Here is a 60,948-nt window from a genome sequence, read left to right as displayed (position 1 = left end):
TAGAGTGCATACATACATACATACATACATATATATATATATATATATATATATATATATATATATATATGCGCTAACTAGCCGCTCCTTTATCGGGAACTCGGAATGCGTACAATACAAGAATGGCCGAGCTCCCATTCGTCGGAAAAAAGAGGATCCTCGTATCTATCTGTATTCGGGATTTCCAACGTCTGTAGAAGCTTCCTAACAGAAATATGGAAGTTGCGCGTGGGCGGCTTATCTGGCCTGTATCTCAGCATGCTACAAAAGCTAGTACTCTACTAGACAGCGTTTCAGATGCTTTGAAAATGAGATAAGCAACACACATATACTCAAACACATTCACGTATGGATCGCGGTGGTAAAGCTCAGGATGGAGCCGAATCGCCGTCTTGCACCCCTTATTAAGACCTCTAATAAATATCGGGTTAAAGGGTTGTTTCTAAATAAATAAATAAATAAATAAAACAACACACATGCACGCAACGAGATAATTCAACCAACCTGTGTACGAAGGTCTTTGGAACTTCGGTATTCATCATATGCATGTAGACGAGATAATTCAAGCAACCTAATTTTGGGCCTAATTGGAAGTAGGCTTCTAGTATGCGTGGCCCATGGGTTGTTTTCATTGTCCACTCCAATCTCTCTTTAGTTCGCAAAATGCAATTCCACATAACGCATGGATTATCTTATTGGTACATCTTTCTATATATATATCTATACATTTAATTTCTTATTTTTTTTTCAACTGCCGACGCGAATCTCAACCCAAAGTAATTGTACGACAGAAGAAAAAGTATATCATATACCTATAAAAATAATAGAGTCCGTACATAATAAAAAAAGACAGAGAGAGAGACGTTTAAAAACCCATCGCTGATTCGTTGCCCTAGCTTTCAACACCTGGCGCCTCCAAAGCGAACACATCCCCCCTGCCGCTACAACCATCGCTACCGTCGCAGCTGCAGGAGGAGAGGCCATTATGTCGTCCAGCGGAAACTACGACAAGTACATCACGATGGCTGCTTCGGTGGCGGCGACGGCGATTGTGGTGCGCAGCGTGGTGAACGAGCTGCTCCCCTGCGAGCTGCGGGACCTGCTCTACGTGGGGGTACGTTTCCTGCGCTCCCGCGTCTCCTCGCGCCACACCCTCGTCATCGACGAGGCCGAGGGCCTCTCCACCAACCAGATCTACGACGCCGTGCGCGCCTACCTCGCCTCCCGGATCAGCACCGACATGCCGCGCCTCCGAGTCAGCCGCGTCGACGAGGCCCAGGGCATCATGGTCAGCATGGAGCAGGGCGAGGAGATGGTCGACGTCCACGACGGCGTCGAATACACATGGAGCCTCATCTCCCGTGACAGCACCCCCCGGGCCGCCGCCGGCACCACCAGCGCCTACGGCGGCCATGGCGCCAAGGGCAGAGGCCGCCGCCCCCAGATCAAGTCCTTCGAGGTCAGCTTCCACAAGAAGCACAAGGAGAAGGCACTCAACTCGTACCTCCCGTTCGTCGTCGCCATCGCCAAGGCCATCGAGGACCAGCACAGGAACCTCAAGATGCACATGGTTGAGTACGACGCCTGGACTGCAGTCGACCTCCGCCACCCATCCACCTTCGACACGCTCGCCATGGACCACAAGCTGAAGCAGTCCGTGGTGGATGACCTCGAGAGGTTTGTCAGGAGGAAGGACTACTACAAGAGGATCGGCAGGGCATGGAAACGCGGGTACCTTCTCTACGGTCCACCTGGGACCGGCAAGTCCAGTCTCATCGCTGCAATGGCGAATTACCTCAAGTTTGACATATACGATCTTGAACTCACCGAGGTCAAATGCAACTCGGACCTCCGGAGGCTTCTTATTGGGATGAGCAACCGATCCATCCTTGTGGTTGAAGACATTGACTGTGGCATCGAGCTCCAGCAGCGGGAGGAAGGCGAGAAGCGTGCCAAGCCCAGTCATGCAGGAGAAGAAAGTGATAACAAGGTTACAAGTTATCATCTGGAATGTCGTTATCCATGCATATTTGTGATTCGTTGATTTGACAGCTTCGATTCCTTACCAATGCAACGCTGATGGGAATTTTACTCGACAGGTGACACTGTCTGGGCTGCTCAACCTCGTCGATGGTCTGTGGTCGACAAGTGGGGAGGAGAGGATCATCGTGTTCACCACAAATTACAGGGAGCGACTGGACCCAGCACTACTGCGGCCTGGCAGGATGGATATGCACATCCACATGGGATACTGCACCCCAGAGTCGTTCCGAATTCTGGCTAGGAACTACCACTCAGTTGAGAATCATGCCATGTATCCAGAAATTGAACAGCTGATGAAGGAGGTAATGGTCTCACCGGCGGAGGTCGCTGAGGTTCTAATGAGGAACGACAACAGTGATGTTGTACTCCGGGATCTCCTTGAGTTCCTCAAGGCAAAGATGAAAGAGGCTGGTGAGAGCAAGGCTGCAAATGAGCAGATGAAGAAATGTGACGGAGAGACCATCATCTAATGAAATGGTCAGAGCAGTAGAGGATTACAGAAACCAGTGGTGGTCTGGAACTTTGTGTGCCATGTAAATGCGGTATTAGAAGAAAATAAAACCAAGAGTGTTATTGTTTAGGCTTTTGGCTATGAACTATCCTTGACAGTCATTTTATAATCCTTGAAGGTACTTCAGTGCTCTCATATCAATCTAATTAAACTTTTATACAAAACGCATAGTTTCATATGAAGTCTGTGTTGCAGTGAAGAGTTAATATCATGTCTCACAAAACAGCATTCTAAAGATATTCTTCGTGTATTCCAGTATTCTAAAGATATTCTTCGTGAATTATTGTCATGCCAACTAACTTATCTATTCTAAAGAAATGCAGTACTATGCATAAAACAACAGCTCTGTATTGCACCGATTGACCTATAAAGTGGCACTGTATTGGAAACTGCGAACATAGAGAAACTGCATCACAATAATTCACCCCGTACCAGCGACAGTAATCTTGCACCTCGGTGGTCACAGAAGCATAACAACAGTCACAACTTTAAAGGTTCTAATCTCCACTACTCAAAGGTTAATTCTACGCTAACAGATGGTCCCTCCTCTCTCAGCATCCAGCATCTTCATTAAATAGTCACAAGTTTAAAGGTCTTAATCTCCCTCTCTCTCATTAGTTCTGCGCTAACAGATGGTCCCTCCTCTCTCAACGTCCCGTCCTCTCCAATCCCGCTCCTCCAACATGGAGCTAATCCCTCCCGGCCTGTGAGGCTGTGACACAGTAGACCAAGTCTTAATCCCCAAATCCCTCACTCTAACCGTCATCAACAGCTCAAGCAGTAGTAGTCACCAGACCACAGCACAGACATTAATCGACGGAGACCATGGTACAGGAGGCTTCGTCTAATCTCCCGGGATCAGACGAAGCAGAGTCGGCGAGGTAAGGATACACTCGCCGGCGACGCAGCAGCGAGGGGAAGAGAGACACCGGCACGACAAGCTCCGTTCGTAGCGCGACGGCGAGAGCAACGGGTGGACTCCCGGAAGGTCGTGGATAGCCGTGGTGCCAGAGCGCGTGCTTCACCGGACGCCATTGACACGCCGGGAGGAGGCCCAGTGGACGCTGGGAGTTGGGGTACGGTCTTCGGTGCGCAAGTTGGACCAAAATGGGATTTGACGTTTCCTTTCCTTCCTCGAAATGATAAACAATCTGTTACACTCGAATTGCACTGCATTATTTAAGTGCTTATTGCTAGGTCACCGGGTTATTCAAATGAATCGTGTTTTCTGTCCTTTTGCCATGTTACATCTTCCGTATCATTTCGATCGATCCGGAATGGATCGGTTAAACAATCTATATTCTATCAGGAGCCCGGTCTTGACTCTTCTTCGATCTCGTTCGGCTTTTGGAGTTGCATCCAGAGTGGTTCGAACAGCCCGCAAAATCCAACCACTTCACTTACTTTATCCCCGGACCGTACCTCTATAGAAACAGAAGGGTTCACGTACAAAATTCATGTTCTTGCATCGATGGGTATTCCTCTCCTTTGTATCTCTTTATCCAACTTCGGTCTCAATTACTCTCTCAATTCATAAATAGTATATACTTTTTTTTAAAGTCAAATTTGATATGTTTTAACTAATATTTAGTCAAATTATAAGTACGTCTAGTATATAAAAAATATATAACTAAATTTACAATTTAAAATAATTTTACGCTATATAGGTTTCGTAATTATAAATGATATATTTTGTGAGAAAATTTTAGTTAAAATCTAACTTTGAAGGCTATGCTTAAAAAATATGTCTATCTATTTCTGAACAAAGAGAGTAGTTAACATGCTTGAATGACTAAGTCATGTAAAAGCCGTTATTCGATTGTTTTAAGTATATAGCCCAAAGAGCTGTTACAACAGAGCTTCGCCCGCTAGAACAATGTAAAATTCACTAGAGCATGTGAACACATAGCTTATCAAAACCACTTATTTATATTAAAATTCATATGTGAAGAATATGTACAAAATCATATAGCAAATAAAAAATAAATATTAAATAAGAGAAATGAACTACCTCTTAAAAGAAGACGAAGAATAAGACAAGACACCTTTGTAAATATAAATATAATTGGGTCCAGTCCACGCGTCGACCCGCACCGAACCCAACACCAACTCGCTTAAAAAAATACGCTCTTGCCTCGCCCGCGTCGCCTCTCCGGCGGGCTAGGTCCCAGAAGCTAGGGCTCCGCCGCTCGCCCTCTCCATCCGCTTCACCAACCCCAAGCGCCGACGCCGTTCACCCGTACTCCGGCAGGTTGGACTTCTCCGATCTCTATATCCCTCCCCCGCGAGCACCAAGGCAGACCGATTTCGCGAACGCGAACGCCTCGTGGAATCGGCTGCGCATCTCGTGTTTAATCCGTCCACGCCGTGGTGTTGTTCGTCCTAGGGCGGAATTGATTGGCGAGTGTGGCTATCAGGGGAATCTGTAGGGTTTTGTACTCCCCAGTCCTAGATCATAATTCATACCATCAATCCATATAGTTGTGCACTGCAGGTGTTTGCATATTTGCTGCACCGGTAGATTCCTCGCGGATGATCCAGAAAATGGCGCCTCCCGACGAGCCCCGTGGTGACAACGATCGGCTCAAAAGGGCGCTGGAGACGCACAGCATGGAGTCCGTGCGGTTCCTCATCCTTGCTAAGGAGGAACTCGGCGACTACGCATACAGTTACCTCATCAAGACCGTACAAGAGATTGTGGAACAATGGTCGATCCTCATCTCCATCAATCACGTCCTATTTAGCACTCTCTGAACCATCCTTTTGAATTGTGATTATGCTCTAACCTTGTTATCTTCTGTAGCAGTTCAAATCCTGATGGCGGAATCACGGTCGAAAAATGCGAAGAGATTCTGTCAGAAGTGTTTGTTGACCGGACTCGGCTCCTAAACAGTTTCCATCACTTCCTCGAAGCGCGTGATCCCTTCCACGACGACCTGCAGCTTGTACCGAATCCAGTATCTTTCCTTGCGAAAGTGAAGGTGATGTGTGGAGAAATTAAACTACATAGTTGCTCCATGTTTGGGTGCTTGCTTGGTGCCCATGGTTGTTCACTTGTTGCTTACTTTGTGTCTGCAGGCATCCCCTTATATATCAAATGAAGATTATAATGATTTACTGACCACCCTGTGCCAGTTTGGGACCACAAGGACCATGACCGTTGAAGATGTTTACAACAAGGTGCTTATTATTCAACAATTTCTTAATAATGATTTCATGCAAAAGTCGATTCACAATCATTTTGTTGTAGGTGAAGAGAGTCATGCATCAGTGTCCCGAGTTTATAGAAATCTTCAAAACTTATCTGCCTCCTCACCTAAGGTTGCCTCTACCAAATGAGCAATCCTGCAGAAGTCCAAAGACTAGTCCTGCAGTCAAGGTAATGCATTGCATCTGTCATTATTTGCCATACAGCCGAGACTACATGCAGTTCATATCTAACACCCTAGGGCTAATAACGTTATTTGTTTTTCACTTCATATATCTTTGTTGTTTACTGACCAACATGAATAGAAACATTTTCTTTTCAGTAAACTGGCAGTCATTTTCCTTTTCTGTTATTACTTATGAGCTTAGATGGCATCATCATTTCATCAATTTTCCCGTTCAGGCGGTTTTAAGCTTTACTCCAGATGCCACTCATAGCTTGGATGGTATCCGAGTGAAAGCAACCAATATCATGAATAAAGTGTCTCAACCTGAGTATCACCACGACCAAAACCCTAAAAGCGTAGAGTTCAGTTTCAGGCAGGAACCAACTCAGAGGATCCCTTACTCTGTTCGAATGCCTAGAAAGGGAGGTATGCCAAAGTTCTCTTCATTCTGCTCTGAAGACAAGCAGGTCCTTTGATATGCTCCATTATTGATTTGTATCCTGATACCTAAAGCATCTTAAGGAGGCCATACAGTTCAAATAGCACAACATGGTGCTCTGAGCACAATCATTTCCCAACAGTTAGGGGTCTTAGTTTTCATATAAGTACACTTTTCTTTGTCTTCTTTGTTGATATATAACATGATAGATATTCGGATCATGCTGGGAACTTAATAGCTTCTGAAGTTTTACTTATTGAGTAGACCCACTGTGTTGAAGTCCTGTTTACTCATCTCTGATAGGTAATGGAGAATCACTTCATGCAGAAGAGGATGAGGGGGACAAGATGGATCCTTTGCCAGATTGGAGTCCCTCAAGAGCAAACGATTTACCCCCCAAAGTGGATCTCAATATTTGCACACCTTGCACTCCTAGATATCACCTTCTACCGGAGAATGTAAATTCCTACAAACTAATGGTCTTCTCATATAAAATCATTGACAACCAATTCTTACATAACCGTTCTCAATCTCAGTGCATAACACTTCAATCAAGTTACCGGACTGAACTGGGAAGGTCGATTTTTAACGACACATTGGTTTCTGTTACCTCTGGGCGTGAGGATTGCTTTAAATTCAGAACTAAAAATCTATATGAAGAAAACATTTTCAAGTGTGAAGATGACATGTAAGTACCCGATGACTATTTGTTCAGCCTTTTTAGGTACCAGTGACATTTGCTTGCTCACTGGATAGTGAATGGTTAATGGTTTTTTGTAGTGTACTTTTTTAAAGATAATTCATAATGTTATTTTTTTAGGTTTGAGAGTGACATGCTGTTGCAGCGCTTCATAGCAACTGCTGACTTTATTAGAAATCTCCAAGACCGTGTTGACAGCGACATGAAAATTCAAGAGCATTTAACTCGTAAGAATGTTATACCATGCAGAATATTTGGAGCCAATCTTTTTCTTCAGTTGACTAATTGTTGTTGCTTTTCCTTTGTTTTTGACTTGGGCAAAGCCTTACATAGAAGGTGCATTGAACAGTTATATGATGATCGTGGCCTCGACATGCTTGATGCTCTGTCGGAGACTGATAGTACCAGTGGAACTCTTGCACTTCTGCATTATCGTTTAAATCAGAAGATAGAAGATTTGTCAGAGGCACGGTCATCTTTGAATAAAACATGCTCAAGTATTATTTCCTATAATTACTACAGATCACTTGATCATCGCAGCTCCTCCTTCAAACAATTGGACAATAGGAGGATGAGCCCAAAAGGTACTTCAAATCTGTGCAACAAAATACTTATAATTAGTACTAAGTACTCGTGAAGCTGATTTTCCTTGACTCAATCGAAGCTTTTACACTTTTTTAACGTTTGTCATTTCTTATGTATGTGTCACTTGCAGCTTTGCTTGCTGAAGCCAAAGAAATCAATATGACAAGGTTGAATGATGGAGATAAACATCTTTCTTCTGCTTGCAACAAGCAATCTCGTTTGATTTCTGAAGGTTTACTTGATCATAGCAATCTTCACATCCATGAGGACATACACAGCATAGTTTGTTATGCATTCAAGACATGGTGTCCTTCTGAACATAAGCCGGTGATGATTTGGACAAAATTAGTTCAGCCATTTGTTTCTGTTAGTTGTAAAATGCCAGAGTTGAATGGAACTGTAGCTCCCAAAGAAGCTTGTGAACGTTGTGGTCTCAGCAGAACTTTTCTCAGGAGCATCCCTAATGCTTTGCTTGCTAATAATTTTCCTTTATCTTCAAAGGTGTAAATATATATTTAAATATACAGTGTTACGCTCTTCAGAATCATTTAGATTTCAAACTTGCAGAAATATTTTTATTTTTGTCCTGAACACTACAGTGTGCTTGTGAAGTAAAGATAACCTGTTTTCTGTTACTTTTCATTTCAGAGAGGTGGATGTCTTGGAAACACGTCTAATAAGTCTACTTCTATACACGATGGTTGTAAGGCAGAGATTGAGGAGGGTGAATTCATACCAGATATCGAAAACATCGAGTTGGACTCCATGCTTGGGCTTGGGAATGATGTTGCTGCTCCCAATGGAGATGTGTCGAGTTTTCAGTGCCAAGGTCATAGTATTTGTGACCATGGTAATAAATCTGAAGTGCATCACGAATCAAGAGAAGGCTCCAATGTTGAAATGGGCAGTTTAGCATATTCCAAAAGAATAGCTGAACTGCGTGATGTAAAAGGCGGCATACCTTGTTGTTCTCTGGTTGTGCTCTGCAGGCTTAACCAGGTATTTCAGCTTTTTATCTTGTTACAGGAACCATGCTTTTATTTCGGTTGGCAAGTTAACGGAAATGGTAATGAATACTCTGCATTTCAATGCCAATACTAATGCCTATTTTATGAAGGAATGAGGTTTGCACTAGAAGCAATCTGCAGCACCATATTTTGTTTTGGATAAACTGTCCAACCTTTATATCTATTGTTCACATTGCAAGTTCTTTATTTCCCTTGTATGACAGATTTTGTATGAGAGACTACTAGTCGCTAAGGTTCTTTCAAGAGAAGCAAGTGCTAAAGCTCTCCCGAGAGGTTCACGCACCTGTGATTTATATGCAGAGTAATGTCCAGGATTCCTACCTATCTCTATCTGAGCATAATTATTCGCGGCCCATAATGAAATAGTTGGTTCTAACTTTTAACTTTTTTTCCCCATTGACTGCGGCAGGTTTCAGGAGGAACTCTTTAAGCTGATTGATAGATCTACTGACAATTCCAAATTTGAGGAGTACTGCCTGAATTTCCTTGGGCCGGGATCATATATACTGTTTACTCTAGATAAGCTGATAAGTCTAGTTATCAAGCAGGTAATCTAAGTTCATTATGTGATGGACATTAGAGATGCTGTCTAGTCTGCCTTGCTTGGTGCTTAGATGTTTGTAAATTCCTTGAGTTGGCATGCCTGTTCACCTCAGAAACCTCCACTTGTCTGATCAATTAATTTGTTCTTCCAGCTTTGCAGAATTTGCCCAACTGATGAAGACAACATGCTTATTCAGCTCAATGAGAAAGTGAGAAGACGGAACCTATCTGAAGATTTATTACGCCATCAAAATGCAAGAAGCGTAAGTCTTTAAGCCTTCTGTTACTAACAGTGCACTTCTGATGTCTTGTCTCGTAGTCTGATGTCAAATTGAGCATGCTAAACTTGCCCTGCCCTCATGTTCCACCTAGTTCATCAGGGCATAATTTTGCTACATGATTATGCGAGAGATATCCGGTTTACTAATATGCCCAATTGTTATGTATGCGTCCTCCCCCTGTTCAGTCTCCAGCTCATCAAACAAATGGGTCACTGGAGCAAGATCCAAAGGAGGGATGGAAAGGTGGCAATCCTCTTGACGATACTGTTAAACTGACGCAAAACCATTTTCAGAGAAGGTATGGATCCTGACTAGAAATCCTTAGTGCTTCCAGCCAATTGCCTATTCTAAGTTGTAACATGCAAGGTATCTATGTTTGTCTGGCAGGAAAAGGCGCAAGATGGAGAACGGTGCAGCGAGCTGATGTAGTTACGAACCTAATGATCAAAGCAACCGCCAATGACGATTGCACCTGTCTGTTGGACAGGGATGTCTCTTAACAGACGGATGCTCATTCACTTTGTATATATGTACATCTAGATCAATGACTGAGAACATGAGATTCATTCTCTACTTCGACTCTATTGTCTCTATTACAATTATACTTCAACACATTATGCTCTCTACCCTAATCGGCCAATCGATCACAAGAGCAGGATGAGCAACAAGTGCTCTTCGGCCATGCGATATCATTGAGCTCCATGACTCGGACGTCAATCTTCTGCCTACTAGAACAGATAATTTGGGCGATCCTTGTCACCGACGGTAGCCCTAACAGCGTCGACGACAACTCATACATGCGGCTAGACCAAGGCGACCTGTGGTACTATTTAACATCTTTTCTTCGATTGTAATTTTGCCAAGTTCATTTGGAGAATAGTTCAAGTTTCTTTTGGAGAATAGTTCAAGTTTCTTTTGGAGAATAGTTCAAGTATCTAACATGTTTGGTTCACGGTTAAGTGGAATAAATATGGGACTAGAGAAACAAATTTTGGTAGGAGCCGTAACCATTTGTTGAGTAATTTGTCTTAGCCGGAATAATAAGGTTTTTGACAACACCAACATATCTCTCCTACTTAAAACAGCTCTAATGGGTGTATCGTCAGCCAACAGTCGGACGACCGCACGAAGGATCATCGTCCGGCCGCGCCCGCACGAAGCATCGTCATCTGCCCTTTGCCTCCCCCCCCCTGGCGTCTTCCTCCACCTATTGACTACCTCTCCTCCTAATCGATCCCCTCCCAGAAATCGCCGTTGCCACATTCTTCTTCTTCGCTCGCTCACGCGCCGCCTCGCCTCTTCCTCGCTCTCGTGCTATCGTCACTGATTCGCCGCCCCCACCTGCCGAGCCACCGGATCAACCCCCGAACCCAACCCTTGCGTGCCCACAGCGGGTTAGGCCCCCAGCGGGTTCAACCCCCACCGAGGAGGCGACGAGTGGAGCCAAGCCTCCGCCGGCGACGACGATTGGGAGCCGTCGACCTTCCGCGACGATGCCCTAAACCGTAGATCCCGCACCGAGCATGCCGGCGACGCAAATCCGCTAGGAGACCAGCGGGGATGCGCACAATACAACGGACGACGGTGCGCCTCCCATTGATGGCCCTTCTGAAAGTGCATCTAGGCCCCCGAAGTGGGTTTTGTCTTATTGATGACAAGACGATTAAAGAACTAACATGCTTTTCGAGTGTTGAACAGGTTTAAGTATTAGTTGTGAAGTTAAATGATGTTTGACGCCCGCCGAAATAAATGAAGAATCAACGAAGGATATTAGATAGGGTTTTCATTCATTTTATTTTTGAAATTGAGTCTAGGATAGATATATTTTTAGATGGATGGATTTGTTTGCTTGGTTAGTGTCTTAATGCTCAAGAGATCCTTTAGAATCACCCAGTTGAGAGACATATTCACTCACGAACACGAAACTCTTTCTGAAAATCTTCAGAGTCCAGAGTCTCCGGTGTTCACCGGATACTCCGGTACTCAGTGTTCGGCCGGAGTCTCCGAGATAGCCTCCGGCAGAGAGTCTCGGTTACGGTTTATTCTTTTTAAGAAAAAAAGGATCGGAGTCTCCGGTGTTCACCGGATACTCCGGTAAAATGTTTTTTTGTGCAGCCGGAGTCTCCGAGGTAGACTCCGGCAGAGACTTTCGGTTAGCATTTAATCTTTTTGGTAAAAGAAAAGAAAGACCGGAGTCTCCGGTGTTCACCGGATACTCCGGTACCTGGAGATGCCGGAGGGTCCGGCTAGTCTCCGGACTTAGTCGTTTTGGAAAATCTGTCAGGACCGGAGACTCCGGTGTTCACCGGAGACTCCGGTAATTAAACAGAACTGACGGCTAGTTCTGACACGTTCGGTGACCGTTCTGACGCCGTTTTTGGAATTAGGACCGGAGACTCCGGTGTACACCGGATACTCCGGTGTACACCGGATACTCCGGTAAGCTCTGATAAAAACAGTAACGGCTAGTCTGTGAGAGAGTGCTATAAATGCCCCTTCTCTCCATAGCATTTAGAGCTTGCTGTGGCTGGAAAACTAGAGACCTCTTGAGCACTTTAAGAGCATTCAAAGCCCCTCCGATCATCTCTAGAGCAAAGTTTGCACAAATTTAAGAGTGTGTATTCGGAGAGGGTTCAAGCCACTTGAGCATTGAGTTCTTCATCGAGCATCTACTGCGATCATCTCTCTTGAAGCTTTGGGCTTCTAGAAGAAAATGAGTCGCCCGAAGAGCACCCAAAACTTGTGGTGTGCCTCGAGAAGTTTGTAAGCATCTTCATATTGAGTAAGAATTTCTAGCTTGATCTTGGTGGTCGCTAGAAGAGGATAGGGTTGGAGAAGACCCGGCTCTTTGTGAGCTCCTCAACGGAGACGTAGGTACTTCTTTGTGAGGTGGCCGAACTCCGAGATAAATTCACGTGTTCTTATTTGTGAAATTTACTTTATCGTGTGGATTTGGTAGCTTGTCATTTAAATTGCTTTAGTGACAATCTTGCTAGTATCAGTGTTATTCTATCTTTGTGATATTTAGTAGACCTAGTGTAACTCTCAGATTCTAGCTGTTATCTTTAGTTCACATTTATTCTGAAATTTTCTGTTAGGCCGGAGACTCCGGACTAGACCGGATACTCCGGACCATACCGGAGTATCCGGACTTCACCGGAATATCCGGCAGTTTTAATCCGTTGTTTTTAGTTTTAATTTTCAGAAAAGCCTATTCACCCTCCCTCTAGGCACTTTCACCTTCCTCGTGCACCGGCGAGCACAACCCTACCGTCCGATCTAGTTAACTCCTATGCAGGTTATCTACAGGGTCATACATTGGACTCGTTTTTAGGCATTACTTTAGAAGAGGAGGGAGGACCAAGAGAATATGAGGGTAAGATGTCGTCAATTGGAGATCATAATGATGGATATCTTCGCTAAGTTCGGATAGAGGTTTAGCAATATATTAAGTGTTTAAAATGAACATATCCTATTTGTTAAATTTCCTAACATCTTAGATGTTTGCTGCATACCTTTTGGTTGTGTCATTTGTAATAATGAACAACTAAATTCATTTTGTGATGAAGAGGTCGGGATAATTTCATTGGTTTGATGAAATAAAACTCCCTTTATCTAAAAAAAAAAGGCAATAAAAGAAGCAACCGTGCTTGAGCCTTACACAGTGCCAAGTTGCAAAAACCTAGAGTCCATAGACCGTGAGGCCCTGGCACTGCTCGGATTGCACACCCCGCACACACCTTGGCCTCAGCAACTTATTGGGGAAGCATAGCCCCATGCCAAAAAAAAAAAAGAGCAGAATGAGATCAGAACACAAGATAAAAAAATAAAAGAACCACCACAAGTTCGGAGTGATATCAAACTAACCTACAAGACCGCTAAACCTTAAAAATATGACAGCACATCATCTGAAACTAGAGGTATAACTAGTATCAACACACACAAAGAGATTAATATATATATATATATATATATATATATATATATATATATATATATATATATAGTACTCCTGGTAGTATGTACTCTCACATACGTATCTCATTACATAGGGAATATCTCATGTGATAAATAGTATGTATATGAAGTATGTGAGTATATAAGATCATCCAAGTGGTATGTATAGTTTTTTTATGGTTTGCACATATTTTTTGAGTGTATTATATTTTATGTACAAATACAAAGGTATTATCAAAATCTAATAAAATTGATGGACTTCTTTTCTATTTTTTCATGTAGTTCACATTGGAGTATCTTAGAATGAGTATATAAGTATACTTATAGTGACAAAGGAGTATATCCAGTTCATTTATGTGGTATATCATAGTAGGAGGTATGTACTCCCGGGAGTACAGATTAGTTTTCATATATATATATATATATATATATATATATATATATATATATATAGACACACACACACGCGCGCGCGCGCGCACACACACACTCACACACTCTATTCTACTCCCTCCGCTAAAAATAGCTATTTAACACCAATATCGTCAAGCTGTCATGCACCCATAAAAACATCCCGCAGTCGTAAATTCCAATTTATCAAGACCGTAAAATGCGTATGACCATAAAAACCATTCCGCAACCGTAAATTCTAATTTATCGAGACCGTAAAATACGTATGACTGTAAAAACCATGCCGCAACCATTAAAAATTGGCTTCTGTAGTCGCAAAAACGACTCTTGACAATAAAAATTGTGTAGTTTTTATTGTCAAGAGTCGTTTTTACGGTCTCGATAAATTGGAATTTACGGTTGCGGGATGTTTTTTACGAGTGTGGGACTGGTTGACGGGGTTGGTTTGTTAGGATGTTAAATATATGCATTTTATGGTCTGGATAAATTGGAATTTACGGTTGCGGAATGGTTTTTACGGTCTCGAAATTGGAAATTACGGTTACGGGATGTTTTTTACGGGTGCGGGACCGGTTGACGGGGTTGGGTTGTTATGGTGTTAAATAGCTATTTTTAGCGCAGCGCTAAGAATAGCAGTGCCATATATATATATATATATATATATATATATATATATATATATATATCATACTAACATCATTAAATATCCTAGCAAACGAGTGGCATGACTCAATCATATAACCAAGTCACAACGGGTCAATCATACATAAAAAAAAAAGTAAGAGTTGCCAACTGACAACACAATAAGTCTAAACAAAAGATAGAGATACTTGTGTATATGGCGTGCAACTACCTATCACGCATGCTCACTATCATCTTAATGTGCACCTAGAAAGATAACAAGGGTAAAATTAAAAAAAAAATCTCAGTAAACAAATTGCTTTAAAAAGCTATTTATCTACAGTTAATTAAGCATTCATCTTTAGTAAAGGTTCCAAACCGGTTTTATTAACAACATCTAATAACATGTCTAAGCATGATAGAGTGACAACATCAATAAGTTATCATCATCCATCTTGATTCATCACAACAACATCATCTAAAAGCAATATTAAAGACTTTCTTACAACATAAGTATGACATTGATGCGATCAAAATAGTATTTACATGCCATGTTCTTATTCACCCTTACACCTTCGTGAGTAACATATGGGCGTGCACCATGCCCATTCTAAGTAACATACGATGATGTACCAGTACAATCGCAGCTAGGTGCGGCTACCAAACTTTCAATGCATGACATGCTTCATGCATAAATAAAACAAAACTTTCAACATATGGATGGCGAGCACTAGCTGCGACCCAAAGCGACACCACATGAACAAACGCAAAATTAACACCAAGATGACGTAACAACATAAGAAAAAGAAGACACACCCCTACACCTGAAAACCCCGTATACATGGCAATGTCAAAAATGATGGAGAAACATCTACCACTTTGCTTGCAAGGCGTCGAGCTAGAACTTCCTCTAATGAAGTCGAAGACCAAAGAACAAAGCAACGATGTGCGAACTAACTCTTGTCGGGAAACAACACCATTTTATCAATTACTCCCTAACCACTTAACAAAAAAAAAAAAGACTAATACCGTCGGAAAGCTATTGACGAGGCCTATGACTTTTATTTTAGTCTTATGGTCTAATTTGTTGTGGTTAAACCTCAATTTCAAAATTAAGTTGTTGCACACAATGGATCGGCCGAAACACCAATCTGACAGTGGAGTCAAATATACCCAATTATCCACAAGCATCTAAGTACTAAGTAGAAGTCACGTTTACAGAAAGAAAGTCATATCAACAATGGAATTAGTAAACTCCCAAAATCCTCCTCCTTTTTCTTCTTCTTCTTGCCCCTAGCCTTTGGCTGAGGGAGAGACAAGAGATCCATGTTAGGATACACGACACGGGCCAGCCAATGTTGCATTCGAATTGGGCCAGGAAAAAATAGGAATGGTGCTGAAAATTTAGGCCATGTCTAGGGGACTGAAGAATGGGGAAAGTAACCTCCCCTGTATATAACAAAAATTGTGTAACAGTATCTATTTTATCATAGAAAATACTTTAACTATGACCAAAAAAATTGTCACAAATTGTAAAACAATTTTGTAACGATCACAAAAACTTAAAAAAAAATGTAATTTAGCATCATAAATTATGGCAACACATATGTTAATGTCATAGATTATAACTAGCTATGACAATTACATCATTCGTCACCATAATTTTCGTCATAGTAGACCAAATTTATTGTAGTAACTTCTTCTTCTTCTTCTTCTTCTTCTTCCTCTTCTTCTTCTTCCTCCTCCTCCTCCTCCTCCCTTCCTTCCTTGCCCCTAGCCTTTAGCCGACCTCATTGCTTGGCCTCCTCTCTAGGCGGCAGCTTCCATCGGCGATAGCCAAGCAGCGGCAGCCAAGCACGTCACTGTGGGTGATCGGCATGCGATAATGAGCTCGGCGAGGGCAGCTACAGTCGGACCGGCTGTGGATGAGGCGGTAGCGGGCCAGACCGGCTGCAAATGGGATGGCAGCAATAGGACGGGTCGGTGGCCGGGGTGGCGAGAGGCGGTGGCGAGGTCTAGTGTTTGGGTGGAGACGGGTGTGGTGTCGTGCGGAATGGGTGGGGATCGAGGTGGTGAGCGGTCCCTTGGTCTTTCTTTTTCTCTCATATCTAACTGTCTAAGTTTATTGGGCTTACTACGAAGTCATTGGGGGTGTCCAAACGGAACGTTATTTAGCAAAACAAGATCATCTCGATGAAATCTTCGCACCCGTGGTCTCCGATCAGCCATCTGAGCAACGGATGAAGAAGTAAAAAATTGCACTCCTCACGGATCTCGCGGTCTATCTAGACTTGTTCATTTTTGGGTATTACAAAATTGCATCTGAGCCTATGAAGAAACAAAGGATAAATAGATGAGAGTGGAGGGGGCCACCAAGTAGATTGTTTTGAGAAAATCGTGCCTTAGTTGATAGGAGGAAAATCAGGAGGGAATGAACTGATCTTCACAGTGATTGAGGAGTTGTGTGAGGCAACAAATAAACGGAGATTGAGCACAGAGAGAAAGAGACAGAGAAGCATGGGAAAAGCGAGAGAGCGAGAGAGGTGGTGGGGAGAGTGACTACTGTCTGAGAAGGGGAGAGTAAACGCTGCTACTTAGTTTCACCTAGTACAATTAACCCCTGCTAATTATACACTAAGTAGAATTTGCCCCCCCCCCACCTAATCTTTTGGGGGCCCTGTGCGGTCGCCCAGGCTGAACCCGCTATTCTACTGCCTTGCATTCTTTGTCCACCTCCTCAGCGTTGATGACACCGAATCTCTAGATTTTAAAACCCTCGTAACGTTTTTTTAACATTGTTGGTCAATCTCACCGTCATCGAACATGGCCACATACGGGGTGGACACAAATCGGAAATTTCTTAGGTCAAGCCACAATATAATCATGCCCAATGATTCTTTGAGAGAATGATATTTGGGATCTCACACCAAGTAATGACACTAGGATTGAAAATAGTAGTGTTCGCTTGTGCTACGATGTTACTCCTCCAACCGTTAAGAAGATAGTGATGGCGTGTGATGCCTTTTTTAGGATGTAATAACATGTGACACCCGTATGGCAGCGCTCTATAAAAAGCGGAGCATCATCACAGCCTCCGTTGCATCGCCACATTTTCCCTTCGTTCCCTTCTTCGCCTACTAGCCCTACCTTGCAATAGAACACCCGCATCAAAGAGGATGGCAACCTTTCTATGTACCATTCTTATTATTCTGTTGCTCTTGCAAATCCTATAGCACTCGACTCACCACCTTCACCGAAAATTCTCGGCACCTAACCAAACACTACTTAATAGCGCCGGCGCTCCTATTCTCAGATGGCCGCATCGCCGTCGACCATATGTCCTCGAAATCTCTTTCGCCGACAAGCCATGTTGTAGAAGGGAAACAGATGGCATTTCTTCCCAAAAAGAAACCCCCAACCATCCACATCATCGATCAACTTGCATCCATATCCAACATCCATCCGGCCTAGAGCACACATGATTCTCTCAAGGCCCCAAAAGCACCTCGGATCCCGCGGCCGCGCCGATCCGCACACCACAGCGCGTACCACCTCACAGATACGCCTCCCAACGGCAATCCGGCGGCGGGACGCGAAAGATATCTCCCGGCGCACGGTACAAGTGTCACGGCGCCCAGCAGTCGCCGAACGCTGGCGCTGACGCAGCGCGCGCTCACGTTTCCGGCGCCCGTTGCAGCCCGAAGCCTCGGTCCCCATGCCGCCCGCTGCAGCCCCCGGCTCCGCGGTGTGGTGCCCACATGATGCTTTCTACTGGCTCGCACCGCGTGCTCCCCGCACTATAAGATCGGCCGGCGGGCCGAGGCCCTCGTACAGCAGGCTGCAGGCAGCGGCAGGCATTCGCCGGCGGGTCGCCATCTGCCAGACAGCGAAGTACGTAGTACGTGGGAGCCGAGCAATGGCCGGGGGCGCGAGGCAGCCGTCGTACTACGCCGTGCTGGGCGTGGCGCGGGGCGCGTCCGCCGCCGAGATACGCGCCGCCTACCGCAAGCTCGCCCTGGTGAGTGCGTTTACTTTAGTTAGCAAACGGCACGATGGTCCACGTCTAACGTCGGCTGGTGCTGTGGAATTGAATCGCAGAAGTGGCACCCGGACAAGATCAAGATGGGAAGGGACCCTCGGGTGGCGGAGGAGGCCAAGGCCAGGTTCCAGCAGATACAGGAGGCATACGAAGGTACGCATATCTAGCTAACCTACACCTGCAGCACACCATGGAAATATAATGCTGAGTGCTGCGTGTAAATCGATCGATCGTTCTGCGTGCGTCCGCATGTATGTGGCAGTGCTGTCGGACGCGTCGAAGAGGGTGCTGTACGACAGAGACGAGGATGCCAAGGTCAGCGATGTGACGCGCGTGTACGTAGGAACTTAAATTACTTGCTGGATTCTTGGACTGACTGACTATATGTACGGTGGTGAATGTTTGTTTTTCAGGGGATGAACGACTTCGCCGGAGAAATGGTGGCGACGATGAGCAAGATGAACAAGGTAATTATTAATGTTCCTCAAGCATGCATGCACACAAGTCACTCACAAGTTACAAGAGGAAGCTAGATACATTATACTGAGACCAGTCACGACGACATCTCTGGATCTGCGAAGTAGACGAATCCTTTTCATATAATCAACTTCCATCGCGACTTGAGGGAGGCATCAGTGACAACAACTGAACTGACTCGTTGATTCGTGACTTGTTGCCACTCTCACAGGAGCCTGATGACGATTCCTTTGACGAGATCTTTAGCATGATTGACAAGATGACGCAGGGCTTCGGCGAGTCGCCGCCTAAGCCACCACGGAGGCCGAAGAAGCCGAGCTCGTCGTCGTCTCACTCCGAACCAGCAGTGCCGTTGTTCGGCGGGATGGCGGCCCCAATGGGCGGCCGCCCCCAGGCAGGACGAGGCCGGAACGCCGGCAACCAGGGTGCCGGCTCGTCCTCCCGCCGCCGTGCCGCCGCGCGCTCAGCAGCATGGATGGTGAACCTGTTCGGCCGCAAAGGCTCCATGTAGCGTTCGACTGTGTTAAGCTGAACCAAATAATTGTCGCCTCGTAGGGCTGGCTACCTAGCAAGCTGTAGTGGTGAAATAATAACAAGAGCCGTTTCGTCCATCCGTCAGATTGATCGCGCTCACAGCGATGCAGCACCGAAAGAAAGCGACAACTTTGGATGACTCTATACATACTTTGCATGCCTCGAACGAGAAGCAAACTATATATACTTGCATATATCGTTCGATCAGACAGCTGCAGGGTGCAGGCGAATGATCAATCTGCTCTGACAGCTAGGGTCTCATATGCAACGATAACTTTATGTAAAAGCTGGTAACCCCAGCAGATCTTGCTTTCTAAAAGAAAGCTGGGCCATGCCTTTGGTCTAAAATGGAAAAAGGATTACCTTTTCGAAGGGAAAAAATCACCCGATCGAATAAGGATGATTTCTTTTTGCCATGCCCGGACTACAGGATTTGGGAGCTGAGCGTGAACTTTGGATATGCCCCAGACCAGAATTGAGGTTCAGTGAGATACGATTTCCAGGTTCGCAGAGCAAGCACAGCAAGTGCTGATGACCAGCACGATGACCTATGCAATTACCCGGTCCTCGGCGCCCGTGCCAGCCGCCCATCTCCTCTATCATCTGGACAACGTCGGCGGCGCCCGGCCGCCTACGGCCAAATCACGGTGTGCTCCGACGCCCGTTGCATCATCCCAAGTTGAACTTCCTCCTTCACAGGGCTACGCCAACAGTGCGTCCCAGATGCTCCGAACGGCTGCTCAACAAGCGCGCCAGGCGCCGGCGGACGGCCGGCGAACAGGCAGGAGGAGGAGAGAGCACGAGCGAAACCATCCGCCGTAAACAGAGAGCTAATCAGTAAAGTAAAAAGTTCAAATTACTCCTATAAGCTATTTCTAGTGCTGGATAACCTCCGACCTTTAAAACCGTTTATTTAACTCTCTAAATTTTAAATATCTAATCACATAACTTTTAGAATGGTTTACAATAGCAGTTTTGATGATATTACTGCTACGTCACCTGTTTTTACCACGAGACTACCATATCATCTCTCATGCGTTTTAAAACCGAGTTAGCTTGACACTAACGGAACTCGTCGCATATGGTCTGAGTTGTTCGATCTGAGAGAGAGGATGATGGGAGGGAGAGAAAGGTAGAGAGAGGCGGACTGGAGGGAGGAGAGGCAGAGAGAGGTCGACCAGAGGGATAGAGAGGTTAGCAGGAGAGAGATGAACGAGAAAAATAGAATATGTGAGTTTGCTTACCACGTGTGCACTACTATATCAGCAAAAATGGTATTATAGGTTGCCACGTCAGTGAAATTGCCATTACGTCAGCAAAGCTACTGCGAAAAACCACTTTAAAGGATTATGTGATTCGATATTGAAAGTTGAGAGTTAAATAAGTCTTTTTAAAGTTCAGGATTATGTAGACAATAGGAGTACCGAGAAAGCACAAATAACCGTTGGATCAAAGCATGCGGTGTGGATCGGCGGCAATATAGTCCCTTGTATTATTCAGTTTGTTCTAGGCTAGCCCTTCCACCTTCCTCCCCTCCATCCTCGACGCAGCGGCGGCAACGGGACTGGAAGCGCTATTGAATCGAAATGCGGCGACTACGCATCCCTTAAAAGAATGTGGAGTAAAGATAATTTGCCAAACGCAAGATCCTCTTGGGATCACTTCTGTTTATATAGCAGGCATAACCAGTGGTGGATCGGTGATCCGTGAGTTCAGGTCAATAACCGTTCTACATGCAGAGCTAATCACCTATTGTGCAGGAGTGCGTGGTCACCAAGACGCGGTCATCACGGCGCCTCCAACTCCTATGGACTTGGTACTCAACGCTTGGTACTCAACGCACCCCCTGACAACTAGTCTATGAACATTGTTACAGTTACACAATTTCACTTCTTAACACACCCCCTCAATCACAGCTTGGTGATCTCAAGTTGAGATTGCGACAGATAGAAATGAGTGGTGATCTTGGCAGTGGCTTAGTGAAGACATCTGCAAGCTGATCTTTGGAGGAGATAAACCTGACTTCCATTGCCTTCCTTGCAACTTGCTCTCTGACAAAATGGAAATCCACCTCAATGTGTTTTGTTCGAGCATGAAACATGGGATTTGCAGTTAGATAGGTTGCTCCTAGGTTGTCACACCACAACAATGGCGCTTTGTGTTGAAATACACCCAATTCTTTCAGTAAAGATTGCAACCATATCAGCTCAGCTGTCACATTTGCAATAGCTTTATATTCAGCTTCAGTGCTGGATCTGGACACCGTAGCTTGCTTCCTAGAGCTCCATGACACCAAGTTTGATCCAAGAAATACTGCAAACCCGCTGGTTGATCTTCTATCATCAGGGCAACCTGCCCAGTCTGCATCTGAAAATGCACTGAGAGTACAGTGTGTTGAGCACTTCAGTTTCAGTCCAAAGTCAAGTGTTCCTTTGATGTACCTCAGCAAACGCTTGACTGCAGCCCAATGTAAATCTGTTGGTGACTGAATAAACTGACAAACTCGGTTGACTGCAAAGGACATATCAGGCCTTGTAATAGTCAGATACTGAAGGCCTCCAACAATACTTCTGTACTGAAATCTTTCAAGTTCAGACAATTGCTTCCCTTGATCTTTGGTCAGCTTTTCACTGGGAGACATAGGTGTAGATATTGGCTTACACCTATCCATCTTGGCTCTTTTCAGAAGATCTGAAGCATACCTATTTTGACACAGCAGCACACCATCCTTTTGTGGTTTGACTTGGATACCTAGAAAGTAATCCAATTTCCCCAAATCTTTGACAGCAAACTCATTTTTCAGTTGTTGAATTAGCTTTCTTGTAGCATCAGAAGATGAACTAACAATTATGATGTCATCCACATAAATCAGCATGTAAATTGTAATGCCTCCTTGTTTGAATATGAACAATGATGCATCTGCTCTTGAAGCACTGAAGCCCAGCTCATGCAGTTTGCTTGTTAACCTTGAATGCCAAGCTCGTGGGGCCTGTTTCAGGCCATATAGAGCCTTCTTCAATCTACAAACATAACCTGATGGCTGTCCTTTATCTTCATAACCTGGAGGCTGCCGCATGTGTACTTCTTCTTTCAGAAAACCATGAAGGAATGCGTTCTGAATATCTATCTGATGCATGGACCATCCTCTAGTGACTGCTAATGACAGAATTACACGCACTGTAGTTGGTTTGACAACTGGTGAGTAGGTGTCAAGAAAATCAACTCCATATTGCTGCTTAAACCCCTTTGCTACCAGCCTAGCTTTCAGCCTTTCAACTGAACCATCAGACTTTCTCTTTACTTTATACACCCATCTACTGTCAATGAGATTTATACCTTTCTTTAGGGGCACCAGTTCCCATGTGTCATTCTTCATCAAGGCTGAGTACTCAACATCCATAGCCTGCTTCCACCCTGGATCTTTCAAAGCTTGCTGTAGGCTGCTTGGTTCAGTGACTGACAGAGCTGAAACTGCACTTGTCGGATTTTCAGCAGTGGCCACTTCAGTGTTTAAGCCATACCGAACTGTTCCATCTGTAAACCTTTTTGGTTTCACAATATTATCACGAAGTCTGGTACGCATTGGATGGCCGGGCACTTGACCATCTGACTGTGCTTGACTTTGGTCAACATCTTCATCAGTATGGCTTAAGGTGGCAGCATTTTCTTCTGAATTTTCTGTCAGACCTGCAGGCAAGACACTACTAGGAGAGACATCAGAGTTAGGAGCAGAGTCAGTTGAGTCATTGCTAAGTTGAAAATCATTTACTACTGGTTCATGTGGGTTGTTGGATTGGATAGGTTCAATGTTCATGAGAGCGTGCTCGAGGTATACAGGCTGTTTAGTTGCAATGGGTAGCAGAGTTGGGTGATGTGTGATTTTCGGATTCAGAATTTCAGACACAGGCTGCACAGCAAAGGGAAACAAGTTTTCATCAAATATGACATCACGAGAGATGAAAATACGGCCTGTAGACCTATCAAAACACTTGTACCCTTTGTGTGATGAACTGTATCCCAAGAAGACACACTGCTTGGATCTGAAATTCAGCTTCTTTGAGTTATAAGCTCTGAGGTTTGGCCAGCAGGCACAACTGAAAATACGAAGAATTTTGTAATCAGGCTTAGAACCAAAAAGCTTGTGAAGAGGTGTGTCATTGTGTATGGTGGGTGTAGGCATTCTGTTAATGAGATAACAGGCTGTGTGAAAAGCCTCATCCCAAAACCTAAGTGGCATTTTGGCCTGAGCAAGAAGAGTGAGACCAGTTTCTACTATGTGTCTGTGTTTTCGCTCAATAACACCATTCTGTTGGTGTGTGTGAGGGCAAGAGATCCTGTGTTCTATTCCTGATCTAGTGAAGTACTGATGGAGTCGATGATACTCTCCCCCCCAGTCAGACTGAACTGATCTAATCTTGGTGTTGAGCAGGGTTTCAACGTGTTTCTGAAACTGAAGAAAAACATATTCAACTTCACTTTTGTGTTTCAGAAAGTAAATCCACACATGTTTGCTGTAGTCATCAACAAAGGACACATAGAATTTGGCATTATGAACAGAAGAAATAGCAGGGCCCCAAACATCTGTGTGTATTATTTGCAAAGGAAAGGAAGATGCATTGGTTGATGAAGAAAAAGGTAGCTGGTGTGCTTTGCCTTGCTGGCAAGCATCACAAACAGATGGGGACTCTCTGTCACTAACTACAGCTAACTGATTATTCTGCAGAACTCGATTAACTATTGAAGAAGCAGGATGACCCAGCCGTCGATGCAAGTGCTCCCTTGTGACTCTGGCTGACATGAGTACCTGGCTGGGCCTTTTATTCTGAAGAATGTAGAGGCCATTCCTACATCTTCCTTGCGCCAGTGTGATCCTCGTGTTTCGATCCTTAACATAGAAAGAATTTGGATGAAACTCAACGAAGGCATTGTTATCAGTGGCCAATTTTCTAACAGACAGTAAGTGACGATTTATCTCAGGAGCATGAAGGATATGTCTCAGATATAGGGGACGAATTGAACCAGTAATAAAAGAATTTCCAACATGAGCAATTGACAAACCTGATCCACTCGCTACCTGAATGTGATCACCTCCATTGTAGTTCTCCCTTGTCGTCAGTCTTTCCAGATCGTGGGTGATGTGGTCCGTTGCTCCAGAGTCAACATACCAGTTCGGATCGACAGTGTAACCATTGGTGGAGGCTGCAGCCGCGACCTTGGTGGCGTCGTCGGCCTGGTAGCTGTGATCGAAGCGATACCAGCAGCGGAGGGCGTCATGACCGTTCTTGCCACAGACTTGGCATGTCTCCTTGTTGCCGCCGCCACGGCCGCTGCCGCGACCGCCGGGAGCGCGGTTGTTGTTGACGCGCCCCCTGCCTCGATTGTTCCGGCCGCCGCCGCCGCGCCCTTGGCTTCTGTTGGCGACATTGGCCGTGATCTGAACTTCAATGTTGTTGTGCTCGATGCGCATCTCATAATTCAACATGTGAGCATACACATCGCTGACAGAGTATTGATCTGTGCGTGTGGTGATGCTCGTCACCAGGGAGTCGTACTCGCTCCCAAGTCCGCGCAGGAGGTAGGCGATGAACTCTTCGTCCTCAAGGGGCTTGCCGATGGCGGCTAGTGTGTCGGCGAGGCGCTTCATCTTGCGGTAGTAGTCACTGACGTTGTTGTCCTTCTTCTGGGTCGTGGCAAGCTGCATGCGTATCTGCATGATGCGCGCACGCGAGCTCGCCGCAAAGGTCTTCTCCAGCTCGCGCCAGGCTTGACGTGAGGTGGTCACGCCGATGAGAGTGCTGAGCACCTCCTCGGTCACTGAGGAGATGATGCCGCTTAGCACGAACTGATCTTGATGGTACCAGACGGTGTAGTCCGGGTTGACGGCGAGCCTGCGACGCCCTTCTTCTTCGACATGGATTGTCTGGCTTGGTTGCGGAGTTGATCCGTCAACGTAGCCGAGAAGACCTTGGCTCCTCAGATATGGTAAGATCTGAGTCTTCCATAGGAGATAATTCTCCTGGGTTAGCTTCACATGGATCATGTGGCTGAATGATGGCGCAGGCATGGTGCCGATTTGGGCAGCAGCAGCAGACGATGAGGAATTTGCGGTGGTTGTGGAAAACGGCGATCCTGTCATGGCTAAGCAATCAGATCGTGGCTCTGATTACCATAAAAGAATGTGGAGTAAAGATAATTTGCCAAACGCAAGATCCTCTTGGGATCACTTCTGTTTATATAGCAGGCACAACCAGTGGTGGATCGGTGATCCGTGAGTTCAGGTCAATAACCGTTCTACATGCAGAGCTAATCACCTATTGTGCAGGAGTGCGTGGTCACCAAGACGCGGTCATCACGGCGCCTCCAACTCCTATGGACTTGGTACTCAACGCTTGGTACTCAACGCACCCCCTGACAACTAGTCTATGAACATTGTTACAGTTACACAATTTCACTTCTTAACATCCCTTCGTTCCAAATCTGATCGGCCTTGCCTGACGAGCGCGGCAGGCGTCGGCGTCGGCGTCCGCGGCCCTCTGGGGGTTGCCGCCGCCGCCGAGGGAGAAGTAGCGGGCTGTGGTCTGTGGGGTTTCGGTCCCCGGAGAGCTATGGCTTGAGGCCTGCCCCTACATTCCACGATGCGATGGCTCGCCGAATCCGTGGTGTGGTGTGGTGTGCAGATCTGTTTTCTGTTTGATACTTTGCTTCGATTTCTCTTGCTCAGAGTAAGCTTCAGGGAGACAACCGAGTGTAAGGTGTTGGCCTCATCAAGTTAGAACGATTTCATTCCGTCATGTCTTGAATTCTGATCGAAGCACTGGTGCAGACTAACTGTTCACTGAGCTAGTACGATTGCCAATTCTGCAGAGCAGCACACACAAAGTGACCCAAGTGCTTGCTCATCATGATCCAAGCTCTTAGCTATGGTCGATTCATTGGAATTTGGAGCAGACACTTCATTGTGATCATCACAACTTCGCAGGAGCAGAAATGAACGGGAGACATTGTTACATTTACTTCGAGAAACGAAGACAGGGAGAGAGAAAAAATGTATCATAGTGTTTGATTGACAACAATGGATGCCTGATAGCCTGAGTTAGAGAGCGAAAACAAAGCTAAAATCCGAGGAAAGGAAACAGCTTTCCCCTATGAGATACACGTAACACGAGCCACGAGCTTACGAATTTACCCTGCATTGCCGCTGCACCAGCGGAGTCACGGCGTCGCGCCAGCCGCCGCCGTGCCCCTCGACCGCTCCTCCTCCGACGCCCCCCTTGTTCCCTCGCTCTCCTCCGTCGTTGTGCGCCCGTGCCCGCCGCCGATATCCTCTATCATCCTGACGACGTCGGCGGCGTCCGGCCGCGCGTCCGGCGCGGTGGCCACGCACGCCATGGCCACCTGCAGCAGCGCCACCATCTCCTCCTCCGCGCTCCCCCCCAGCCGCACCAGCTCGGCGTCGAACACCTCGGCCGTCCACTCCTCCCGTACCACCGACTGCACCCACCGCGGGAGGTCCACCACGCCCTCGCCGTCCAGGGACGCGTGGTGCGACGGGGACTTGCCCGTGAGGAGCTCGAGGAAGAGCACCCCGAGCGAGTACACGTCCGACCTGAGCGTCGGGCAGCGCGCGTCCACGAGCTCCGGGGCGCGGTAACCAGCGCCGGCGCTGGAGTGCGCGAGGGGCGCGGCGGAGACCTGGTGGAGGCAGTAGTCGGAGAGCGCGGCGGCGTCCTGGTCCGGCCGGAGCAGGAGGTTGGAGGACTTGACGTTGCCGTGCGCGAGGCTGTGCGCGGTGTGCAGGTGCGCCACGCCGCGCGCGGCGCACAGCGCGGCGCTCATGCGAGCCTCCCAGTCCATCGGCGTCCGGCCGGTGCCCCGGCTTCCTGTGGCAAAATCACGGTGAGCATCTCCGACGACATAACAATGTACAGACAGAGAAATCACTATGCCACGCTAGTAAACTGTTATTTTCAGCAAGGATAAATTGTACTACTATTATACAGCAAAAAAATCAGATTTTCTTTAACTAATTCGTGTGAATGCGTAATTTGTTTATACCAGTAACTCAGTTGAACAAAAGAAAGAAATAAAACGTTAATAACCGGATAAAGATTACGTAGCTAGTCGTTGTCCATGGAATCATCAGTGACGCAGAATTACGACTTCAACAGAAATTCAGTGATGCATGTACAGTATCCCACTCTTTTTCAAATACATTTAGGCAGCAAAATGGTCAAGGGAACCAAAGTAAGAGCAGTTGGTAGAGCGACTAAACACGAGCAGGAGTAGCTTTCTAAGAAATACATCAAGCATTCAAGCCTGCAGGTGTCACAGCTAGGTCTGATTATTCATAGCAGCATGATAAGGCCAACAAACACACTGTATGATTGGAAATCGTCAATACTAGCATACATGTATGACAGCGCATCTGACGTTAACGATCAATCAAAACCTTAGACTTGTCGCCCTGCTTTGATCAGAGTTTTCAGACACACGGCAACCGGAAGTTGGTGGTCAGGGTAAGAACTAGAAAGGAACTGCACTGGGGAGGGGGGATGATGTGACACCTATTGTTCTCCTCTCCTTTGATCTCTTTGTTGTGTGGGCTCCATCATCATCCTAACCTCTTGCCCCGTTCTCACTCGCCCACTCCGCTCGAAACTGCCACACGACTCGGCCCCCATTTTCTCAACCGCCCCTCCCTCCATAAAACGCCGTCCCGATCAGGGGTCGGGCTTTTTTGCACCATACTGCGCCCAAAGCCCCGATTCTCATCGTGGTTCCCTCACTTGAGAGCTCCCGAGCCACCATCGAACTCCACCAAAAATCCCTTGCCATCGTCATGCAGCTCGAGCCTTCCCCGGCGCCATTCGAGCGTGCAACATTGTTCTATGTTCACATCTCGACGTCCTTGACCAAACGTCGTTGAGCTTTATCCACCGCACGAAGCTCTAGCCGTCGCCGAAGCCTCGCCGTTAAAGCTTGACACCGTCAGGACACCTCGAGTCGCCCTGACTCCGTCCAAGCCATCAAACGGACTCAGCGTCAACCATACACTGTCCTCCGCCACTCGCCATCGAAGCTCGGGTCCCGCGACGAGGTTTCCTCTCTTCTCCGACTGTGCGCTGCTGTTCGAGCCCGCCGTCGGTTATGAGGTTGACCTAGCTCCCACCGTACGATTCCGCGTGTAGGGCCGAGATTAGATCAAGGGCATACCTCTTCGCTAGCCAATAATATCGTGCCATGTGTCCTCTTTAACTCAGTCAGCTTATGAGAGCCACGCCAGTATGCCATGTTAACATTATTGTCCTACGTGGCAAGCCACGTCACCCTCCCGAGCCACATCAGTTTGCTGACGTCATAATTACCCCTAAACTTTTTTGTTTTCATAAGCACTATTTATTTTACATTTAGCCCCTTGAAATTTTATTTATTTGTATATAGGTCCCTGGACTTCTACAAATAAGCCCCTATAACTTCAAACATTTATAACATTTTCGCTATAGCTCCGTTTTAGACGATTCTTGCGCTCCCGCGATCGTAGTAACGAGTACTATCTGTTAGTAAGCTTTTTATAGTGCTTTTGCTGCTGTTTGGTATGTTATTCTTAGTGTTTCCTTTTTATTGTTTGTTGGTAGTCCCCGTGATTAGTCGATAACGTTCCAGAACAGTTCGAGGGACTTCAAGATCAAGATTTTGAATATCATTGAGCAGCATCTAGGCAAGTGTCCTTGATCACATTGACCCTACTGTAGGAAAGTGTGTCTTTTACTTTTAGTTGCATGCTTTATCAAAATGAATCCCATTGTTAGAGTTTACAAGATACTTCAATGATTATTCTTGTCGCTTGTACTTTAGGTGTCGAGGGTAGAAATGCTTAGTCGTTCTGTCGAGTCAGGTGGTTTAAATGTTAATCTGATTAATGGTCTATGCAACATGAACTGGTTTGGGTAATTTTTTGTAGCAACATGAAACAAATGGATTCTGAGCAGGAGGTGGTATAATGATGGTGCGGGTATGTACTATGGGTTAGTGGTAGTACCTGCTTGGGATCCTAAGGACCGATTCTTTAAGCATGTAACTCGGTTGAACAGTGCAACCATAAGCCTAGGGCTTATATGGGTACGGTCTGATCAATTAATAGCCACCTCTCTAATCATGTAGGCACCAGTGGACAATTGAGTGGCACAAGAGGGGGCCTCTGTAGTGATAAAATCACTGTTAGCGGTGAAACCTTAGTAGGTGCTTACGAGTCGGTGGGAGCTTTATAAAGACCTTGTAGTAATGTCCTAGTAGCACAACATAGGAAGTGTGCAAGTGCTTAATCAACATGGTAACATGGAGATTGTCAAATGGTAATGCGGGTGATGAAATTACGACTCGTGGATAAAGTATGCAAACTCTGCAGAGTATAAAACTGATCAGTCGTGCTCACGGTCAAGAGCGGTTTGGACTTCTTAATTAGTGGGGGATCTTGGATGGTTGGTTCTGATAGTCGAGTGGTGGTAACCCGATGAGTTGGTAGTCAGATATGAAATATCCAGTGAGCTTGATAGTCGGATAAAATCCAATGAGCTGTTCTTGTGAAGTCAGTGTTGTCACACATAGTAAATATGGCTGCTATGTCTTTTTGAGTCCTATGTTAGGATGTTATAGATGCAGTAAATCTGAGTCAATGCTTTCTTATCTAAACCCTCATGTCATGCTTTCCCACATTTGCGGAGTACGATGTGTACTAACACTTGCTATTTTCAATAATTAATGTTGCTTAATTGGAGAAGACAACGTAGAGATCCAAGAAGCTAAAGACTATAATGACGATGGAACATTCTAGGTTGCGTTGCCCCCAGTCGATTGCCTATGTTATGCTCTGAAGTTTCATTAAAGTGTTCTCGTGTTCTTCCACTGCTGTTTAAAACTCTAGTATTTATTTTTATAAAGTTATTTTTTTCGTTATAGAACTGTATATCACTTACAATATCACCGTATATATAATAAAACTGATAATATCTCTCTCACACACATATATATATACATACATATATATATATATACATATATATATATATACATATACATATATATATATATATATAACACCTGATTATTATTTTTAAAAACCGGACGTGACAATTGAGCAGCACCAGTTTTTGAATGGCAGTGATCGCATCCGAGCTAGTATTCAGATGCATTTTCTCATGGTGCTTATATGTACAAAACCTGATAGCGAAAACTGTCCTCTACACGGCGACGCCATGGACCGGACAGTTTCTTCGCAAGAATTCAAAACTGGGGACGCCATCACGGATAAACGATGGCTACGGGACCATAGATTTAGATTTCAGTCGCTTTCAGATGATTGGCCCTAGCCATTAGGAATCTGGATTCTGAAAAACGCTAGTTAAATTGCAAAATGCCTCCTGTCAATCCCTTTCCTAGGATTCGATGCTAAGGGCTATTTATTTCAGCGGGGATTTTGAAAAACGGTTTATAGATTATGAATTGTAAATAGCTAGATTATATAAAGTTAGATTATGAAAAACTTTAAGATTGTGAATTTAAAAAATTTTGATGAACAATTCAGCAAAATAGACTTTCATAATATATAAAAAGCTAAAGAACATCAGTTTCTTGGATTCCTATGACCCAATGAGTAAATTGTAAAAAACTATGTCAAAAAATTACTTATTTGTTCTTAACTTCAAATTATAAAAACGGAAAACTAAAAATCAAAACCGAAACAAACAAACCCTAGGCCGTAAGCTGACCGCATTGTTTGTTTCTGACAAGTTGAATGAATGATTGGAAGAGGTCATGTGCTCCTTTTAGCATGAGTAAAAGTTACACGCATCGACCCATCATTCTACACCACTCAACATCACAATACACCGGAGGGTTAGCTTAAATCATTACTTCTTGATGCAAACGACGATGCTGAAGGCCAAGAACAGTGTTGCTCTCCTCTTCTGCTGTGTTGATCTGAACATGAACAACGGTGCTCCTCTAAGACCATGCTTCATCTACACTCCAAAGTAGTACTAGTACAGTTCGTTAGAGCAACGTACCTGGAACATTCACCAGAAAAGAAAAAAAGCCGTACCTGTCTGCACTGCACGTCGCTTGCGTGCAGAGCAAACTAGTGTAGTGAATTGAGTGCTCCAGACAAACACGGATGTCACTGCTGCTACTCTTCTCGTACCTATCACAGTACAGTAACCCTCTTCATCGGACATCGGTAGCAGACGGTACAGAGTTGCCGTATCCATCCATGATCTATCCCAGGCAATAATGTCGGCAGGGCAGGACATGCCGCCGGCAATTCCCACTCGAGCTCATCTTCGGAAAACGAGCTCAGCAGCAGTCCATTCTCCGTCACTTCACTCTGTCAGCCCACTCGCCTCGCACTGCTTGTCAAATAGTAGCACATCTCATGCTCGTGTCTTTCGTCTCTCTCACAGTGCTGTGCCACTCACTCACCATGCGACCCATGCCTAAAAGGAAACAACGTCTACTGTAGTAAACACTAGAGGAACGTGCAGAAATCGCGGGAATTACGCACAATGGCAGCCAAAAGCGCGCGAATTACTACCATACCGAGAAATTTAACGCGGCAATGGCGAGTGGTAAGTGGAACAAACGGCAATAGCTGGAGATAAGGCGCTGATCACTGACCGTGGAGCCGGGCGGAGAGGCTGCCGCCGGGGAGGTAGTCGCAGACCAGCAGCTTCTCGTCCTTGGAGTAGTAGTACCCGCGCACGGGCAACAAGTTCCGGTGCTCCACGCCGGCCGCCGCCTCCACGCACGCCGCGAACTCCCGCCGCGCCGCGGACACGTCCCGCAGCCGCTTCACCACCACCGTCGTCCCCTCCTCCAGCGTCGCCTTGTACGACGTCCCCAGGCTCCCCTTCCCCAGCACCTCCGCCGACGCGCGCAGCAGGTCCTCCAGGTCGAAGCTGTAGTGCTGCCCCGCCACCGCGGCGAGCTTCCCCACGAACACCAGCCGGCTCCGCTCCGGCGTGCCCCCAGCCGCTGCTGCGGCGAAGCTGATCTCCTTTGAAGAGGAAGTGAACTCGCCGCCCATCTCCCCCCACGCCGTCGACGGGGTCAGGCCCCTGGTGGTCGGTGTCGCCGCCTTGCCATCCTCAGCGTTCGCTGTCCGCCGGTGGTGAACCGCGCACAGTACCAGCAGCACCAGAGCTAGCAGAGCAGCCGCCCCGGCGCCCACCGCAATGGCCGCGACCGCCGCGCCGGTCAGCTTATTTTTCTTCTTGGACACCGGGACGACGGCGCCGCCGCCTCCTCCACCGGGAGAGGGCGCCGGGGACGGGAAGAAAGGCTGGCATGGCCGGTCCAGGAGGGGCTTGCCGCAGAGGTGGAGGTTGCCGGCAAAGGACTCCGGCGGGAAGCGCGCCAGGGAACTGGGGATGGAACCGTTGAGATCGTTGTAGGACACGTTAAACACCTCGAGCCGCCGGATGCTGATGCTGGGGAGGTTGCCGGAGAGGCGGTTGCCGTCCAGCCTCAGCGACCGCAACTTGGTCAGGTTGTTGAGCGCGAACGGGACGGCGCCGGAGAGGTTGTTGTGGGACAGCGCGAGGTGCTCGAGCACCGAGAGCCTCCCGACCTCGGCGGGGATGGCGCCGGAGAGCAGGTTGCCCTGCAGGTACAGCGACCGGAGCTGCGGGAGGGAGAAGAGGTCGCCGGGGATGTCCCCGAACAGGCGGTTGGACCGCAGCGAGATGACCTGCAGGCCTTGCAGCTGGCCGAGCGTGCCCGGTGGCAGGCGGCCGATGAGCCCGACGCCCGGGAGGCGGAGGTCGACGACCGTGCCGTTGGCCTTGTCGCATGTGACGCCGACCCAGGTGCACGCTGGTACGGACGCGTTCCACCCAAGCGCCCGCTCGTGCGGCGTTCCGGCAAGGAACGCCTGCAGCGCGGACCGCTCCCGCTGCGGCGGCTCCGCGGAGGCGCAGCGGGGCCCGAGCGCGGCGACGGCAGCCAGCGCCAGAAGCACCGCCGTCACGTACACCCGGGGCACGCCCATTTGCGTTGCACCGGATGGGACAGGGTTACTGGTTGGATGGGCGCGCGCGTGACGGAGTCCGAGACATTGGATCGGGTGGACAATGTTGAGCAGGGACGAGACGAGGCGAGTTTTTCTTTGGTTTTATGCGCGGCGCGGCTTGGCTCGGCTCGGCTGCCGGGCGCGGGAGGTCGTCGTCCAGCCTCCCTCCCAAAGAAATCTTCAGGGCAGGGCACTAGTCTTAACATTCTGGTCAAACATTGTCGTCACACAGTCACTGTATAGTTGATTTACTACTTACTGCTGCAGCTGCTGCTGCTTGGTTAAAGCGAACAACTATGCTCGCGGCCGGATGTGCTCACTGGTCGTGGCCGACGGAGACGGAGACAGCAGGCAGAGGCAGAGGCAGGTTTAAAGCCCAAAGGTGCAAGTCACTTCAGTATATTATGCTACCTGGCCATTTAGCCGTAGCTTAACCAAAAGCTCGCATCAAGATTCAAAGCACACCAGAGACGTCGAAATCGAACCCCTCCATCGGATTGGATTCTAGCCGTGGGTCGGAAGCAACGGATCCATCGACCACACCAGCCCAGATGATGGCCACCCCACCGGCCCTACACAGACAGGTTCGACTTCTTTCCTACAACATCCACGACACGCCGGCGCCTTGCTGCCTGCCTCGAGCTATTTCCTTTTCAGCTCCATCGATTGACCCGGCTCGCGTCATGATGGCCGCTCCGTTTGGCAATCATGGTGATCGATTAAAAATTGGTGATCGATCCAGGAGCTTGGCACCAACTCCCTTCCAGAGTGGAGTACTAGTCTCTCAAGAATCTGACGCTGAAATTCAGGCTTTAATTCGAACCCATTGCAGAGTCACTACGATGGGTAATCCTCGCGCATCAGATATTCAGATCATTGTACCGAGTCCATGTCTCTTTGTTGAGCCGCAAGCAACTGGGCTGGCTGCAAACCTGACCTGATCTTTTTGCTGTGTGTCTGTCCCTTCCCTGCCCCGAGAAACAATACCACTATCAACCCAACCCATGGTTCTACAAAGTTATGCTGCTTCAGCAGCTAGCAGCCTAGCAGGGCACAAGTGCACAAGAGCACAAGAGCAGAAACCACCCAGACCTTAGAAGACAACAAATGATACCTCACCGCAGCTAGATCTGCCATACTGCATAAACACGATTGCTTTAAAAAAAAAAAGTATATTCAGGAGGCCCTATCTTACAGACTGCAATACCATGACAGAGTTGTAATCAGAAAGGCACACGTGGCGTCACCGTTAGCTTAAGTGAACTAGGTTACCATGTCAGCACAGCTGGACATAAAACTATTACCAGCTACAAGGAGCTCATCGTGCTTTTGCTGTTTATCTCACAAGCGCGTACTTAGCAAGAAGGCCGGAAAGCTGAAGGAATGAGTGACACACCCGGTTTCAAAAGGATCAAATAGATATATTCTATATATCATAATCAAGTTTCGTACACACAATGATTTCATAAGTGATAATATAACCGTGTTATTACATAACGATAAGATTCATTAAAAAAGATATGTAGGTTTTAAAGAAAATACTAAGATAACTTTCAGTGATAACAAGTCCTTCATCCATCTACAAGCGTTGTCCAGGGAGCGTCCGCCTCGAACATTGTCTTTAAGTCAATATCTTTCTTCGTCTAAAACTCGGCTCCATCAGTTGAGATGTCCTCAAAGTCCACACCTTCTTAGCAGCATCAAGAGGTTGTGAGAAAGCAGATGTGAGTATATGGAATACTCAGTATGTGTGAGAAAACATATCATGAAGGCTTAAGGTTACAAAGTCTTAACTCAGGTTTACTGCATCTATATAATAAGGACTTAGCAATTCTATTTACTCTGTGTGATGACTCTAATATTAACAGAACAGCTCATCGGATTCATCCGACTACCAGATCTCCCATATATAGCTACCAACTCATCGAGGTACTACCACCCGACTACCCAAAACCAACCATCCAAGATCCCCACTAATCATGAAGAAGTCTAACCCGCTCTTACTGTGAGCACAACTGATCGATCAATTTTATATTCTGCAGTGGTTGCATACTTTATCCACGAGTTGTGATTCCCGTTTTACTTTACACTTCCGAGGTGTAGAGCCGAGGTTTCACTACAAGGCATGTACAAAACGCTTGCACCCACTAAGGTTTTATCGCTAAAAGGGATTCCATCCACTGCAGAGACCCTCTTTTGTGCCACTCAACTGGCCACTGATGCGTACAGAATAAGGAGGATATCTAATTAATTGGCCAAACCGTACTCATATAAACCTCGTGGTTACGCTGTTTAGTCGGGTTACATGCTCCACAAATCGGTCCTTAGGATCTAAAGCATGTATTCACACATCACACAATACGCACACATCAACCATACCAACCAAACCAACCTGCCTAGATACCTATGTTCTATGTTGCTACAAAAGATTACTCAAACCGATTCATGTTGTATAGACCATTAATCAAATTAACATCTATCCCACCTGACTTGACAATACAACTAAATATTTCTACCCTTGACACCCAGCTACAACACCGACGACAAGGATCATCATGGAAAATACTAATAAACCTAAACATAGGATTCATATTGACAAGCATGCAATTAAAAAGTAAAAGACACTATTCGACAACATGTTCAATGTGATCAAGGACACATGCCTTCAATAGCGGACTACTCAAACTCTTCAAAAATCCAGTCCTGCAGATTCACAAACTGCTCGTCTCCTATTGCAATCGCGCACACCGGACACAAATAAGTACAAACATCTAAGAATAATACACTAAACAGAAACAAAACGCCATGAAAAGCCTACTAACAGATAGTACTCGCTGCTACGATCGTATGAGCGCAAGAATCACCTAAAACAGAGATCGTATGTAAAGGTTATGAGGGTTTTAAGCTACAAGGGTTTTTCTAAAACAGAGATCGTATGTAAAGGTTATGAGGGTTTTAAGCTACAAGGGTTTTTCTAAAAAAGAACAATGGTTAATTTGTAAAAACAGAAAGTTTTAAGGACTTATTTGTAAAATTTTAGGGACCTATTTTATAATTATATAAAATTTTGGGACTAAAAGTAAAATAACAGTACTAATAGGAGTATTTTTTTAAACCAGAAAAGTTAAGGGACCTAAATGTAAGATTACCTAATTTTAGAGAATAAAAAGGTTTATTTTGTATTGAAAACCTATTTATTGTGTAAGCATGATGTCATCGCCGACTGGGCCTATTGACCAGGCTCGGTTGGGTGACGTGGCTGACATGTGGATGACGCGTGGCGCTAACGTAGATTACATAATCTGACTGGACTTATGTGCCACGCGGCGGCTTCCTAGTGGCTCACGAAAGGGTATGGCTGGATCTAATTGTGGTCGTTCATCAACAATTAGACGGACAGGGGCAATTGGGGAGGGTTGGCGGCCGGCGCGATAGATAAGCGGTGACGCAACCTCGGTTCTCACCGGAGCATCGTCGGCGATGCACGAGATCGCACTACAGGCTACCAAACTCGACGGGAAGCAGCGCAAACGAAAGAGACGGTGACGAAAATTCTCACCAAGGGCTTCATGGCGGCCGGAGCTCGATGGGAAGGCGGGTCCAGCGGCGGAGAGAGAAATCCAGGGGTTGACGAAGCTTGTTGGGGGTCATGCGGTGCCGAAGAAAGGATTAGCGAACCTCGGAGCGCAATGGAGGAGAATGGCAACTGTGAGACGGCGATGATGCTTACCGGAGCTTGACGGGGAGGTCAGACAGCGGCGGATCGGTATTGAGGAGCGGCGAAGAATACTCCTCGTGCTTTTGGGAAGCCTACGGCAGGTTTGGAGTCGCCGAGGAGAGCTCGGACGTGTAGCTTCGGGATGGCAATGACGGCGGTGCACTTTGGGGCAACTGGGCGGAGGGAGAACGGGAGAGCGACGGGATGCTGCAGAGGCCATTTATAGCGCGGAGAGGGTGTGACCCGTTACGAAGACGTGGGGCGCAGGAGCGGGACGTGGGTGGTGAAATCAGCTGTGCGGTTGCAGCGTGGGTGCAGGCACAGGAGGAACGGAGGGAGAGGGATGACGGGCGGGTTCGGCTTGTCAGAGAGAGAGGGAGATGGATTGCCGGGGGGGGGGGGGGGAGGATAGGCCGCAACAAAGAGGGGGTCACAATGATCCAACACCATCACAGATTCTCATGTGCACAAATCCTGTTTCCTGCAAAGATAAACAAGACATGTTTATGAGAAACTTAAGAAAATAGGCTGCTCCCGTGTAAGTTACATGGCTATAACACAGCACGATCAATTCCTATTATTTTCCTTCAAGCGGAAAGTTACAAGGCTGTGAAGTTACCTTCAACATTTCCAGTTTCAAATACTCAGCCATGTCATAGTTCTTGACAACACGGAACAGAGTAGTGATTCTGTTAGTAGGGGAGTATCCCAAATCATAAAGCTGTTTCAGAGCAGAGCAGGCCTCATCAAACTTTCCATCAAGCACATTTTTCACCATGTTCTTCACGTGCAAGGGATGTGGCTGATCGCATACCTGGAGCCAGTATAGTGTTTAAGAGTGTTACTATCAGCCAATCAGCTGAACAAATTACTGCACATGATGTGGCAAGGGATAAGTTGTGTACGAGCCTTGAACAGATTTTTCTTGATTAATAAAGCGGAAACCACTAAATGTAGCTTTCAGATTATTCAAAGTTTGTCTCATGTCACCATCAGCAGTAAAGATGATAGCTTCAAGCCCCTCTGGCACATAAGGAACCTTAGTTCAACAGAAACAGAAATACATTATGCAATTAAAATTATAGCCTGGATGGCTTGGCTGGGAATAATTCACAGAAAAAACTGAAACCAGCGGTGGGGCCAAAATCCAGTTTCATGGTTAGACAACTATACCATTCAGGCAATCAGAACAAATTAAATAAACTAAGCCTGTGTCTACATGATCAAATGAGTTTGAACAAGAAAGAAACACAAATCATTCAACTTAAGCAAAACAGTTGGGACTTGCTTGATTGCAGGCTTGCAGGTATCCAAGGGACTGAAAGTGAAGTATGACAGTTATATTTTTTCAACAGAACATTAAGTCTATAAATCTAGCAGTCCAATGTTGGAGCCATTAAAAAAAGTGATCTATTTTAGGATGACTGAGAAGATTATGCACCTCTGGACTTGACCAGCGAGAAGAGCCCACCCACCCAGACGTGCATCCAGTAATCAGCAAAGCAACTACTCCTACCAAGTTACTTATTCTAGTGGAATAGGCTCGGTGCTACAGTTCGGTTTGTTTTGAGTTTTGACCATTCAGTTACAGGATCAACGGTTGGCTTACAGTTTGGCATGATCACATCCGCGCTCTACATGCACTTGTTACAGTACACTCACAGTTAAAAGTTTCGAAAACAGTAAACCCTCAAACATGCATCAAAACATATGGGTATTTAAATTGTGAGGCCTGAAAACCGAGGACATCTGGGCTTAGTTTGATACATCTGATGTTACAATGGGTATACTTTTCATCTTGCAAGGAAAGCATGCTAGCGTAACTGTGAGGAACCGTCTAAATAGTATTCTAATTAATCATCAGGAACATCATTATTTATAATCACAACCTCGACGATTAACCAGAATACCATTCCGGTAGTCCTGGCACGTATTTTGTGCCCAGGATCGAAACACATGCCTTCCAACTCAAATATCACAACACAGATTAATAGAGAGCAAGTAATTAAGCTGAATTACAATACTTAAACATACAACTGTTTCCACAATTTACAACAAAAGAGGAACAACAACAACTACGCAGCGGAAGATAAACCTATACAACAAAAGAGTATGAAGCCGTATGCCCTTAGGCTCCATACCAAAAGCGCCGGAGTTCGGAGTAGAAGGTGCTACTCTTGCCCGCCACCCAGATCGGCAGGCACAAAGTAGCCGAACACTGCCTCTTCCTCGCCAACCTGTGAACCTAAAAGCAACTTAAGGGCAGCACCCCTTAGTACGAAGGTACTAGCAAGTCTTACACAGTATGAGTATATATATTCTCGACTCCAAGGATCATGCATTTAAAGCTGTAGCAAGGATTAAGACATGTTTAAGTTCATTAAGCGGTAAGCAACCTAGACTCTAGGTGTAAGCAAATGACTTAACCAACCACCAACTCAAACCCTACCAACCAACTGATCAGAACAGATATATAAACAACAAGTGTATAAGAGTAAATCATTACCCTAAACCACTGACCACATTCTGACCAAACCACCCAAACCAACCATGCCACAACCCACATCGAAACTCTACGACCAAAACATGGTCGCTCGGTGGAGATAAGCGATAGCAATGCTCATGACCGAGAGCGCGGTAGTTCGAACTGATTATACACTCTGCAGGGGGATACTCCTGGACCCACAAGACACAGGGACCATACGGCTTGTGCCACCCGCTAAGATGCACATAAGGGGTACCCGTGACAACCTTTCCCAACCAGACCCAACCATGTGGATCAACCATAGCTTGGCACAGCGGTATTAGAACTACTCCTCGAGCAAACTAATACCGCTAAAAGCCCGGACTCAAACCGGAATCACACCGTCTATGACGAGGCCCACATGACCACGTCTGCGAAGGTAATCAGCTCACTTAACATTATATCAGCATGTGGTGAGTAAAGTAAGTGCTAAAGCCGACTACACCGACGGTCGGTGCTTAACCGGTGCAAGCGGTCTACGGTGTCCGGGTTCCCTCCCCGAACTGCCTGAGGACTCCTCGTGAGCAAATGACACCCCTAACACCGCCCACACCTCGTCTCAGCTCACCACTCACCAACCGACTCATCATCAACACAACCACAAGTGTGAACAAGTAACAAGCCCTAGGCTCGCGACAACGGTGGACGCCGTCGTCGACTTCTACCGGAAAGCCCAAGTACCACTAAGCATAGCGAACTAAAATTAGACCGCGGCGACACCACTAGGCTCCAAGGAATAACACATGACACGTGACCGAAATGGGAGAATGCATCGGCATAGGTTCTACCCAACTCGGTACCCGACACATGCAATGTATACATAAGCGTAGATAACATATTAGATTTTCAAGTAGACACGGTGCAATATGAACGATGCTTGCCTTGCTGCTCTAGCTGCTGCTCACAGCTACCCGAGTCACGATCACCACTGCGGGAACCTCTGGGGACAGCCTCGTTCGCCGGGTCGAAGTTCCCTAAAAGAATCACGCGTGCAATGCAATGAATATGAATGTTATGAAATAAAGGATGCTCCATAGAACGCGATAATAGTGCAAATCGTCAGGGCACGAGTTCTAAAGCATTGAAGATTTTTTTCTTAAATGGGATTACTGTTAAACGCTTGAACACTTCTAGGATTAATTAAGCTTAACCCTATATAGAATTGTAACAACATCTAACATGTGGGTGATTATTTTTGCTGAACAGGGGGTATTAAAACAAGAATAACAAAATTGGATTCATCAATTTTGGAAATACCAAACTTTAACTATGAATTATCAAAGCCTAGACATATTTCATTAATTCAATTATTCACAGCATACATTTCATGGCCACTGGTATTTTTAATGGATAGATCATGTTATAACAAAACCAACAAAATTGGTTTCATGAATTTTGGAGCTCTACATAATTTCCCATGCATTTTTCAAGATTTCAGCCGATTTATCAACTCAACAAATATTCTAATTCGTATTTTCTGGAGTTTCTCGATTATTAAAAAATGCCCGCAATACTCTTTGCACACCCGGCCGGCTAGCCACTGAGGCTGACAGTGGGTCCGGCGGGTTTGACCCGGGTCAAAATTGACCGGGGCAGGGCTGCACAGTGCCGGCGGCACGGTCTGGCTTCACCGGCGGCGATCGGCGGCGAACTTCGGCCGGCCGAGGGCAGCAACAGCACCAGCACGCTTAGGGGGACTCTTCGGTGGCACAAGTGGTCGCCGGAGACGATCGGAGGACAGCGAGCGGCGACGCACGGCGGAACAAGCACGACGGCGGCTCGGTTTCAATGTGCCGACGACGAACAGCGGCGCAATTGGTTCGGCCGGGGACCCCTATAGCTTCTATGCAAGCATGCTGTTCTAAGGGTGCATCTAGTTCGCGACGGGCCCGACGGAAATTAGGCCAGCGGCGATCGCCATGGCAAGGCGACGGCTGGTTCCCGCGGAGAACGACGCCGGCGACGGGCCAAATGGAATCCAGCGCGCGCACAAGACTCAAAAGGGGGACGAGAAGCTCATCGAGCGCTTCAATGGGCCGAAGAAGCAGCAACGAGGCAGCTCGACGGTGAGGTGCGGAAGGAGGCCGCCGGCGCCGAGGAAGACGGCACGAGCTCGCCAAATCCGACCAAGAGGGGAGGGGATTCGCACGGAAATTAGTTGGAGAGGCTTCGACGATCCTCCTTAGCGCTTCTCGCGGCTCGAGCTCGAGGGAGCTTGCCGGTGGCGCGTCGGATTTGGCCGGCGGCGCGGCGCAATGCTGCTCTGCTCTGTGGTGTGCTGGGCGACAGGGAGAGCGATGGAGGGAGAGAGAGGAGAGAAACCACGAGAGAGCGTCCAGGGGGGGTTAAGACCGACGATGCTTCCACTCGAAGGCTCGGCCGGTGACTCGACGGCGTGTTGGGTTTGCCGGCCGCGGGAGTCAACAAAGCCGGCGCCGCCCTCTGGAAGCAGCACGGCTGGGTGAGGAGGGAGGATGACGAGTGGGTCCCGTATGAACAGTACCGGCAAAGAAATATCTTCACCACTTTGGTTATCAAAATGGAGGTCTTACTGTGGTCTAAAATTCGCGGAACAAATTTTATTGGCTTCTATAAATCATGAATAATTCATTTTACCTTGTTTGACCCAAAAAGCTTGCACCAATTTCAAATGAAAATTCTCCAAAGAGGCAAGCTTTTCTAACTTGCGTTGATTTTTATGCCTTTAAAATAATCCCCAAAAATTAGGGGAAATTCATTTATGTTCAATAGATGGCATAGTCTAATTTCTAAAATTGTTTCCAGATCTATGTTGTATAGCAATACTGTGAGTTGCTTAACAATGCATCAATTAACATTGATTTTTACAACTTGTTTAATTGAAACTGCATGCTCATAAATCACCAAAGAAATTAAGCATGATGCCAATGATGTTTATGATGCTTAATGACATGCTTAAGCCTTTGGGCTGTTACAGTAACTGGCAAGAGATTTACATTCAAGTAGCATACGGCATTTCTCCTAGCTAATTGGTTTGAACTGGTATTATGATTCAGCAGCATTTGTAGATCAACTATCATATCAGCAGCAAAGGTGAGACCGATAAAGATTGTATTCATAGGTGCTATGGTGGACCTGGATCCTCTGCCATAATCATGATTATTGCAGAGAGTTACTGTTTGAGCAGTGTAATGTGTCCAATGTTACAGTACCATACATTAATTAATTATGATTACTGTAGTAAAGTACTTGAGCACCAGTATTTCCGTTTACTGTATCGACGATTTCTACTGTTCACTGGTACTGTAGCATTTTCATCTGGGTCGCCAGATTTTGATCCGACGGCTGTAAACATCCCCTAATTCACATCACTGTTGATCCTCTGCAGTGGCGGATCCCGATCCGTGCTATGGTAGAGCAGTAGCCAAACCACCGATTTATTATTGCGTAAGAACTAAGAACAAAAATGGAAGTGTCGAGCAAGATGCGATACCAAGTTACATAAAAGTTCACGAGGATATTATGTCCAGGAACGAGAAAATGTTTATAACAACTATGTGAAGCGTTAAATATCAATCTGTTCTAGCAAACAAAACCAAGGCAAGAACATGAATGGGTAAATCCTCAAATTACAAGAGTTACTCCCTCCAGTCTCTTTTACTAGTTGTTTAAGACATCGACAAGTCTCCATTACACAAGTATGACAATTGCATTTTCTGATTGTATGGCATCAAAAATTTCAAAAAAATATGTAATAATACAATATCAAATGTGATTACAACCTACTAATACGATCCTCATGTGACAAACCAAAATACTTTTTGTACATTAGCAATCAAAGTTTTTAAAGGTTAATTGCGCAGATTCTAGATCAACATCTATTTTGGTGTGGAGTTAGCACCAAACATTACCTTCTCAGCTGACACCACAGCCATAAGTCGACCAAGGATCTCCTGATCCGAGAGCCTAGATAACCTGACAATAGCACAGCGACTCTGAATGGGTTCAATTATTTTGGATGAGGTATTGCATGCGAGTGCAAATCTTGTGGTGTTGGAATAGATCTCCATCGTTCTTCACAGTGCTTGCTGTGCTCCCGATGTCATGCTGCATGTAGCAAGTATGAGGTTCAAACACAGACTCGACTATTACTGAAACAAAGCTTCTTATATCCCCAGAACTGAACATTGAACAAAACTTCCAAACCTCAATTCGAAATTTACTCCTTCCTACAGATGGAGTCACCGCAGGTTCGTCCATTTTTACTGTCTGTCGCTTCTCAAAATTGGTATGCTAGTAATAGCCTTGCCTAAGTCCAAACAACGATCTATGGTGAGGCTAAGAACGACGCATATCATTCTCTTGCTTCTGCGTTTTCCCTTGTCACGGTTTCATAACACGCAGGCGATGGCAATACCTGTCAGCCTCATCCAAGATGACGATCTTGATCTTAGATCTTGTTCCGCACCACATCCAGACCCCTGTCGTCCGAGGCGTTGAGCTCGAGCACGGCCTCGCGGTAGCTGGGCCCGAGCAGCTCGTGGGCCAGCGCCAGGATGCTCGTCGTCTTCCCAGTCCCCGGAGGCCCCTGGGCGAAAGGCGAAAATGAGGTGCGCTGTTCCGTGGAATAGGGTGCTTGAGGAAATGAAATGGCGCTTGGACGTCCGCGACGCGGGTGGGGCGGTACTTCTCCACCCACGGGATGTCGTAGGTGTCGGCGGCCATGGCGCTTGGGTGGTTGGGCGGTTTGATAGTTGCGGCCGCACCAGCACGGCAGGCGAGGGCAAGCAAAGGGCAGGAGAGGCGAAGAGTGGGGGAATGGGGTCGGGGGCGACGGATCCAGTGACGGCGGCGCACGAGGGGATGGGGGGCGGGGGAGGAGGCGAATGCGGCGGGAGGCTTGGCCGCGCCGGTGGTGGTGGCGGCGTGGCGGGGGAGGGAAGGGAAGGGGGCCGAGGCCTCTCTGATCAGCCCAACCCGGCCCACCAGACCCGTTCTGTTCCATTCCACAACACCCCCACTCCACTCCAAGCGGAAGCAAGGCCTCCCGCTCCACTCCACTCCACCGAAGCGAAGCGAAGCGAAGAGCGCACGCCACCTCCACAACTGGAATTCTTCTCCCGTGGTCGGCCTCCTCCCCTCTCTACGGAATGGCGTCAAGTGGAGGTGACCCGTCGGGATTCATTGGTAAGCACTGCCCTAGCTTGCTTGGTTCGTTCGAATTTGTCGGAGCGGTCAAATCAAATGCGAGCTCTTCTTCCTTCTCTCCGATCAATCCAGTGCTAATCGGTCTACTCCATCTATCTACCCTCGGACGATTCGGCTCGTTCTTCTTCTCCCTGATCGATCGATCTCATGTTGATTGGGTCCTGTGCTGTGTGTGGTTCCGTAAGGCAGGATTGCCCATGCTCAAGTGCACGTATTAGGGTTTCTATCTATTTACTCTGAACTACTAGTAGTATGGTTCGAATTACCTTTTTCTCGTTTATCGATCTGACGATCTCAGTAGCAGCTAATATATATTTCACTAAAATTTTGGGGGCACACCCGAACCCCCACTGTTGCTGGTGTGGTAAAATGTTTCCAAATGTTTCGCTGGTGAAGTGTTGCACTGTATATTTATCTTAGTTTCAATACATGCGCCGTCCACAGATAAGACTTCGACTTGAATTTTTGTAACTCAATTGAGCACCATTGTGAGCGCAGGTCGTGGAGTATGCATGATGAACACTTCGTGGAGAGACAAGCAACACCCGAACCTCATCAACTTCATCACTACATTCCTCACTGCAAATTCGTACCGCCTCAACTTTCTGTCAGTGTCTCCGGTAAGCTCCCCAATTCAGAGATGTCGCCAACTCGCTGATACTGCGGTGTGTCCAATTATGATCTGATCGAGTGGATTCCAGGACTTCATCTTCAACAATGGGGGCTTATCAGTTGCTTTTGTCTTTGAGACGAATTGGGATTGTGGAAAGGAAGCTGCTATCTTTAGCAGGTGAGAGTGACACTCTTCCCTGTTATGTTTATTACACACTGCGACAGTTGTGATGGTGACTTCAGTCTTGGAATGCTTTTGTAGGGTAAATACACTGAAGAGGCAGTTCAAACATCTTTATGTTGTTGTCACCGTTCCCACAGCAGAGCAGAATGAATCCTTCAATCAATCATATTTCAAGTATGCACATACTATCTTATATTTACTAATTGGAGGCTCCTTTTGGTGCCTCCACGTTAATAAAAAAAATCCTAGAAGTTCTCATAAAAAAGCAAAATATCTAACCGTTGAATTAATTGATTGACTAACTGTAACCATAGATCAACAACCAGACGAAACAACATAGAAGATTAAAAAACAAATTATAGAGTTCAGCCTCAAGACTACTTTTTGCATTGCCTTTCCTTCTTTTTTGTTGTAGATATTATTTGTCCAACAAGATTACGTTAGCAAACTCCAACTTAGTTACGTTAGCAATCAACACATTTTTCCAAATCAATTATAATTAAACATTACAAAATTAAAACAACAAAACATAAACATATTACGAATTATCACACAAAAATAATATCAAAGAATTTATAATGTATTTAAAAAAAAAAGAGATACGGTGACGACATTAAAAATAATAATAATTTCAAAAAATCAAGAAACAAATAAAAATCAATTTGCATAACACATAAAATAAAAATTATAAATTAGATCTATTCACAAATAATAAACATGATTCCAATATTATGAACAAAAATTATATTTATATTTTACATTCTAATATTTAAATATAAATAGTTAATGTATCTCAATATACAACTATCCGTAAACTAAATTTCTAGCCTGTGCAGTCGCACAGGTTGATGCGCTAGTAATGCTAAGCGTGAAGTATCTATTCTAGTTGTATTATCCTTATTCATGTGGTTCTTATTCAAGGTATGGCATGGAGCTTGGTTGTCCTACTTTTGTGCCTGTTCTTGACCCAGAGATGGGATTTGAGAATATTGTAAAGATAGCTCATGCTCGTGGAGGTAAACCTTTAACTCCATTAACCAATTTCCTGACTCCTGTTCAAGTTCTGTATCACAAGCTGACATTGATCACATATCTGTTTTGTACAGTATGGAAGCAGCAAGACATTATATCAACAATGAGGAATGAGGTGATTTCAGATGTTCCCAGATACATGAGCGCACTATTTGTAGATCTTAATGAAGCTAAATGATTTTTTTTTGCTTGTCTCTGTAGCGGGAGCAAGCAGTTCAGTGCATGGATGCATTTTTACGAGTGCTCACCTCTATTCCTGGTATTGACAGTCACGATGCAAATGCTGTATGTTGCTGAACTTTCTTTGCATTTTGTGTGACTTGATTATCTCTTGATTACTAGATATCAATGTTAGATTGTTAGTTTTGAATTCTGACTGCTTTACAAGTTCTGTCTATAGGGACAAGAAGTCACACGATATGCATTGTTTGCAGATATAAGTATTTTTCAGAGGGAACTGCAGATATAAGTACATCATTTCCCTAGTCATCTGCACTAATTTTTCTGAAATTTGTAAAGGATAAGCTGCAGTACCTTTGGTCTGTAGCAAATTCAGGGCAAGATCCCTTCTTGTAACATCTATGAATTGTTCTTTTTTCTTCGTTTTCTTTCTTGTAAATTATATTAATATATATAACATGTAGGGGCTTGCCCCTCCTGTTTCCTCAAAAAGAAAAAAGATCAGTGCTTAAACATATCTCAGAACTTCACATGCAAAAAAATGATTTTACTCACCTATTCAAGAATAAGAATCGAACATGTGCTATATTTTCCAAATTACTTTTCCTTCACTGACCTTTTCTTTTTTTGCCTCTTAAGTGTTCAATTGTCAAATTTTCACACTGAAACCAGTTGCATGTTCTCTATTTAACATCTGTATGTTGTGTATTATGCCATGCTGATAGTGATGGTGCTATTTATTCTTTTAAGCTTGCCCAAGCTATTGGCTCTATTGAAGCAATTGCAAAAGCATCCAAGGGATTTATTCTAGAAAACACTGACCTTTCCACAGAAAAGGCAGAGAGGGTTGTCAGGTTCTTCAGGGATCCACAGTACTACTTAAGCCCTAAAATCAACTAATGCTTACAGGTATTCTTCTCCCCCTTGACATATGTAGTTTGATTGATTTTACTTAAATTATGTCTACCATTACATCTTTTCCCGTAAACTGTTCTTTTCTTCTTCTTGCTAACCATTTTTACATAAAGCCAACCTATTGTAATTCTTCATTCTTCTTCCATCACGTGGATGTTTGATGTTTGTGAAATGACTACCGAAACCGCTTCATAATTATAGTGTGCATCCGTCTTGTGACTTCTTGTGCCATTTCACGTTTGTGTTATCATGACCTTTTGCTGTGCTGTGACGGAAAATTAACTGGTCTAACTCACCACATCACATATTTTGCCTGAGGAATGCGCATGCATAGCTGAGGGTGAAAAATATTATATGATTTGTTTTCGTGAATTTGGTATTTGAGTAGCTCTTTAGGGGTAAGAATTTGCATGTCAACTGGCATGCCCATGAATAGGTTTGTCGATCAAAAGCATCCTGACAAACTCAACTAGGTATACATTTAGATTGCCTAAGATGATGAACTCACTCTTTCCCTTGTATGCTAGAGCTTCATTCGTGTGATCCCTTGTTTCAACCAGCAATTGCTCCCTTGTAGTCTTGCATCTCTTCTTTTGTTGATAGAAGACTTTGGGTTCCATGAGACTGACCTCTTCTCCTGATTTGGCAGGCAAAGTCGATTGGTTGTGAATCTGTAATCTGTAGCGAACTAACTGGGGGAGCTGCCAGACGCCATTGCGCTCTGTTTCTGTCCTTTCTTGGCCCGCCCTGCACCCCCGTGGAAGGGAAGCTGTAAATATTTCTGCCGTAGCCAAGTAGCGTTACAGCGGAAGACCTGCAAGACAAATGACTAGTGTCTCCGTTACTGTCCGGCCCAGTTGATGATAGAACCTGCGCACCCTGTTGCTCTGAACTCATGCATCGCTCACGTTTCGGTGTAAGCATCCCACCCCGTAATTCTCGTTTTGAAAAAAAAAAAAAAGAAGGGATTTTTCTTGAGAAAGTGGTGTCTCAACTTCGACCAGTTTCCGAGTTCAAAACCGTACGTTGTTGTCCTGTGTGTGGTGATAAAAACTGACCGGAGCAGCAAGAGTTGAGGCAAGGACAACATGTCGCCGCCGCCGCCGGACGTTGAATCCTCGGCCGGCGGAGGCGTGAAGGTTCGGGTGGTCGACGTCTGGGCGCACAACCAGGAAGCCGAGCAGGCTCGCATCCTTGCCCGCGACTTCCCGATCGTGGCCGTGGCAATATATCTCATCCACTTCCGTGTTGGATATCAGCTACCGCGCGTGAGTGACAAATGTAAGAGAACTCATCAAGGGTTAGCACTGCATGCAGCTAGCACAAATGTGAGAGAACTGAAACGAGATAAGATCACTAGAGCAGGATAGACCGGCAATTCAGCAAAATCCATCTCCACCATCAGATATTGCAGTTAGTATATACGCGACATCGATGCACAACTCTCAGATATATACATGTATGTACTTGATCAGAACCAATGTTATTCCTAACGAACGAACAGCACTGCACATCTGTACGTGCTCCTTATTTGCAGAAATCACATGCTCCTAGACGTATGGGATCCATAGGAATGTCCGTTTGTGGCAAATCTAATATGTTATATTATCCATTGTGAGGATGATATGTGAAATCGACACGATAATAATATATAAGAAATATAACAAATTAATCAGTAGCAAATCGTGTAAGCTACCATCTTTCTTCGGACATCTATGAGATGCAAATCGTGTAAGCTACCGCCTTTCTTCGGACATCTATGGCAGTTCCCGTACATGAGTGACAAGACCTCGTCGGATTCGTATCGGGTGCCCATCTCGTTCTCGTCTGCATCAAGCTTGGACAGCGGGGGCGCCACGCAAATATCCTCATGGATCTTCGCCATTCAATCTCCTCCCCATCCCTTACCCTCCACAGCGAGGACGCACGGGGACGTCGGTCGTAGCAGCGTCACGGCGGGTGGCCGGCGTTTCAAATACCGTCCATCCCCTGACAATGTATTCCCCTTTGTTTCTCAATCAAACCGCGACTATGGAGAAGCACGGTATAAAATTTCAAACTCAAATTCAAGATGTGCAGGGAGAACTGAAAAAGAGAAAGGAATCCCGGGAGAACTGAGCTCGTATTTCAATTCGTTCCCCAAGAAAATCGCGACGATTATTGACCAATACATATGTACTGCTTGTCTCCTCTGGCTCCGGGGAACCAGAAAACCATCCATCCTATGCTAGCTACCGGCTGGCAGCTGCCCGTCCTATGCCAACGATTACGCAATGAATCGAAGAAGCTACTACCAGCTCCATCGTTCGTTCTCCTGGCCGTCGGCGTCGGTGGCCGACGGCAGCTGCGAGTAGAACTCGTAGTCCAACCTGCTCATCTCTTTCTTGCTGCTGCTGCTCTTGCTGTAGTAGTGGTGCGCCAGGGCGGCTCCTCCGAGGACGGCGAGGGTGAGCGCCTGGGCGTGCATCCTGGCGTGGATGAGGCGCAGGCTCGTCGTCCTCTCCGGCGCCCTCTTCCGGCTGTAGGCTACCGATGCGCCAACCGCCGTCGCCCACACGGCTCCTGCACCATGCATGGATCTGACAACTTATTTTTGCACATCGATCACAAGACAATTGCCTGCAAGCGATTATCAATAGCTGGATTGCCGCTTGGTCACTACTTGATTAGTACTCACTTACCGATGGCCGTGAGCTTGTGCTCGTCCACCCAGGACTGCACCGACGAGCTCATCCTCTCCATCCGACGATCCATCTTCCTCTGCTGCTGATGCTTGTAGGATGATTGCAAGGTGATGGATGGGATTGCAATGCTATCTGGTCCGTTGGGCCAGGTACTTGTAGCTCAGAGTGAAGCGGTTCTGTGCCATCGAAACCTGTGGCGCGGGCCTCTGTTTCTCCCAACCAGAGTCCTTGTTTCCTTGCTTCTTGTGGGCTCCGGCCCCCAGGTTTTGTTTTGCGCCACCTTATCCACATCATGCTCCCTCCCTCAGCTACAGACATATGGGCCATGAATAGCGTCCGGGACCCAACGTCAGTGTCACGTGTCGATGTTACTTGAGTTGCCGTGAGCGATTCAAAGGCTAAACACGCTATCCACTGGTTCCTTTTCCTGAAAATCTTGCTGGGATGAAATCAGCAAACTAACAACAATTTGCCCCTCGATTCTTACTTTCTTGTTTCCACGTTCCAGCATCAACGGGTGCACCATTTCTTTTCTTACAACTGCGCGTTAGCTTTCTTTAGGAGGTGCTAATCGACAATAAAATAACTAAGATTTACTGGTGAATGGGTCCCATATGGAAGCCTCTCACCTTTTAATTGACATGGTAAAATCCACGTGCTGGTTCAAGGTGTTGTGCATTCTTGTATGTGACTTACATGTACAGCCCATAGGCACAAAGAATAAGTGAACACTACACACATTCGCATTAGTTGGCATTTATAAGAAGGATCCAATGTAAAAAATGACATGAGGGCCATGGTTAAAGTTTACCTTTGATAATGCAAGCTGCTATATTATCCTTGAGCATTAGACTTATACGTGGATCGACTCAAGTGGTAAGACAAAAAGGACGAGGAGACTAACTGGGGAGAGCGATTCGCCGGATTGGGAGAAGGAAGTGCTCACCGACGTCGAGAGAGATGTGCTCACCGGCCCATAAAAGTGTAGATTGAATTATGGGCTGGCTTGGGCCCAAAACAATAGCTCTTCGTCTCCCAAGCAACAAGACTATCCAGTCGGGCAAGTTGGAGAAGAAACCGGAAGCTTCATCTCGTTTCTTCAAGCTCAGCACGTCCACCCCTCCACACCATGCAATTCCAAAGCCAAAGCGCAGGGGCGGCATGTACCAATAATTGGATGACAACATTGTTATCAATAAAACTGTTTGTTCATGTTGACTGTTAGGTCTCTTTCTTGCTCATGTTATGGGAGCAAGATGTAGATGTATGAAACTACATCTTTGATTAATAGAATGTCATAGTTTAGGATTAATGTAAGTTTGGATAGGACATTGTCTGCACCAGTGGTCTAGTGGTAGAATAGTACCCTGCCACGGTACAGACCCGGGTTCGATTCCCGGCTGGTGCATATGTTTTTTTTATTTCGAATTTCTGCTACTCTAAATGGTCATTTTCCAGGTCATCCGCTTGAATTCCAAGTCTGAACGGATAAGGTCATCATCCGCTTCACTTCTCCTCTCGTCTTCCTCGTCGGCGAGGGCGACGGTGCGAAACCATGGCGGCTGCCGTCCACTGTGCAAGGTAACGTCCGCCAATGCATTTTCCAGGGATGTTTTTTGGTTTGTTCTACCCGATGTGTGTGCTATGAGGCTTCAAAGCTTTTCATGTGTGTCATACTGCGCGCGGGAACCAGGTGGGCAATGCGGCTAGGGTTAGGGTCTGGAGGGAGGGAGGGGGAAATTGCACCGGGCGGGAGGGCGGCGCCAGGGAATCTCGCTGTTCCGTTGGAGGCGTCGGGTTGTATTACGACCTTTTCCAAGTCTGCTCGAGACGAAGCAGGCAGGCAGGCAGGCAGCCCGGCAATGGTGGGATGGTAGATTGGATTGAATGGCCTAGACATTCTTGCGCGTAGATCCAACCCGATGTCAATCTAGGTGATGTTATGTGCAAGGGTTTCCTAAAACCGGTGCTTTGTGCAGTTAGTGCGAGCCAAGATTGTGCAAACAGCAATTTACTATACTAGGGTAAAAAAAAAAGATCCTCTGGTAACCACTACCGCTAGAAAGATATGGTTTCATATAATTTAAGTTAAATCGCATTGTAATAGCTGCACAGATTAGACTGCAATCATACCACCAAACACCAGCATAGCAAAGGTATATTGTAGATTTCACTATCGGTTTCGTTGATCATTGAATGCAAGTGAAACAATTGTTAATTCTCTGAACTGCAGTTACAAGTATGAGGCATCAGTCCAATTTCATACAATCAGAGGCTCGTTTACTGAATTTCACTCATAAAAAGGCCAACAGACAAGGAGCATAGGCTCACAGCTCACCAAATACCATTTCTCTTTTCTTTATATTCATATGTTGTGTACTGCAAGTTAACCTCTGGTTCCTGTCTCAAATTGTGTCTACAGGGCATACGTTTCTATGAGCTTTGATTGTGGTGCTAGTAGTACTTCAAGAATAACATTCTCTTGTTACAAGTGCTGTGCATTGTTGGAACCAACTCTACTACAGAATTTTTTTCGAAAATCAAGTCAATTAATTCGTTATCAGAAATTCATTGTGCCCCAGTCATCCCTGAAAGAATTATCTTGCGAACAATTGGCCAACAAAATGGATGAGCAATGGTCACATGATTCTTCTTACTCATTCTCATCTTCAAGTGCACAACCATCCATAAGAAAGAGCGATGTGAAGAAGCAAGTGCAGGATCAGCAACCTCATAAGCCACAAAATCTAGAAGGTGATGCCTACTTTGCTGGTTTGTCGAAGAAGGAAATTGAGAGAAGACGGAAGATTGGTGCTGCAAACAAGGGGAAGGTTCCCTGGACAAAAGGCAGGAACTGGAGTGAAGGTATGACTAACTTGTTACCGACATGTTTGAGGCAGTAATTTTACAATTCAAAGCGGTAGTATGTCATTTCATTTCAATGAGGAGTATGTCATTCTCCTGCAGAGCATAAGAAGCTCATCAAGCAACGAACTACTGAAGCTCTGAGCGATCCCAAGGTGATGTCATGTAAGAAAACTTATCTTGCCGCTCTTGCATTGTTCCAAGAGCTTCTTGGCTGTTTATTGTGAACTATCATGGGAAAGTTTATTCAACTTTTCCCCTCTTTCTTTTCTAATCCTAGGTTAGGAAGAAAATGCTAGGGCATCGTCAACTACATAGGTATGTGCATTTTTTTGTTAAGATCAGTAGATGTATGCATATATATAGCTCTGTGAACTCTGAAACAAGCTATGGCTGATTTTATAATAGACAAGCGAGCAAAGACAAAATAAGTGCTGCATTGAGGAAGATCTGGGAGAGGCGAATAGTTTCTGTCAAATCTAGACAGAAGGTTCTGCAAATATGGTCAAACAGTATAGCAAAAGCAGCGAAAGAAGGTGATCACAGCCAAGATAAGCTGGACTGGGACAGCTATGACAGGATTAAGTCGGAGATGACATCTATGTTCCTGCAGAACAAAGAGAGGGAACAGATAATCAAGAAGCTTAAAAAGTCAGTGGCGAAAACAGCAGCTAAGAAGCTTCAAGCAGCGGGGAGGAGGAAAGTACTGACCAGAGGGACAAAAAAGTCGAAACCTGAGAAGTTGCTGCTACAGAAATTAGACTCTCTGCCGACACAGGTGATAGTATCAACAAGACCAAAGCTTAAGGAGAGACTAACGAAGGTAATGGCCATAGCCTAAGCCCTACTGTTAATACATTGCCAGACACTTCATTGAGCCTATGTCTGCAGATATTTACATCCTTTTACTATGGCTTTTAGGCTATTTAGTTCTGCAGCCGTCTTTCTCTATGAAGTTAATCAGCAAGCGTTCTGAATTTTCTTTCTTTATCCAAAAACGGCTGTATGTGTCCTGTTATTTATGTCACATTTTTCAAGGAAAAAAAAAAAAAAGAAGACGCTCAATATTGTTCCAGTTCGCTAAATAGTCCCTGTATTGAGATTTGAGAGAACAATGTTAGCTTGTGGCCAGACATACATTCTTCCACCTTTCTATTGAAATATGCTGCATACTGCTTCCTTCCCATGCGCTTTTGCCGTGACATGACACTAACTGAAGTTCTTTATTCTTCCTTCATGATTAAAGTGGCACGGTCGCAAAAAGGAGCTCGAAACTGTGATAAGTTCAAGGACAAGGAAAGGAGGATTGCAAAAGCCTCCACGAAGGCAAAGGACACCAGAAAGGCGAGCAGAAGCGGACTTGGTGGAGAAGCTTGAGGTTCGCTGAGCCGGCTTCAGGAGCTTCAGTTATCTTGGAAGGACGTGCTTCCATGCGCTGACACTTGACTTGAGCTGCTGACTGCTAAGTGCTAACCACTGGGAAGCTCTCAGTCACCTCAGAGAAGCTCATGACGTTGGTGTAAAAAAAAGCTCATGACGTTAGTCATGGAATTTTCGTCCATCTTACCTTTTTCATGTGTGCTCGGTCACTCTGAAGTAAGTGTTTGCAGTCTCATGCTGATCTATCTGTAGGTGGTATCAGAAGATTTGAATGATACAAACTCCGTGTAGGTTGTATTTGCAAGCCGAACGAACTTGCTGAGTCATTGTGTGACCATCTTACTGTTGTATGTGTGATGTTGATTTTATTGATCTGATAATCTAAATGGAGAGTTCTGGTGATCATTTTTGGTGGTAGCCTTCTGCGGGAGAAGGCTGCGATGTTCAGGTTTTTCCACCCCTTATATATACATAAACCAGAGAGCAGGGGAATCTCTCTCTCTCTACAAAACTTCTGTTCATGCTTGCCCTAGCCCAGCCCATTCCTCGGCCTATGGGCTTTCTTCTACGGGCCGCAGCCCGCAACAGAACGGACCGGCCCATTCCCCTCACGTGACGCGTATCCAGATCCCCGAGCGGCCTCACTCAGCTTAGTCGCTCTCGCTCACTCGCGGCTCACGTGAGCCCAGAATCGGGCTGTTCTTCCTAAAATTTCGTCACACAAAGTAGTATTTGATTTGAGATAAATTAAAGTTTTGATCCGTTAAAAATCGGCGTGAATATTTTAAACGTTAAAATCTTATCTAGTTTTGCTATTTTTTTAAGACGTAACTAAATTTTAATCTTAAAGACAGTAATTTTTTTTCAGCGTTTCTAGTTAAAATTTAGACGGCTAAATCATCGGTCTCGATTTCAACCGGTTAAAATTTTAGTTTAATCTCAAACTAAACTTTAACCTTGCCGGAGGGGAGGGGGACATGAACCAAACATGCCTTTAATCCTAATGAAAACCAAATTTCTTAAACGCGGCTAAATTTTGGCAAGAAGCAAGCCCCCGGATCCCCCAACCCACACTCCGCTCACCGCGCACTGCCCACACTGGCTGTCGGTGCGGCAAGCACAGGGCGGTTCGCCTCGGTGCGTGCAGGCCACGCGGCGACGGGACGAGAGTGACGGCGGCAACGGGGAACCGGTCGACCGAGGGGAGGGAGGCTCGCAGGTGGAGCCGGCAGCTTCCCAGCGGGCCAAGGGCGAATCACCTGTGAGACCCCCACTTCAGCACCTCCTCAGATCCATTCGCATGTTCTTATCTAGACTTACGAAATTAGGGTACGGTGACAGTTTGGCGGCAGCATCTGTACCCCTTTTAGCTTTCACACTTGTGCTTCCAAATTTAGACATGTATATATCTAAGCTTTATCCGCCCATTCATTTAGGCCATTTGTTCTTCATGGGTAATCCAAGGTCTTGTGGCAAAAATCATTAATCATCTTATCGAATCTTGTGATGCATCTTTGTGTAGGTGAATCATTCGTTTGTCGTGTACAAACATGGGAACTGTGTTGCTTACTATATTGTTTGTTATCCATATATGTATCTAGGCCAAGCTGTACATCCGGCTGAAGGAATCCGTGGTTTTTAAGATGAAGTCTAAGACTGATGGGAGTATACAGAAGACAGGAAAAGCTAATCATGTCCAAGGAGTAGGACCAAACTGGGTTCTTGTTGCAGGAGGAGTTTTGCTTAGCACACTTTCAGTCAGACTTGGGAGCAGATTGAAGCAACTGTTTATTACCAAGCAGCAAAATAATACTTCCAAAGGTCTAGCCTTACCATTTGCAGCATAACATGTATCATTTTTCTATATTCTCAAAATGCAGTCTGCTGAGTGCTGACTATGCAAACTGCAGCCAAAAGAAGGCCTGGAGCATGTGAACTACACTCCAATCTCTGCGGGTTTAGTAACCAAACTAGCTGCTACTGTCGTATGTCAGGTGATTTTCTGTACCCGAGTATGTTATCTTGCCTATGCTTAACTTACCAGGACCTCGCACCTTATACAGGATGTTCTTCAGCTAGCATTAAACTGAGAATTGGTAATATACAACATTGTCATGTGACTATCGTCTAGAATTGCAAGCCTGTAATTCAGTATAATCACTGCATATTCTCCATGAGGCAAAAGATGGAAAAAATATTTATTTCTGGTTATAATTTGCAGGGCATGCAGATGGTGGGGTGGAAGTCAAGCAAGCACCTTCAAGTCCTATATCCAAATCAGCTGAACCCTCCAATCTTCTTGTGAAGATACCAGGACCAGAATCGAGCAAAGAGAACAGTGGTGTCATGTGGTCATCATCGCCTGACCGGTTTGAAGATCCTCGTAAACCATTTCAGTACTCAAACTGTTCAGGCTCTCCCTCCATTTCAGAATCAGGATCTGACATTTATAGCAAGAGAGAGGTCATACAGAAGCTGAGGCAGCAGCTCAAGAGACGTGATGAGATGATCATGGAGATGCAAGCTCGGATCGTGGATCTTAAGAACTCTCTCACCATCCAGGTGACACATAACACCAATTTGCAGTCTCAACTGGATGCCACTAACCGAGATATGTTTGAATCTGAGGGAGAGATTCAACATCTAAGGAAGATCATTGCAGATCATTGTGTTGCAGAAGCACTCTTGCATGATAAGCCTTTTCAAGCTGGACAGTGGCAATCAAATGGCACCAATGGGCATGTTAATGGTTATTCTGACAGCAGTGTTGATGACCCTGAGTTGCATTGTAGTGGTATAGAGAAGTGGAAAGGAGAGGTAGAGAGGGTGGAGATGCTAAAGAGAGAGGCCGGTGAACTGAAGGAAGTTATCGAAGGAAAGGACTTCCTGCTTCAGAGCTACAAGGAGCAGAAGGTCGAGCTCTGCTCCAAGATCAGAGAATTGCAGGAAAAGCTCTCAGCACAAGTACCGAACATCTTGTAGTACTCATAGTGCTACCTTGCTACACTGACCGAAAGGTCTGATCCAATGTCCAGGGATTTGCAGAAAAAGCTCTTGGCAGTCGGCACACATCTCCAACATCTTGCTAGGATCTTTGCAGAATGTTAGGTTGATTGGGTTTCTCCGGGTTTTTTTAAGTCATGATATCAAGTTGATTTGCTTTCTCTTCTGTTTTGCCCTTTCCTGCCTGGTGTTAGAAAGAAGGGCTTCTTCTTCATTCATTTCCTAGACCTAGGTAGTTCAATCAATGGTGACCTTGATACCTAAGGTATTGTACAGGTTTTCAATTTGCAGTCGAATTGTGTCTTGTCTGCCTCCTCTTTTGGCTCAATATGGTTTAGAGGAGTGCCCTTTGGAATGGATGCGATAATGTCATCTCTACATTTTAGCGTTGCTAAGCCCATGCATGGCATTGCCTGGGTTTGTGGTGCCTTTAAAGACATCCATGCCATGCTCGAATTTGAGTAGTTCAATCTTCTTTTCATGCCACCATTGGATCTTGTTCTCATCATCCTGAACTACTGAGTAATTGCTGCCAATTGGCAGCTCCATTGTCGCATTGTTGTGTGTTTATGCACCGGAGTACAGCCCCCTTTTGTGGCACTGAATTTTGTGGTGCCTGGGACAGGAGTTTTCAGATTTGTGCCGCAACTTGGATGGGCTCCAGGAAAATGGGCAGAAGATGGCAAGCTGGACTTCACTCTCCTCCCTACTGGATCGTCATTGGAAGGCCGAGCTGCCAACCTTACTCATTCACGTCAACTACGACAACGCAGCTCAGATGCACGCAGTGGTTGAGAAATTCCACTCTCCATGCGACTAGACAAACAGCCATAGACTAGAGCACAGTGCTCATCAGTAATGGAAGCACACAGCGAACAGTGGACGTGCATCGTCATGTCATTGTGATCAAATCGGGCCAGAGAAAAATGCAGGGAAAAAAGGTAGGTATAGTATGATTGATGAAATGGCAATTCATCATCCATGGCCGTTTTCAGGTCATTGGATCTCTGGTTCAGGTTTTAGGATCGACTCGGGTGCTCATCTCTTTCAGTAACTGACCAATCTTCGAAGGGACGAAAATGATTCTGGATAAGGAGCTCAAGCCTAGACCAAGACAACATCATTGCCTTCGTCCTCTGACACAGGTCATGTGACCTCATGCCAGCTTCGATCGCAGCCTTCCGTTCTCCCATCTGACGGCTCTCAGACGGACAGCTGGCTGGACATTGCCGAGCGGCCATGCTTGCTTCGCCCCCACTCTATGAGCTGGAAGAAGCAGTGGCAGTGCCCTTACGCTTACGGCACTGCAGGAAGACGGCGATCCATGCGACGGCCCACGTAACGAACGCACTGTCCTCTCCCATGCATCCGGCGTCCACGAAGTGCAGACCACGACGCTGCGCTGCTGCCTGCCAATCCAGCGCCCACACGGCGGCCGGCCGGTCAGCTGGCCAGCCAGCCATCTATCTGTCACAGGTAGCAGCTGCGCGCGAGGCCCACCCGGAACTCGCCCTCACATGCCATGGCGCTCTCAGGTCTCGCGTCCGGCCAAGGAGCCGCTTCAGAGGCTTGCCGCGCGCGCACGCAGGATCGAAGCTGCATGCCGGCCTCTGTCGTCACTGGCTAGCTGTAGCTGGAGACATGAGAATGTGAGAGGAGGTGCACGGATTGGGACAAAGCCAATGGCTATGGGCCCTATGGCCTATGGGTGACAATGTTGTACAGCTCCAGGGACTAGTTTAGCTTAGCTAGCTCTTGGCACTATAGTGCAGAATAATCCTTTGCTTAATTCTCAGGACACTGACTAGTGACCACACTGCAGCAAGTACTAGCTATCTATAGCTCCATAGCCTTTGGTGTATGATTCTGTTCTCGTGACAACTACGGCAGCTCCACTGGCTGAAACAACAATTCGGCGCACAAATGCACAGTAGAAATTTACTTATTCCAAACAGTTCCTTTCGATTCTCCTCCAACCAGGGAAAGGTTGCTGACTGTTCATTGTTTTCAGCGCGCACAGGTGCAGCTTTGGAGCGACGCACATCAATGCTGTTCCATGAACTTCAGCGGAGCCGATACATGCAGTGCTGAGCTTGGAGTGAGGACACACAGGAGTGCCGAGGATGGCGACATGGAATGGTCAAAGAGGGAAGAGGGATGGACTGAGCAGGGGACTCCTGTGGAAGGGCAAAAGCCATTGTCGTCGTCTCTCCAACCGTATCCTGTCTTTGTCATCCCCATGACCATTGCAGTTCAGAGTATGCACAGTGACTGAGGTTGGAGAGACAGGCATGTGGAGCACGTGCAGGGGAGCCCCACTCGCGTGGCCGGGCAGGATGCAAGCCACATGTGCGCCATGCCTCGTATGATTTCAGACTGAGTCACTATTCGGAGCATCAGATTGTTTCATTGGATTTTTTTTTAAAGGATGGCATCGGCTTTGGTGATTTTATATTAAAAGAAAAGAGTTGATTTAGTTTATGGGAGAAATCAGGTAAAAAATCTTATAACCACATGGTCAATTTAAAGGAACTAAAACAACACGACTCCCACACCACTGAAAATACAGCTAAAAAAAGATGAAGTTCAACATAGATCAAGGTTGACAAGCTTGCCGTTCCAGCAGCAAACAACTCCGTCTTCCTAGCGGAGAACCTCGGCCACTACCTCATTGTCATCACGCCTGCGTTCATGGTCACCTCTGGTACCACAAGAAGGAGTCATGCCTTGTGTCATAATTGCTGGGCTCCGTCGGACCTCATCAACACAGGAGCTACGACTCCACCATAGCACGTTCCTCTCAGTGAGTCAGCTGTCCACGGGAACACAAAGCGAAAATTGATAGAAGCAGCATCCCCGTTGAGTAACTCGAGAGTCTCTATCGAGGGATGGTGTGGTGAAAGTCATCCCTAACGTGACCATTACTGCATCTGGACCAGCAAGCACCTCGGTTCGGAGATTGTCGGAGAGTGAACTCCTGTCGCAGGGATCCCGAGAGACCCCTTTTTAGAGATTCGGCCGGGGGGATGATCCTGGAAAAACTTGTTTGGGAAATAAGC

The 60,948-nt window shown here is 46.1% G+C and overlaps 8 protein-coding genes, 1 non-coding gene and 1 pseudogene across 22 annotated transcripts; 7 read left to right on the top strand and 3 right to left on the bottom strand.

Moving 5' to 3' along the window:
* Positions 1-533: 533 nt before the first annotated feature.
* On the top strand, positions 534-2,808 carry LOC133884238 (AAA-ATPase At3g50940-like). Its single transcript, XM_062323588.1, has 2 exons — positions 534-1,990; positions 2,100-2,808. Exons 1-2 carry the CDS (start codon positions 986-988, stop codon positions 2,511-2,513), a joined length of 1,419 nt encoding a protein of 472 aa, XP_062179572.1. The 5' UTR covers positions 534-985; the 3' UTR covers positions 2,514-2,808.
* Positions 2,809-4,634: 1,826 nt separating this feature from the next.
* LOC133885002 (paired amphipathic helix protein Sin3-like 6) lies at positions 4,635-10,077 on the top strand. 6 transcript variants are annotated; one of them, XM_062324628.1, is made up of 17 exons: positions 4,635-4,805; positions 5,049-5,116; positions 5,404-5,535; positions 5,633-5,734; positions 5,805-5,933; positions 6,165-6,354; positions 6,671-6,825; positions 6,904-7,055; positions 7,188-7,294; positions 7,391-7,651; positions 7,783-8,153; positions 8,301-8,651; positions 8,884-8,981; positions 9,090-9,228; positions 9,376-9,486; positions 9,690-9,802; positions 9,892-10,077. In XM_062324628.1, exons 2-17 carry the CDS (start codon positions 5,087-5,089, stop codon positions 9,926-9,928), a joined length of 2,478 nt encoding a protein of 825 aa, XP_062180612.1. In that variant the 5' UTR covers positions 4,635-4,805; positions 5,049-5,086; the 3' UTR covers positions 9,929-10,077. The 6 variants fall into 6 exon arrangements, 5 of the variants coding, with proteins under 5 accessions (XP_062180612.1, XP_062180610.1, XP_062180611.1 ...); XM_062324626.1 differs by having other exon boundaries at positions 5,049-5,262; positions 5,361-5,535; XM_062324627.1 differs by having other exon boundaries at positions 5,049-5,262; positions 5,358-5,535; positions 7,783-7,979.
* Positions 10,078-18,208: 8,131 nt separating this feature from the next.
* Positions 18,209-19,520, top strand: LOC133884198 (uncharacterized). The gene is made up of 5 exons (XM_062323542.1): positions 18,209-18,511; positions 18,592-18,685; positions 18,795-18,847; positions 18,946-18,999; positions 19,221-19,520. Exons 1-5 carry the CDS (start codon positions 18,209-18,211, stop codon positions 19,518-19,520), a joined length of 804 nt encoding a protein of 267 aa, XP_062179526.1.
* A 7,007-nt stretch (positions 19,521-26,527) lies between these two features.
* LOC133885000 (probable inactive receptor kinase At2g26730) lies at positions 26,528-33,735 on the bottom strand. The gene is made up of 2 exons (XM_062324619.1): positions 32,213-33,735; positions 26,528-27,423 (listed from the first exon to the last, which is right to left on the bottom strand). Exons 1-2 carry the CDS (start codon positions 33,582-33,584, stop codon positions 26,756-26,758), a joined length of 2,040 nt encoding a protein of 679 aa, XP_062180603.1. The 5' UTR covers positions 33,585-33,735; the 3' UTR covers positions 26,528-26,755.
* A 3,600-nt stretch (positions 33,736-37,335) lies between these two features.
* LOC133884197 (replication factor C subunit 4-like) lies at positions 37,336-44,965 on the bottom strand (annotated as a pseudogene).
* On the top strand, positions 44,883-49,502 carry LOC133884998 (protein PARTING DANCERS homolog). Its single transcript, XM_062324617.1, has 9 exons — positions 44,883-45,013; positions 45,533-45,654; positions 45,736-45,824; positions 45,909-46,004; positions 46,752-46,846; positions 46,937-46,977; positions 47,064-47,147; positions 47,793-47,951; positions 48,607-49,502. Exons 1-8 carry the CDS (start codon positions 44,977-44,979, stop codon positions 47,940-47,942), a joined length of 714 nt encoding a protein of 237 aa, XP_062180601.1. The 5' UTR covers positions 44,883-44,976; the 3' UTR covers positions 47,943-47,951; positions 48,607-49,502.
* Positions 44,947-55,291, top strand: LOC133884997 (uncharacterized). 5 transcript variants are annotated; one of them, XM_062324616.1, is made up of 7 exons: positions 44,947-44,950; positions 52,168-52,222; positions 53,224-53,506; positions 53,609-53,661; positions 53,787-53,824; positions 53,915-54,329; positions 54,753-55,291. In XM_062324616.1, exons 3-7 carry the CDS (start codon positions 53,266-53,268, stop codon positions 54,891-54,893), a joined length of 888 nt encoding a protein of 295 aa, XP_062180600.1. In that variant the 5' UTR covers positions 44,947-44,950; positions 52,168-52,222; positions 53,224-53,265; the 3' UTR covers positions 54,894-55,291. The 5 variants fall into 5 exon arrangements, with proteins under 5 accessions (XP_062180600.1, XP_062180597.1, XP_062180599.1 ...); XM_062324613.1 differs by having other exon boundaries at positions 53,064-53,506; XM_062324615.1 differs by lacking the exon at positions 44,947-44,950 and having other exon boundaries at positions 52,075-52,222.
* LOC133884999 (uncharacterized) lies at positions 50,044-50,791 on the bottom strand. Its single transcript, XM_062324618.1, has 2 exons — positions 50,639-50,791; positions 50,044-50,519 (listed from the first exon to the last, which is right to left on the bottom strand). The coding sequence occupies exons 1-2, from the start codon at positions 50,709-50,711 to the stop codon at positions 50,248-50,250; spliced, it is 345 nt and encodes a 114-aa protein (XP_062180602.1). The 5' UTR covers positions 50,712-50,791; the 3' UTR covers positions 50,044-50,247.
* TRNAG-GCC (transfer RNA glycine (anticodon GCC)) lies at positions 51,979-52,049 on the top strand. The gene has a single exon. It is a non-coding gene; the product is annotated as a tRNA-Gly (tRNA).
* Positions 55,292-55,885: 594 nt separating the features above from the next.
* LOC133885839 (uncharacterized) lies at positions 55,886-58,279 on the top strand. Of its 5 annotated transcripts, none has more exons than XM_062325597.1 (4): positions 55,886-56,147; positions 56,409-56,707; positions 56,797-56,880; positions 57,108-58,279. In XM_062325597.1, the coding sequence occupies exons 2-4, from the start codon at positions 56,530-56,532 to the stop codon at positions 57,866-57,868; spliced, it is 1,023 nt and encodes a 340-aa protein (XP_062181581.1). In that variant the 5' UTR covers positions 55,886-56,147; positions 56,409-56,529; the 3' UTR covers positions 57,869-58,279. The 5 variants fall into 5 exon arrangements, with proteins under 5 accessions (XP_062181581.1, XP_062181580.1, XP_062181578.1 ...); XM_062325596.1 differs by having other exon boundaries at positions 55,886-56,215; positions 56,488-56,707; XM_062325594.1 differs by having other exon boundaries at positions 55,887-56,147; positions 56,488-56,707.
* The last annotated feature ends 2,669 nt before the right edge of the window (positions 58,280-60,948 follow it).

The sequence above is a fragment of the Phragmites australis genome, chromosome 11 (genome assembly GCF_958298935.1).
Source record: "Phragmites australis chromosome 11, lpPhrAust1.1, whole genome shotgun sequence".
In the NCBI taxonomy this organism is placed as follows: Eukaryota; Viridiplantae; Streptophyta; class Magnoliopsida; order Poales; family Poaceae; genus Phragmites; species Phragmites australis.
The sequence above is the reverse complement of the archived record's forward strand: the minus strand, read 5'-3'. Positions and strand labels throughout refer to the sequence as shown.

Coding starts and splice junctions, on each gene's coding strand:
- LOC133884998 (XM_062324617.1), top strand. CDS start 44,977: ATGGCGTCAAGTGGAGGTGACCCGTCGGGATTCATTG. Junction 45,014..45,532: donor TGACCCGTCGGGATTCATTG/GTAAGCACTGCC, acceptor TTGTGAGCGCAG/GTCGTGGAGTATGCATGATG. Junction 46,847..46,936: donor GATAGCTCATGCTCGTGGAG/GTAAACCTTTAA, acceptor TGTTTTGTACAG/TATGGAAGCAGCAAGACATT.
- LOC133884238 (XM_062323588.1), top strand. CDS start 986: ATGTCGTCCAGCGGAAACTACGACAAGTACATCACGATGGCTGCTTCG. Junction 1,991..2,099: donor GAGAAGAAAGTGATAACAAG/GTTACAAGTTAT, acceptor TTTACTCGACAG/GTGACACTGTCTGGGCTGCT.
- LOC133885839 (XM_062325593.1), top strand. Junction 56,708..56,796: donor GCAAAATAATACTTCCAAAG/GTCTAGCCTTAC, acceptor TGCAAACTGCAG/CCAAAAGAAGGCCTGGAGCA. Junction 56,881..57,107: donor CTGCTACTGTCGTATGTCAG/GTGATTTTCTGT, acceptor TATAATTTGCAG/GGCATGCAGATGGTGGGGTG.
- LOC133884999 (XM_062324618.1), bottom strand. CDS start 50,711: ATGGATCGTCGGATGGAGAGGATGAGCTCGTCGGTGCAGTCCTGGGTG. Junction 50,520..50,638: donor GCACAAGCTCACGGCCATCG/GTAAGTGAGTAC, acceptor TGCATGGTGCAG/GAGCCGTGTGGGCGACGGCG.
- LOC133884997 (XM_062324613.1), top strand. CDS start 52,197: ATGGCGGCTGCCGTCCACTGTGCAAG. Junction 52,223..53,063: donor GCTGCCGTCCACTGTGCAAG/GTAACGTCCGCC, acceptor TTGTGTCTACAG/GGCATACGTTTCTATGAGCT. Junction 53,662..53,786: donor AAGCTCTGAGCGATCCCAAG/GTGATGTCATGT, acceptor TTCTAATCCTAG/GTTAGGAAGAAAATGCTAGG.
- LOC133885002 (XM_062324624.1), top strand. CDS start 5,087: ATGATCCAGAAAATGGCGCCTCCCGACGAGCCCCGTGGTGACAACGAT. Junction 5,735..5,804: donor TTGAAGATGTTTACAACAAG/GTGCTTATTATT, acceptor ATTTTGTTGTAG/GTGAAGAGAGTCATGCATCA. Junction 7,295..7,390: donor AATTCAAGAGCATTTAACTC/GTAAGAATGTTA, acceptor ACTTGGGCAAAG/CCTTACATAGAAGGTGCATT.
- LOC133884198 (XM_062323542.1), top strand. CDS start 18,209: ATGCCGCCCGCTGCAGCCCCCGGCTCCGCGGTGTGGTGCCCACATGAT. Junction 18,512..18,591: donor CCTACCGCAAGCTCGCCCTG/GTGAGTGCGTTT, acceptor ATTGAATCGCAG/AAGTGGCACCCGGACAAGAT. Junction 19,000..19,220: donor CGATGAGCAAGATGAACAAG/GTAATTATTAAT, acceptor CCACTCTCACAG/GAGCCTGATGACGATTCCTT.
- LOC133885000 (XM_062324619.1), bottom strand. CDS start 33,584: ATGGGCGTGCCCCGGGTGTACGTGACGGCGGTGCTTCTGGCGCTGGCT. Junction 27,424..32,212: donor CCTCTCCGCCCGGCTCCACG/GTCAGTGATCAG, acceptor ATTTTGCCACAG/GAAGCCGGGGCACCGGCCGG.